Raw genomic sequence first — 63,990 nt, forward strand, 5'->3', positions numbered from 1 at the left:
TGCTTGGGATAAAGTAGGAAACAAACTTGTTTGATGATGTTCCAGCAAAGCATTTTTCATGGCTAAGTGGATTTCAAACTGTCCATGAAGTATCAAAGGAGTTCCAGACAATTACGATGGATGGTTAAGCTATTCAGATCAATTGGTTCATGCATGATGCAAGTTGGAGCGGTGGTGGAATTATAGTATCAAAGCATCTCATCTACTCCCATTTTCATTCTCTATGACTGATAATATCAACCACTACAATTACTGTTACAGATAAGACTTTCATAAGCTAACTCTGGATATCCTAGCCAAAAAAACAAAAAATCGTCCTTAGGGCAACGATTCGGAGCCAAGTCCCGACAAGACAACCACGGTCGATGTGTCTACCATGTCATAGAGGCATACTAAGTTTAATAGAAAAGTAACTATAGAAAGATCGTGATGACGAATATTGCTCAAGTTTTTTGTCACAACATAATAAATAAGGTAGCTCTTATGAATAAACTCAGAAAATAGACACTAAATTTCATAGCAAAGGGTGCATAACCAGGATTCATACAAAACCCTCACTTCGAAATTAAGACAGCATTTCCAAATGATGAATTTAAGCGCATCTGCTACAGATTTTCCTGTCTGGATATCCATTTTTTTTTATTTTGGGAATAGCAGATCGCTGTGGGCAAATCTTGTCAAACTTCTCAATTATAACAAGAATCTGAAATGAATATTCATAACTGGGTAAGGATGTGGGCAGATGCATGGATCATACAACCCAACGTGTCGAGAAACATCCAAAACAAATGGAATATTGAAATATAATTCTAAAGATTCGGAAAGTTAAGAAGACTTACCTCAGATAAAATCACTCTTCATCCATTAATCAACGAGATTTCAGTCAGATGGCATTTAACGGTATGCTACCAAATTTCCTACAGCACGTGCAGGATCAATAAATGAATAAACCGAACATGTTGTGATTACACTGTCAGTAATTCGATATCACAATGAATTAAACAAAAGCGTAAAAGTCGCATCATAAGAAAACTTGGACCAAAAGCGTCTTGATGATAAGAAAGAGGAAGATTTCTGTAAATTGTTCAAAGTAAATGACTATCATAAATATAATCTGTCCTTGTTTCAAATGCGTAAACGGAAAATGATGAAGTTGAAAAAAAAACATCCAACTTCGTACCGTAGTCCATAAGAACAATATATCACTCGAAACAACATTTATTGATGCATAAAAATAGAACACTGATGAGTGATGACGACACAAAATCATAAATACAAATTAGGATGATATAGAAGTTGGGGAAAAAAGATTCATACCTGAAAAATTTCGTGATATGTTCAAATTTCTAATCACCTCAAATGCAAGTCACTAAGAAAATCGGAGAGTCTGAAAACATCATAATTCATAAATAACACACAAATTACTATACAGAAAATGTATGAACAAAATTTGGTAAACATTATCGAAAAAATTAATGGACAAATGTGACCTAATATCTTTAACAATCACTGTATTCCCATCTTCATCCCCAAGATGACGAAGTACCACTTCCTCAATTGTACCATCTCGATATGCATGCTGTAAAAATGGAATCCATATGAAAAATCGCTAAACTTAGGGATTCAAAAAAGATTCGCATGCATATTGGAATGAAGCACTTAGTGGCAAAATAATTGTAGTAATAAATAAACATGGATCGGAAAAAGAATAGAGCTTTTAAGTTAACTGCCATCGTCATAAATGTAAATACGTGCGAACTAATATTTATTCTAGCACCAACAATTTAAATATTGACATGACAGCCCCAAATTTTAACTCACGGGCTATTGTGCGAAGGTGCAAACAAGGGTAGCTGATACTCATCAATAAACTAAACTTGTCAGCATTATTTCACTCTTAATTCCAATTATTATTAGTAATAAATGTGTGAAATATAAATTGCAACCAAGACGTAACTTACAAAGCCCCAACAAATCCTCAATCACATGTGAAGCCATAGCATAGCATATCATCAATAATTTGGTGCAAACATCACAACTAACTCCCACAATTAAATGTGAAATAAATGCAACTCAAGATTTGGAACTTAACAAATCCATAAATATATCCGAAGCAGAACAAAGCTAGTATGTAGCACTTTGATATCGTCAGAGAAATAATCCAGCATCAGGCCCCAATATCAGTACTTAATTTATTCTCAAGACACAAATTTATACTCATGAAATACTATGGTACACAGGTTTGCACTGCAAAATTCCAGGTTTACACTGCAAAATTCTGCTGAATATTAAGTACTGGATCACATTTTTCGCAACAAAATCGAATATAAAAGCTGAAGGAGCATTATTTTCATTAATAGTCACTCGCATCAATTATCCCGCAGGAAAGGTAACATCGCTGCCATCTCTGCCACTATATTGTTTAAAGCTTCGATAGTATCATTATCCAATTCCTCATTTTCTATTGGAATGTTGGGCCCGGAAAATTGCTCAAGTAAGCCATTCATAGCTAAGGTATCAGAGCTCAATGGAGCTTCATCTATGTCCCGAATTCTTGGTCTGTTTAAATAAGGTTCAAATGTAGCATCCCATAAAAATGAGCCAGGCTTGACAGTATGCTGGAACATAACAAACTGATGCGTCAATGGAATAATAAGCAACCAAGTTTACAATAAGAAAAGGAAAGTGCACTAAAGGAACATAACTTTTAAAACATTGATCAGATTCAAATTAGTAAAGTCTTTAATATAGACGAAGAGAAGATACAAAGAAATCTTTGTAGCAAAATAACATCAATATAAACTTGAAAGTCAGATATCTAGTCACGAATCGAGCACTTCAATTCTTGATATAGGAATCCAAAACCAAGCTTGCTGCCCAATCCTTGGAATAAATCATCACAATTATTAAGAAATTACTTGAAAAAATTCTGAAAACAATTGTAGTTCCTTAGAAATATATCATAAAGTAAAGCACAAAGAAAAATGGTTTAAAGTCTGGATTGTAAAAATCTAATCTCATCCTCTATTAAAGGCTGTTTGACAGCAAAATATGTCCAAAGTTCTACATCGCTTGTAAACGTCCCCCAAGAGCTTTCTCTTTTAAAAACTTCTTTCTCGACACCATTTTAACATTGTTCGTGCAGAAGACAATGTCTACAGTTCATTGTATCACTTGATTCCTCTAACTGACAATTCACAGACTGCACTTAAAAGCTTGAGAAAGGCCCAACAAAATTGGCCTTTTCATTTTATTTTTCCAACCCATTTCTGATGCCCCACAATAAAAACATATATCAATACCTCACTTTCAATCTTTTTCTCCAAAAAAAAATATTCTAACCAATTTCTACACATATCAACATAATATTTAATAACAATGAAACTTTTTATCACTTCTTAAGAAGCTACTGAGATTTCAATAACTTCAAAAAAATTTCTTCTCAGTTTTCCTAAATGAGAATCAAATCTGAATAACCAAATCCTCTCCAGATGACTCAGTCTCAAACCCAGGACAAAAAATCATGTAACATATTGCATTGAATGTTCGCTAACTCGCTTTGACAAGGAACATACTCAAATAAGGTGTAACTGAAATACGAGCATTGAGTAAACAAATGGCTTCAAAAGAATGATTTTGAATTTCACGGGACTTAAACTCAAAGGGCATCCATCATCCACCAAATTGAAGTTAGGTGTGTTAGAAACTATGATTCAATACTTTAGATTCTAAGAAAAGCATGTCATCATGCATCTGACATGAACTTTACAAACCAATAAATAATTATAACTAGCGCATCGACAGTCTGTTTTGTAATAATTTTATTTTTATTCAAATAAGGGTAATAACATAATTGTGAAAATCAATGAGAGGTCATACTGCAACTTGAAATATTAAAATGAAAACAAAAACAAACAAAAAAAACCAGACCAAGACACCAAATTTGTCTGATTATCAAGATTCTTAATAATAATCATAGACATAGATAATAATAAGGAAAAATATTTATTATTGTGCAATCAAATATTGGCATAAACTAAAGGTAAACCAACTGCATTAAAAGCATCCTTCCCATGGTACTTTTCTCAAACACAAAAAGGAAACACCAACCAGATCAGTTCCAAATGTTGACCTGCACTTATTAAGACAGCAAAATATTTTTCAGTCCTGAGGAAACTTAAGTAGCTGAAAACAAAGCCATATCCACAACAGCCAGTTGCATATCTCATAAAAAAAACCTTAGATTATAACAAATATGCCAGCTGTAAATGAGTTTCCTTCTTTATTTCCTGCCCAGGACCTGGAAAATGAACATTAGGAAGCTCCAATGAACAGTCGCAGCCTCAATTGGCTGCCTGTATATCTTCTTAAGCATATCATATATCACGACAAAAAAACCTAAATACCACCCTCTTAACAATTACATATTAAATCCTTAGAAAATCAATATATGCTATTTTCAAGCAATGGCCCATAAAAACTTTTAGGAAAGGAAAAACTAAAGGAAGTTGAAATAAGGTTCGGAGGATTTAGATTTACCATGGCAACCATTAATAAGCAGTGATCCAACAAGGACAATCAAATGGATTGGTCTAACATGTAGTTTTTTAAGGAGACCATACATACCTTGTAGAAGCAACTTGTCCCAAATGGGCAGGTTCCATTACCAAAGTCGAAATGCTTGCACTCAATGAACCTGGAAGATAAGTACTTGTTAATGAGAGAAGGAGAGGGATAAAGGAGAGAGATAGAAGGAAGTGAGGGGAGCTTTACTTGAGTTTTTTCTGGTAGCTATCGACAATCTCCAGCTTTTCCTCTTTTGAGGAATACCAAATGACACTAGGAATGACATAGTATGAAAGTTTTCGACATATAGGGCAAGTTCTTAGAGCAGCATTAACATCCAAACCAGATGCCGGAGAACTACCACGCCAATTCCTGATGCATGATATACAGAATGGATGATCACATTCTGATAATATTCCAAATTTTCTTTCTGCAGATATAGGCTTTGTGAGGACACGCTCAAGACACACACTGCACTCTATTTCTTGACTTTGCCTCAATGCTTCCAAGTGTTTTTGCATTTTCTCACATGTTTTCATATGTTCCTCGCTTTCTTGTGGCCTGTAAGGATGCAAGCACTGCTTCCCACAGGTAGGACATGGGTCACCATGCATGTGAGGACATTTATTCCCACGAGGACAAGCACCAGCAGCAGCAAACGAGCAGATTGATTGGTCAGCAGGATCAACGCTCTTTGGAGATCTAGCTTCTTGACCACTCTCTGGTAAATCTTGATGCCCCAATTTCCCCCCCCACGCTGGTCTAGGTGGAGGATGGAAAGATCCATTAGCAGCTGAATGTTCAGTAATTACAGCTGGGGAACCATAAGCGTCATATCCGGCAGTTCCGGAAGGCTGCACCATGGAGAAGGAAAGCTCTGCTGAAGTAGATGGAACTGAAGAATGTAACCTTGAAGGTTTGACATGTTCATATCTACATCTACTGCCATAAGCACACATTCCTTTCTGGTAGAAGGTACATATCTGGGACAACATAAAAAAAGTGGATAACACTATACCATAGACAATTACTTTTAATCCCCAGCAGGTTAACAGAAAGTTACATTATTCGGAGGCGCGTTCCAATCATGTGAAAACTCACAATGTTCCCCTTTAAAACATGCCCCATGAGCAAAGAATTTGCACTGAACCCTGAAAAAGTCAAAAGGAGAAAACATGTCAATTTATTCCGTTCACACCTGTCCATAAACCACTGATGTATTGTTTAACAGATTAAGGTGCTGTAAAACCGACAACCATGAGCATGTTGAGATAGGCATTAAAGACCAAGTCACACTAAGGTGTAAGGGTTCCCCAAATCCTAGGCCAAGTGAAAACACATGCATTATCTAGCCAAGACACACTTATGCGCATGCATTCATGTTTTCTTTGCAATAATTGTTGTGAGATGATAAACAAACAAAATAAATAATAAACTCCCCGAGAGTAAAACTAAACAAATATAATTTGTTGGGATGATATTTTACCAAATATTAAAGAATTTTTATGCACTAAACTTCAGTAAAAAAATTATAGAATTTTTTTTTGATACTGTAGACAATTAAATTTGTTGTCTATGAAATTATGGCAAATACAAAATAATATTAAATATCAAAAAAAAATTCTATTTATTGGGATATTAGATTCCTACAAAAAAATAAATAGTTAATTGATATTTTAATATATTTTGTGTGAGCAAATCAAGATTTTAAATCAAGATTGCAATCTTGTGCTAAAAAGAGAAGAAAATACTAACATTTTAGTATTAAAATCCAATCTTGCATAAGATGGAAAAGAATACTAATATTTTTAGTATTTGAAATCAAATACTATGGTTAATGGAAATAAATCATCAAATCAATCATGAGGGGCCAATCAAATCACGACACCTCATCAAATGAAAATGGAAAGAATGTGCATCCTTCGACTATAAATAGGGAGGCGGAGGGTGAAGAAAAAAAACACAGAAGGCAAAGAAGTAGAGAAGAATTCAAGGCATAAATCCTCTCAACTCAAGCTCTTCAAACTCAAGAAGATCAACGAAGTTCAAGGCGTGATTCAAGGCGTTCATCGTGTTCTTCCTCAAATTCATCCAAATTCAAAAGAATCTTGTTCTTCATCAAATCGAAGATAAACAAATTCAAAGCACGATTCACGGCGTTCATCACGTTCTTCTCAAATTTTGAAGGTTAATTCGATATCAAGGTTTTGACCCATTGAATTAACGTTATTGAAGAATCAAATCACCTTCTACAAAAATCAAATACTCAAGAAATTCAAATTCTACAAGAGATCGTCATTGAAGAGAATAATCAAGGGATCATTTAGAGATTGCATCCACAAAATTTTATTTAATTCGAATTGTATCGTTATTTCTTTTGCGATTTTGCGAAATAAAGAAACTTGAGTTACAAATTTCTGGCACGCCCAGTGGGACCTCTCTACCCTTCATCTCTTCTCTTCAACCAAAAAAGACAACATGTCGGTCGATGATAAAATCTCAAACACGAGTGTTTCTTATACAAAATCAGTAGGAAGCCTCGGAGTCGTCACACGGAGTATGTCCAAAAGGATGCAAGTATCATCTGGAGTAGCTCACTTCAATGAAACCACTCAAATGGATGAAGGTGAATATTCATCATCCATTCCTCGATCATCATCAAGCTACTTGTACACCTCAAATATGGCACCCGCAATGGTGACGAGCGCCACAACCTTGGAAGACCAAGTAGCGAATCTGACGAAAGCCATAGAAGGACTCGTCAGACATGTTCAAGAACAAGACTCTCAAATTACAAAATTGATGGACAAGATAGATAATGCCGACGCAAGCCACATGAAAGGAAAACATCATGAAACTAACGATGACATTGAATCGTCATCAGAAGAAAGAGAAAAGGTTCCATCAAATAAATTTCATGTCTCATCCGATGGAACAATCCCCATTGACCAGCTAAAAGAGTTCATTATGGGGACTATCAAGGACAAAATTGATGGATGCTCAAAGTCTTCTCTAGCTTATGCCAAGGCATATTCGCAAAGAATTGATAATCTAAGAATGCCGATGGGCTATCAACCTCCAAAATTTCAGCAATTTGACGGTAAAGGGAACCCGAAGCAACATGTAGCTCACTTTATTGAAACCTGTAATAACGCTGGCACGTATGGAGACCATCTGGTAAAGCAATTTGTTCGTTCACTAAAGGGAAACGCATTTGATTGGTACACTGACTTGGAGCCATACTCGATTGATAGTTGGAACCAATTAGAACAAGAATTTCTCAATCGTTTCTACAGCACCCGACGAGTGGTCAGTATGGTTGAGCTAACGAACTCACGACAATGGAAAGAAGAACCTGTCATTGACTATATCAATCGTTGGAGAAACTTGAGCCTTAACTGCAAAGACCGATTGTCTGAATCCTCTGCCATTGAAATGTGTATTCAAGGCATGCACTGGGGACTTCGATATATTCTTCAAGGAATCCAGCCAAAGACATTTGAAGAATTGGCTACAAGAGCCCATGATATGGAGCTAAGCATGGCTGCAAGTGGGACAGATGGGCCTCCGACTCAAGAACATCATAAAACTAAAGAAAAAGAACGTTCTAAGGAAGGAACCAAGTCTTTCGCTAGGACCCCGATCAAAGAATCTATGCCAATCAATGCAACCCCGGTCAAGGTAAAAGGAAGCACAAGTGACAAGAACAACCCAAAGAAAGAAACCTCGCAAGAAATTGAACGGAAAAGATTGACTTTAAAAGAAATGCAAGCAAAGCAATATCCTTTTCTTGATTCTGATGTTTCTGGAATATTCGATGATTTGGTTAAAGCAAACTTGATCGAGTTGCCAGAAATGAAGCGTCCTGAAGAAGCTGAGCGAGTGCATGACCCAAAATACTGCAAATACCACCGATTGATCGGACACCCTATTCATGATTGCTTTATATTCAAGGATAAAGTCATGCAGTTGGCTCGCCAGGGGAAAATAACACTTGAAGAAGATAATGCAACCGCGAATAGGGTCGAAGTCCAATGGAATGATGATGAAGTGCATAACCATGATGACGTGTCTTGCTACATGACAAATTTACAAGGAAGTTCCTTCGATGAAGTTTTTCAGTCTGAAACAGAAAAAGACTGTGTGACAACCTTGGCATTTACCGACGAAGATCTACCATTCGGTTCTGGATTTCACAATCGGCCACTATTCATCACAGGCTATAGTCGTGAGCAAAAGGTGAATAGAATATTGATTGATGGAGGGTGAGCAGTCAACATTATGCCCTTGCGCACAATGAAAGAATTGAACATTCCCATGGAGGAACTTGCAAACAGCCGTCTTATGATCCAAGGATTCAATCAAGGGGGGCAAAGGGCTCTTGGGGCTATAAGACTAGAATTAGTGATGGACAATATGACCTCAAGTGCATTATTTCATGTCATAGATGCCAAAACGTCTTACAACATGTTGCTTGGTAGACCATGGCTTCATGAAAATGGGGTTGTTCCATCTACATGGCATCAATGTTTTAAATACTCCCGAGACGGAGTGGTGAAGAAGGTTCTTGGAGATGAGAGACCATTTACTGAAGCTGAATCACATTTTGCTGATGCCAAATATTACTTTGAACATAAAAAGACAAGAATCGAAGAAGATGTACCAAATCAAGAACCCAAAAAGCAGGACGATGAAACCTCGGCGGTCCCTAAAGGCCATTCGAGAGGCGAGTTACCCCTCCAAAAGACGGATCCCTTAATACTCCCCCTTACAAAGCTTGACGGGTTCGTTCGCCCAACTCAAGGTATCAAAATAGAACATGGGGACTGTTCGGAACTACAAAGCGTTAAGGGTTTTGACCCAAAAGCTTACAAACTTCTCGTGAAGGCCGGCTATAATCCAAAGGAGAATCTTGCATTGGGTAAACTTCCCTCAGTAGTTTCTGACAAACAGGGGCATGGACTTACTACTACCCAGAAAATGCTGAAAGAAAATGGGTATCCCGTTCAAAAAAACCGAACAAGCCTTGGCTTCGTTTCACCAAGCCCTGTCCGCATCGCCATCAAAAGAGTCAGTATCAACTATACTGCCGAAGATGGATTCTCGTCAACGAACAGTGCCAGTTATGAAAAACAACGGGTGTCTGTCTTCGAGAGGCTAGGCCGATGTAAAAGGTGGAGCAACAAGCATAGAAAATTAAACACATCTAATCATTTGAAGGAAGACCCAGGAAGATTGCGGAGTCTGATTCCATCTCGTATGAAGCGACACACTACCTTGATCATATCATGCGGTAAAATTCTGAAAGCCAAAATAAAGACTGTGGTTTACACACGAGTCCAAGAAAACGAAGATGATATAGAGAGTGTAGCTTCATGTACTAAAGTGAATTGCCACATTCCCCATGACATCTTCCAAAAAATCGAAGTTCAACCATTCAAACACAACCTCAGAATAATGCCCGATATTTCACAAATCAACAATGTGGAAAATGTGATGAAGAAAGATGAGAACCTTATGAACATCGAGCAGTTATACGAAGACTTGGCGACAACATGCCACATTACCTCAAAGGAAGGAGAAGCTCTCGATGAGAAGAGACTTGAAGCGCAACAAAAACTTGAGTGTTATCAAGCCTGTCTCTCTCGGGCATTCAACAAGAAAGTACGATCACGCTCATTCCAAGTTGGTGATTTGGTGCTCGCAGTAAGAAGACCTATCATCATCACCCATCGAACCGGGAACAAATTCACATCTAAATGGGATGGCTCATATGTTGTCAAAGAAGTATATACCAATGGTGCATACAAACTAGTGGCTGAAGATGGTTTAAGAATCGGCCCCATAAACGGGAAATTCTTGAAACGTTACTATGCTTAAAAAAAAATATCAAAAAAAAAATCGAAAAAAAAATTCAAAAAAAAAATTCAAAAAAAAATTCAAAAAAAAAAAAGAAAATTCGAAAAAAAAAATTCGAAAAAAAAAACTCCTGGCCCGCATGAGTATAAACTGTGCACGGCACCTCCCAAAATAAATTATCAAAATTTTGAACTACGTTATGACTTGATCCCTCTGTTGGGTACGTAGGCAACTTAGATATTTTCTAAGTGCAGTCTCATTAATTTGTTGTTTTCTTTTCACATGCAATAAAAAATTTATTTAATATATTCATTGAAAAGTAAGCACGGTAAAAAAAAAAAATCGGCAACAAATAAATTTCTAAGTGTTTTAAGAATAATGTTCATCACATAAAGCAGCAAGGGAATAAAATATCATAATCAAATACTAAACAAAAAGGTTGAACTTCTTCAAATCTTCTTTGGCAGCTTCGAGACGGGTCTTCGACGCGTTCAGATTCTCAATAGCTTCGTCATCCAATGGGGAGATATCTCCAATCCCAATGATCTCTGCTTCAATCGTATGAACCTCTGCTTGAGCACCGGAAAACAATCGCTGTTGTCTCTTCAAGGAAGAAGATAAGAGTTTCTTTCGCTTCTTTTAAATCACCAAGTTCCTTAACAGTGCGCTCCAAATCCTCCTGAGTGGATTTGACTTGGCTTGCTTCTTTGATCTCTTTTGTCTTGGCTTTATCAAGACGATCTTTTGCTTCACTTAATTGTTGTGCAAGAGCCTCCTTAGCAGTCTCTTCGGAAGATCTCGTACAAGCTTCACCAAAAGCAGCAGCTTTGTCAAAAAGAGATCCCAACAACTCTTCCAAACCAGAAAAATCAAAACCGTTGAGGCTCTTCATTGTACCAAGCACCAAGAACACATCGTCTTTGAGAGAAGAAATGCAATCAACCGATGTGTTTGTTATCTTCTCACGAAGGTCCATCCACAATCTCTGAAGGAAGTCCTTTTGATGATCAAATAAAAATTTTCCTCCGTCGAACACAGCAAGTGCAACAGGTTTAGGAACGACGCTGGCCATTGTTGAAATAGAACTCTTCTTGGATATTGTGTCACCAGCTGAAAGGATTGCAAGTGATTTTTGACTATCTTGCGAACCTCGAATATCATCGTTCAACAATTTGTGCTCCAACTAAAAGAAAAATGCGGAGTTAGAAAATATTTTATGAAGATTATTATGCTAAAATAAGATAAGGAATGGATCACACCTCTCCCACAAAGCTTCCCGTGTGCTGCTCGTCCCTAGTTGCACAGTCGATATCAATGATTTTTTGATTTGAGGGGTCAGAGTCCTTTTTGGTTCTTTTCCAATGGCAATCTGCATTGCTACTCTCACTGTCTTCAAGATTCTTTCTCTTGTTAGATGTAGGAAGCTCAATGGCACGAACATTGTGTTCTTTAAGGAAAGTATTTGAGGGCATATGTAGAGGATCCTCCCCAAGAAAGTCATCTCCATTATCACACACTTTGCCTTCTTGCGAGTTTTCATATGAGACAGTGAGAGACATGATATTTTCTTCCAAGTAATTTCCATGGACTGCAGCCCACCATTTCTTGTACTCATCAGAGCAAAACTTCTTCGCATTTGGGGGTATAGAAGGAAAGCGCACCTTAGACATGGAGTTGGATAAAACACACAAACGCCAATAAAGAAGTCCATCCTCCAAAGAAGCTCTGCGAATATCTCGAGTAAGAACCCCGGGTATGGTTTGGTAGAATCCGAACTGACGACTGAAGCGGTGAGGACTATAAGGCTCAATGATAAAATGACCTCCTTGACGCAAAGACAGATAACTGGAACGGATGGCAATAAAATAATTCTGCTCGAATTCCTCCGCATTTCCATTATCGAGATACAAAAAGTCTTTGTTTCTAGTGATCATGGTGCATGTCCAAGAAACAAAATCTTCTTTGTGAATTTTCTTGCGAGCTTCACTCGGATCATAGTATTTTGCACCCCCTTCTCCGGAAAAGCTCGCCATTTTGGGGCTGCGCACTCCTTGCCAAACTTGAAAATGTGTCTTAAAGTAATGTGCAAGCCAGCCATAGATAAAGTGGACGGGAAAAGTCGAAGAAACCTGGGATGGATTTGAAGAACCAACAATTTTATTGAGACCTCTGTAGATGCTCGTCAATGTCGGAACAGCGAGGCCCACTTTACGACCATTGGCCATAATGTTTGCTATTTTGAAGGTACTCGGACGGATTGTGTTAGCATCATCAAAGGGAAGGATGAATGCACATAACCAACAAGATAAATATGCTGCCAAGTATGTCTCATCTATTGAGTTATCTTTGATACCAAGCTTCGAAAATATAGCCTTCTCTGCGATGGACCAGCTTTCATGCACATTGAGGTCACCAAGGGGGTTATGCGTAGACTTAGGGCGCACTGTCTTCTTATCTTTCCGTGGAGGTGGAGAATGATACCTTAAAGATTTTTTGAACCAAAATCTAACCCATTGGTCGATGGTCACATGGGGATGTGGTTCGCCTTTCGAACTCCCGCGAAGTAGGTGGTAAGCATGAAACAAGTAGTTGCAAGAACGAGGAAAAAATCTACTGCCCGCTTCATCAACACCGGTAAGCTCCTTGGCACTAGGAACAACTTCGTCATATAAATGCCCGGTGATAGGGAGACCCGATAAAGAATGTAAATCCCACAAAGATATAGAAAGCTCCCCAAGTGAAGTCAACAGGGTATTGTTTGCTGGACACCATGCCTCGCAAAACGCCTTCATGATATTTGTGTTTCGATCATACGTGAACAATGAAGCATACACTGGATCATATATTTGCGCCGCTCGAAGCTTGTGATCACACCGACTAAGAATGTCTTCGGTCCACTCCCAATAGCCTTTAATATAATGAAACTCGCCAGTGAATCGAAGTGTATCATCCCACGTCGCCTTGTCTTCAATGATCCGACGGCCCAATGACGATAAATGAATATGCTCTTTTGGTTGTTGATGGTGAGTTGCTCGTAAAATCCAAACTTTAGAAGTTTTGTTGAAGGGAGTCTCGATCGACCACTCATCGGTGTAAAATGGGTTTGTCAACCGGGGCCATGGCTTTGCATAACGACCAGCTACGGGTTCATCAATGGCCAAAATAGTGTCCTTTTCTTCGGATTGACTCTCGTCGTCAAGTATCACCAAGCTTTGAACGCCGGAAGAAGATGATATATCTTTGAAGAAGACCATTGTGCTGCAAGAAGAGCAAGCAATCAAAAAAAAAAAAAAATCAAATACTGACAAAGAAGTCTGTTCGGAACAAGAAACCAAGAAGAATGCTAATCCATGCAACGTATTTCTTACGGTATACAACGAATGTTTTCAAACAAAAAAATAAAAATCCGAGTAAAAAGTGGTTGTTAACTACACTCTTCATCAACTTTCAATGTGCTGAAACCGGAACTCAAGATTTGAGGTATGAAAGAAACAAGTGCCTGTACAGCAACTACCCGTCATTCATAAACGTGATTAAAGATTTCTCCTAGTTTTCCAAACCTTCTGGATACTTACGTGAATAAAGCTATTTTAATCAAGTTATGATTAAGGGTTGACGCAAGGCAATTTTTTTTGAGAAAAGATGACATGCAAGCAAACTTACGTGCCATTCAAAAAACAAAAGCATGTGGCAAAATACATGAGACCAAGTAAGCCTCCACCACCATGTGTACGTGTCAAGTATGTAATGTAAAATCAATTCACATCTTATTTAATATTTGAACACTGCACTTTGTTTAAAACCCATGGATTGCAAACTAGAGGCAATACCCATGCTACTCGTGAAAAGAAAAGAAACGGCAGTGGCAAGAAAAAAAATCGAAGGCACAAGTAATCGAAAAAAAAGTGAGAAAGTTTACGTACCTGTGCTTTGATCGAGAGAGGAAGATGCTATGTATTAGTGCATCTACCTTTTATATATAGTTGAAGATGGTGCATGCAAATAACAAAAAAAATTCTCATCTTTCGCTTGCTGGAGTAAGGAAAAAAATAAAATTCCCATCTTTCACTTGCTCGAGAAAGGAGGAAAGAAAATCTATGTGACAAGAAATTATGGAAAAGTTGCAAATTTGGAATAAGAATTTGCACACAAAAAAAGGGATGAGATTTATTTCCTAATATAGAAATAAAAAGGGAGAGGAAAAGAGCGGAAGTCAAAGAAAAAAAGGATGAAATTAAAAAGAAGACCGGAGAAATTAAAAAAAAAAAAAGGGGCGGATGGCAAAGAGAAATATGGAAATAAAGTCAAGCAAGAAAAAGTGGTTGGATTTATCTCAAAGGTCCAAATTTATGCCAAAAAAAAAAAAAATTCCAACTCCAACAAAGAAATTATCGTGACTTGTTCACTCAAAAAAAAAAATCAATTCGTGAATAAGTCCCGAAGGGGCAATTTGTAGACAATTAAATTTGTTGTCTATGAAATTATGGCAAATACAAAATAATATTAAATATCAAACAAAAATTCTATTTATTGGGATATTAGATTCCTACAAAAAAATAAATAGTTAATTGATATTTTAATATATTTTGTGTGAGCAAATCAAGATTTTAAATCAAGATTGCAATCTTGTGCTAAAAAGAGAAGAAAATACTAACATTTTAGTATTAAAATCCAATCTTGCATAAGATGGAAAAGAATACTAATATTTTTAGTATTTGAAATCAAATACTATGGTTAATGGAAATAAATCATCAAATCAATCATGAGGGGCCAATCAAATCACGACACCTCATCAAATGAAAATGGAAAGAATGTGCATCCTTCGACTATAAATAGGGAGGCGGAGGGTGAAGAAAAAAAACACAGAAGGCAAAGAAGTAGAGAAGAATTCAAGGCATAAATCCTCTCAACTCAAGCTCTTCAAACTCAAGAAGATCAACGAAGTTCAAGGCGTGATTCAAGGCGTTCATCGTGTTCTTCCTCAAATTCATCCAAATTCAAAAGAATCTTGTTCTTCATCAAATCGAAGATAAACAAATTCAAAGCACGATTCACGGCGTTCATCACGTTCTTCTCAAATTTTGAAGGTTAATTCGATATCAAGGTTTTGACCCATTGAATTAACGTTATTGAAGAATCAAATCACCTTCTACAAAAATCAAATACTCAAGAAATTCAAATTCTACAAGAGATCGTCATTGAAGAGAATAATCAAGGGATCATTTAGAGATTGCATCCACAAAATTTTATTTAATTCGAATTGTATCGTTATTTCTTTTGCGATTTTGCGAAATAAAGAAACTTGAGTTACAGATACAAAACATAATTTTATTATAATAAGAAGTTGGATTACAAAGGATAGTAGTCCTTAAACGAAATCACTAGAAGGGCATAATTTATCTAAATTAAAATTAGCAGCAAACAAACTTCCAATCCCTAAAAATTTTAGAATTCAATCTATAAGACAACTGAGTTGAGGTCTTCCAAAAGAATTATGCAACCATAATTTCATTTCTTGTTATGAGCAGCACGAGAGTATATAATATAAGTGATAAACAACCTATAGCCGAAATAATCTTGATTCAAAATCATGGTATTTTGAAACAAATGTATGAAACTTCAACTCTTCAGCAACAAAAATTTCAAACATGGGCCCCATCTCTTGAACACTTGAGTAGCGCTTGACTTAGAGCAGTTACAAAAATGGGTAATAATAAAATAATGAGAAAATTATTAAATATACGTTAGAGCAAGGTTGTAAATGGCGGGAGGCGGTGGCGGGGCGGTCGGTGACCGCCTACCGCCTCGGCCGCCTAGGCGGTGCCCAGGCGGTGCCTAGGCGGTTGAATTTTTTTAAATATTTTTTTATAGATAATCATATATAATTATACAATATAATCACAAATAGTCATCATTTTTCATGTAAGATGTGTAATTAAATAATTTTTAAGCACAAAAAAACTTCATACAAAGCAAATAAATATATACATGCAAACTAACAAAATAGTTAATAAAAATTCATCATCATATTAATGCTATTATACTAACAAAGTAATATTATTATTTTTATCAAAAAACTAAGTTTAAATTTCAAAGCTTCAATCTATTATCCATCAGTAGAACAAGTACTAGAGTAAACATGACTAATCTTCCAAATCATCTACATATGCACCCTCTACTACATCTACATATGCCATAACTAATCTTCCAAATCATCTACATATGCACCATCTACTATATCTACATATGCGGGCGGCGGGCGGCAGATAGTGTGTGGTTGCCTTAGTGGTTGAGACTTGAGAGTGAAACCAAAAGTTAAAAAAAAAAGTTGGGTGTGCTAGGGCCCGCCTGCTCGCCTTGGCCGCCTCGCCCGCCTTGACTGCCCGCCTTGGCCGCCTCGCCCGCCTGCTCGCCGCCTCGACCCGCCTCCCCAACGCCGTATAGCTTTGGCCGCCTAAAACATCCGCCTCAAGCATAGGCGGTGCGGTCGAGGGCCGCCTACCGCCTAGGCACCGCCTAGGCGGCCGCCTCGACCGCCATTTAGAACACTGCGTTAGAGAAGAAAAAAGACCATCCAAATACCACCTGTGAAAAATTAAAAGACAATTAACCAGCCAAGTCATGTAAGTAAAGAATGTTCTGATAAAACCAATTCTTGAACAGCATTTCACAATCCTCTCCCCTTCTGTGATGGGATAATAAATTTAAGCAGTTAATCACAGAAAGTCGACAACTCGTCCAATTGAAAACAAAAGCCCATAACTAATTATGCTTCAAATCTTTTTATACTGCCCCAACGTCTCTAATCTGACCCAACTCCATCCAAATGAGTTATAAAAAAGAACACGGATAGAGATTGTCAAAAATAAATTCCAACGCCAGAATCAAGGCAAGATAGATATCCCAAAACCACTGATTGGCACAAAATATAAGCTCGGATCGTATGCCTCAGGGAAAAAAACACAAATCAACTAATATTTCGGCACCGCATAAAAACTCACAACATAATTAGATGGTAAAATCGAATTGTTCCAAAATCATTTATCACCTTGACATGGCGTTGTATCAAATCCGCCCAAGTAAATTTGCTTCTGCCACTCAAGAAATGCAAAATTGGGGAGCGAATTTAGGGTAATTTGCAATTCGAGCTTCTGTCCACCAGTGTTATCTGATGATAACGCCAGAGAATTGCCACGGCTTCAATATATTATTATATTATAATAATCATATAAAAGAGTGGAAAAAACTTGTTAGATACAGTATTGTGATATTTTTAAAACGGATTTTTATTTGATTAATCCGTGAAAAAGTATTACTTTTTATACTAAAATTATGTTTGGTGTGTAGGATAGGATAACTAATTGGATTGATGACAAAACTTAAGGTAATGATATATAATGTATAGTGACGAAAAATGTTTTGTTTGGTAAGATTTTAATGATAATGATAAACTTTTTTTGTTGTTGTGATAAAAATATCCTAAATTAACATTGAAGATAATTTAGTATATAAAATGATATTTGTAGCAATATTTTAAAAATAATGTGGGTAAAATGATAATTTATGTTATATTTTAGGAATTGGATTCTCAATCCTCCCAAAACAATGGGATGTCCTTTCACTCAAATAAGTTTTTTTTTTATCATGAGCTTCATAATTAATTGGACCCATAAAAAATGAGACAAACATGGGTTTAACAATCTATCCTTTGCTTATCACTCATACCAAACATACCCTAAAAACATTATTTTTTATCGTGAATATATGTAGGGTTGACCTGTCTCATAATTAAGATCCATGAAATAGTGTCATATGAGACTCGTTCAAAAAGGTTTGGCCATGCAAGTGCAACGGCGCTTAATGGTATTTGGTGAGGTAATATTTTTTTGTTAAAAATTTTGTTTACTATGATTTTTTATAATAATAATATAATAGGAGTGATATCATATTTAAAAATATAAACCCTCAATAAACTTAAAGAAATATTTTTTTATTAAATGAAAATATAGTTTATTTGTAATTTTGGAAGGTACTTTTGTTATTTTGAAAATATATCACTACACCAAAATTAATTACTTTTGTTTCCTCAAACTCAATAATATAGTAAGTGTTGGGTATTTATAAGTTTTGTCGATAAATCATAAATCATAAAATATTTAAGTGTTAAAATTCAGCAAATAAGAAATTCAGCAAATTAATTTTAGAAGGCCCTTCACGTATATTTCAGAAGACATCTTCTATGTTTTTATGTGTCTATTGAATTCAGAGAAAGGAAGTCTTTATTGATAAATCTAAGACCTCCACGGAGTCGTAATATCGAGTGGTCTTTTACATGTTTCCTTAAATGGTGAAAACCAACAAACGACAAATCTGGTTATTAGAGAATGTCTTGAGAATAAAAACAAATATTATCATGGCTGTTTAATTTTAGTACTCCAAACATTTCTTACTCTATATTATTTAGAGTAAAAGACGAGTGACACATAATATAGAGTATTATTTCTGTTATAGCATCAGTACGACTGAGTTATAGCCTTGTCTAGGCGCCTCCTCTGTAGCCTGGATTGTTCCAGGCCTCACACGTGACGCTGAGTTACTCCTTTCTGTTCTTCAACGTCTCCCCTAGTGCATGGAACAATCTTTTGAGTTTTCATGCATCTATTTTTTTTTGTTTAATTTCTAGTCATTAAGTCTTAAACTTTTCAAAAATTTCTCACATGAATAAAATTAATGTATTAATACACGTGATGTCAAAAGACAAATACACGCTAAAAAATTATCGTATTACGATATGTGGTTTTTGGATTTAAACATTTCTTAGTCGAGTACTATCGGGTTTACTCGGCCATGAAGTGAACTTGATTTCTTGAAATTTTTGGTGATTTGTCTAAAACCAGACAACAATACTTATACGGTGAATTTCCTACCATTTCCATTTGTTTCTTTATCGATTGTGTCCGTTTTAGCTATGAATCACTTTTTGGATTCATAAGTTTTTTGTTGAGACAATCTGTCCTCACACTTACATAGATGGTCTATTTTTATGACTATCCTACCATACTCTCCATTTTACAAGCTAATGGACCATTAAATTTCCAATATTTAACTTCACTATATTGGTAGACAGCAACACTCATATTCCTAAGAATGACAAGAGAAAATTCCTGAGTATTAGCTCAAGTTTTTCATAATTTATTCGTTTCATTGAACCAATATATTTTCATAATTTATTCGTCTCATTGAACCAATATTATAATTTCCAATCAACGAGGTTGAGTTTCTATTATGAGAACTTTATTTTTAGGTTTTAAACTCATTTCTCTACACAAGTTGTACATTTGATCTCTCTGTTCAATATTTTCGTAAGCGGATCTGTTAAGTTATCATTTGATTTGAAATAATCGATAGATATAACACCATTTGCGATCAACTGTTGTATTGTATTGTGTCTTCAACTAATATGTCGAAATTTACCATTGTACATATTGTTTTGTGCCCTTCCAATTGTCGACTGTCTATTGCAATGTATCATTATTGTAGGCACTGGACTTGTTCAACAAAGAATATCCTCTAGAAAGTTTTGAAGTCATTCTGCAGCTTTATCTATTGCTAAAAATCAAATTTCTTTGTGGATCTAGCGATGCGGATTTGTTTTAATGGCCTCCAAGAGATTGCGCCACCACCAATGCTAAAAACATAACCACAAGTGGATTTGGAGTGTTCGGTGTTAGAAATCCAATTAACATCATTATATCATCCTAGCACCATATGATATTTTGTATAATGTAGTTCATACTCTAAGGTGTGCCTTAAATATCTAAGCACCCTTATCAAAACATTCAAATGAGCATCACTAGGATTGCTAGTGCACCGACTCAACTTATTCATCGTATAAGCTATGTCTGATCGAGTAAAATTAGTGATGTTTGTAAGGCTTCCAATAATTATGGAGTATTAAAGCAGGGATACTAGATATCCATGACTTTTTTTCCTGAATCGACGCTCATGTTGTTGGAACTTTTCAAATCCGCAATATTTATTTTGATGTTCACAAAACTTGTTTTTTCGTATTACTAATAATCTACCTTTGTGCAGAAGCTAGGATCAGTTACGAGATGTTTACATCTCAAACTGAAGAAACAACTGATCGCACAAACTAAATCAGTCTAACTGTTATGTCAATTGAGCAGTCCAGCTGATTGTCCAGTTGATAGGTGGTTCAGTAGGAGAACCTCAGAAGCCTGGCCAGCCGAAGGAGTGTTCAACTGATGAAGAGCCTAGCTGACCAGTTCAACTGAACGAGAGTAAAATCGGTTCAATTGACGAGTCAACTGATTTCACTAGCCCAACTGAAGATCAATTCAGCTGACTAGTTCGGAGCATCAGTCAGAATCTTCCAGTTGTTGATGAAGACAAACTCATTCAGTGGACTCTAGCTATACACAAAGGTACAAAGCAATTGTCCAGTCAAAGGACAATAATGAACGTTGCATCAGAGCATTAAAGACAAAACTCTCCAGAAGGACAGTCGAAAAGTTGACACAAAGCCCAAGAAACGAATTCAAGATGCAACGTATACAATAAATGAGTCTCATTGTACGATCAGTTTCGCGCTTATATAAAGAGGAGATAAGTGAAGTTGAAAAAGAGAGAGATGCCAACACAACCCTAGAAGAGAAAGGCACGCTAAATACTTATCAGCTTTCAAGAAGCAATCAGCCAAGAGGAAAACTTCAACGTGTTATCAACTTAGTTTAGAAGCTCATTTCCCTCCGTGTGTGAGAACTTCCTTGTTCAATTCTGACACACGTACTCTCTCACCACCACCAAAATACAAGCTTGCACAGACGTTAAACTCGTGTATGTAGTCTTTCACACATAGAAGTTAAAGAATTGTTGGCTGGAAGGTGTTGCCTTCAGTCTAGGCTAGGAGTTCAATTAGGCAGTATGTAAGTCCTAAGCTGAGTGGGTTTGTACAAGTAGTTGTATAAATCAAAGTCTTCTAGTGAATCCTACCCGAGGTGGTAGAAGGGGTGACGTAGAAGAAGTTGAAGTCTCCGAACATCCATAAACATATCTTGTGTATTTAACTGATGAATTGTTGTTTTCTAACTGTTTGGATCAACAAAAGTATCTGTCAGTTCAGTTGTCATCATAACTGATCTGATGAAAGCAAAAAACTAATCTATCCTTTTTCAGTTATTCAGTTTACATGTTAAATCGTTTTCAAATATAATAAGTTTCTTCACGAAGGTTTTCTTCGAGTATTTTTCGCTTGGTCTTAAAACCAAACTCGATTTAATTAATCAGCGTAAAAATTCTTAGAACATGAGCTATTGCAGCTCATTGTAGAATTTTTTGTTTGATGCATCCAAAAGATGCTCAGCAAACGATCCTTCACATGTCTATAGTCGTCTTTACAAGAGATGAGTAATAAGCATTAAACTTCCTCAAGACAATCTCAACATAGTGAGATTGGAATAAGAATGTTGATTCTGAAGTTCTAGAGATTTTAATATATAGTATAACATCAGCAATGTCCATATTTTTCATATCAGAATATTTTGTCCACATTTTTGTTGTTGTTTTGATTATGTCTTGATTATTCTTCAGTATAAGAATGTCATCTATATATAAACATATTATTACATGAGATTTTCTAGTATCTTTAATGTAAACACATTTGTCACACTCATTAATCTTAAAATCATTTGACAACATTACTTATGTCAAATTTCTCATTCTACTGTTTGGATACTTGTTTAAGTCAATAGAGAGATTTAACGATCCGACACATTTTTCCTTCTTGACCTCGTATAATGTAACCTTCGGGTTGTTCAATATATTTCTTCTTCAAGTTCATTATTTAATAATGCAGTTTTAACATCGATTTGGTGAATTTCAAGGTTATGCAAAACTGCAATTGCAATTAGTACCCGAAATTGAAGTTATTTTCAAAATTGGTAAATATGTATCAAAGAAATCAAGTCCTCTCTATAGCCTTTACCCACCAGTTTAGCCCTGTATTTTTCACCAGTTCTATCTAATTTGTATTTTTCTTTTAGGATCCGTTTGCACCCCAAAAAGTTTGGTATATTGTGGAAGATCAACTAGTTCCCAAGTATGGTTTTGCATAATATATTATATTTTTGTATTGATGGCTTCTTTCCAGTATCAGGACTCAAGTTCGAGCTCAAGTCAAAATATTCAAACATGTTTGTGAGATATTCGAAGATAAATGCCAGAAATAATATTTGTTTAATAGACAATCATTTTTAAACTAAAAATATTGAAATCAGAGAGCAAACAAATTATAAATTATCGAAAAATATAATATGAATTTAAATTCAACTCAATTTTTTTTAAAAAATATTCAAGTTTAATTCGAATTCGATATACACGACCACAAATCAAATATTTGACGAAAAAACAGTCTAGTGTGCATCCCTACATCCGAGAATGGAGTCGTAATTAAAATCTTGTGTTGCAGCTCTCTAACTGAAACCGAACCCTAAAAGCCCATCACTTCACCACTCAACAAGATGAGCGGGTATATGAGCCGATTGTTCCCAAGATCCAATTCCAGCTTCCTCTTGCGCAGCGGGAATGCGCTGCAGGCCAAAGTTGTGCGCTTGAGGGATGAAACCTACATCATCGATGCCGGGTTGGGCCCGCCAAGAATATGCACCGGCAACGAGCTGATCGGAGCTCCAAAATCCCCCGAGAAAACCAGTTTCTCGAACCGGGTCGGGTTTCTCAACCCGTCTTCCGGTAATTCCGAAGTGAAGATGCAGATGCTGGAGCGCTGCTTCATCGATTTAGTGACGGGAGATCCTCGGACGAAGGAGCGAGCCGCCGTCCGGTTCAGCGAGGCGATGGGGCAGGACGATTCCGTGGAGGGCGAGGAAAAGCTCCTCCTGCCGCGGAAGTTCCGGAAGTACAGAGCGTGGATGGAGATGAAGAAAATACATCAGAAAAATGGTCGGGTGAAAGGATTCGTGGCGGAGAAAGTGAAGGGAGGATATTCCGTGGGGATTGCGGGCTATCTCGCGTTTCTTCCTAATCGTCCTTATTTTGTTGGCCAGAACTCTGGTGATCGATACTACATTGAGAGCATCAACCCCAACAACATTGTGGTTGTCAGGGCTTGATGAGCTAGCCATTTTCATTGCAAATTGCCTCTTTTGTTTAAAGTTAGAATTACAACTGATCTCTATTTTTCTTGATCCTGGACTTTATTATAATGGCTAGATTATCTTCTTTTCTTGGCTGAACTGATTCTCTGTTTTCGGTTTTCTCGGATTTTTTATATTCCTTGTGATGAAATAAAAAGCTTTGATTGTTCTAAATGATGTTCCAATATGTTTTCAATGGCCTAACTCTTTCCCATTTACTGGTTGATCAGGCTTACCTCAACCGAGTACGCTGTGTTTCATGTTTGATTGCTTTGATTGATTCTAATCTAAGCATTTAATCCAAGTTCATTCTTGATTTTTTTTACATATTTCAAAAGCAGAAAAAGGTGTTTCATGATGCTGAGGTTAGCTGGTTCGTTTCTTACATACAGTGATCACCGTTGGACATTTGATGATGTGGTTTTTTTTTACTTTGAAGGAGCGATTTGGCCGAAAGAGTAGACTCTGGAGTTGGCTGAACTTTACCAAAAACTGAAATCTTGGACTTGCTTTAGAATGATATGTTTGTGTCATGTCATGTGATCTCCCATCTGGTGAAATATGGTCTTATAAAATCTGGTTTATGTTTAGGTGGGTTTTGATGAGACGAGCGGGCAGTTGCATTGATAAATATGGGTAAATTATCTCTCTTTTTTTCTTTCTTTCAAAACTAGAGCCTCTAATTGTTTGCAAAGACGGCCTATTCGTGCAAATCTCCCCTGTTCAATTTGTTCTTGTAAAAATAGATGTTCAAAAGATTTGGAGATCTTTCTTGAAAATTTAGTGGAGATTTGGCAATGAAAAGAAAGGGCTTCTTGTTCTTATGATAAGTTTGACAAAAGCCAAACAAAATCTGTCATATCTCAAGCGAATGGAGTGCTCATGTGCTATGACAGAAGATAGGATATGTTAGCGAATGAGGTATGTTCTTGAACAAATTTGGCTACTGAGTTAACTGAATGGAGAATTCATCCTTTCAACACATCTCATGCTTGTATATTTTTATAATTGTTTTGTTGCTTCGTCTTATTAATTTCTCTCCAAAGATTTAAAAGTTGATTAATTTGATTTCTAACTACATAACGCTCCATCATATATTTGAAAAACTGCAATGACCTCTATATAAAAGAAAGTTGTTTTTGTCATAGATGAAAAAAATATATATATAGATGGCAAATTTAAAGTTTATTTTTTTTACCCAAAAGAGTTAAAGTTCTGAAATTAAGTGGACGTCGGGTTCAGGTTTTCCGGGACGGGTAGCCATTTTTTGCTACCCTAACCTGACCCGAAATTGTCGTGTATCCAAAATTTTCTTCTTCTTTTTTTTTTTTTTTCCTTTTTCTAAAAGTTGAAAACATTTTCAATAAAAATGGCTGCACTCCCTTTTGAAATACAAAAATTTGGAGTAATATTTATCGATCTGTCTTTTTTATTTTCTTATGTTTTTGAGTAAATTTATTTAATTAGTAATTATAAAATTCAAAACCTAAAAATATATTCAATATACGTCGGGTATAATTTTATCGTCCGACACCAGCCCGTCCAATTTGGGTACAACCCGAACATTACATTTTAGGAAAAAATACCTAATCAAATACCCAATATTCGAACCCAAACGCCCACCCATATCTACATGTGCAAAAAATCTTTATAGCAATACAAAAAAAAAATTATTTATCATGATATTAAAATTATATCAAACATTCAACACTCTCAATTTATCTTTATATTATATGACAAAAATTTGTGTGAGACAGTCTTACGGGTCATATTTGTGAGACATATATCTTATTTGGGTCACTCATAAAAAAATATTACATTTTATGCTAAGGGTATGTTTGGTGTAGGTGATAAGTAAAGGATAGATTAATAAATCCATGTTTGTCTCATTTTTTATGGGTCCAACTAATCAAGAAATTCATGATAAAAAAACCTACTTGCTTGAAAAGATATCTCATTGTTTTGAAGGGATTGACAATCCAATTATATATCTTTACCTTGAGTTTTGACATCAATCCAATTAATTATCCTATCCTACACACCAAACATAGCCTAAGAGTATTATTTTTTATTGTGAGTATGGGTATAATTGACTCGTCTCACAGATTATGATCCGTGACACGGTCTCACATAAGACTCACTCTATTATATATCCCACCCTCATATGATATATCTCACACTTAGCAAGATGGCCAGACCCAATCTCCGCCCAATTGGAAGATCCGATTGCATGTTTATTGGAGTTAGAGAGAGAATTTTTTTCGTATCTTCAATCATGCTATTCACAAGTTCAGAATGCTAGAGATTGTCTCGTCTTTTAGGAATAAAAACCTCCTTTTTATCTCGGATCCTTCTTCTCCTCGTGAAATCCAATGGGATCGATAGAGATTATGTCATCATCCATAAGATCCCAAATACCGGGATAATCGAAAGTTCGATGACATTGACCCCACCTTAACTAACCTTAATTTTAGCAACGATAAATCATAATTTGCGTCAGAATTCAATACCCCACCGTAAAAAAAAACAAAACAAAACAAAAACAAAATGAAAACCGGTTTCATTCTTGGGAAAATTTATAAATAATTATTTCTACTATAGTTGAAATGACGGAAATATGCAAGATCTAGATGAAATAATAAGAAACAAAATCATCACAAATTCATGTGCATTAGGAGTTGGGCCAAGGGTTTGATAGATTCTAAATATTATCCCATCGACAATGGAAATGTGGAGTTTCATACAATAACAGCAATCATCATTGATCAAGTTTGAAGATATGACATCTATAAATTCAGGGCGAACTGCAGGTTACCCGCTTTTATATTAGTATGATGCTTCACGAATAAACTAAAGAAGATATTGTGCACAAAACTCAACAACAAATGAGGACGAACTGGTCATCAAATGTCGCGGTTAACCTGATAATATCATCTCCTAGGCGAACGACAAGGCATACCAGATTAACATTCATGGCAAGTAGCAGCGCCAAGTCAAGGACAGAAGGTTGACACATTCTGATCTTTCTGGTAGTTTGTAGCTAGAATGATCTTAAATATCCCTCTCCAAGCAACAGCACAAAAACATCTTTACCAAACTAAGATAAAGTGGTGCCTATCCGGGTTGCAATCCCAATCGTTTTGCATGATTGAATTCCCAATGTAGCACAACCTTGCATATTACAACACGCCATTCTACTGTGTAGTTGCATTGATCACCTTCAGCAACTAACTGAAAGAAAATTGTTTCCACTAGATAGAACTGCATCATTTCTGGAGAGAATTTGGTATCGTTTTATGAAACCAGCCTAGCCGAGGACTTATATTGATGTTTGTCTACTTATCCATCATGTTCTCACCAAGATTGCTTTCAAGTGCTCCTCCATTTATATCATTTTCTTGCATATCCACATCAGCTTCTATATTTAAATCGTTCTGTATTTGCTTATCCCCATCCTGTTTCAAATAAGTTTCTGGACTTGATACATCATTTGAGTTGCCATCAGGTAGAATATCCTTCTCAGCCCCATTTGCCAAACCATGAATATCTATATCCATTGACTGCATAGAAACTTCTGAATCCAGTAGGCCATTTTCTTCTTGCGCATTAATGCCCACAAAGTCTTGCTCTGGGGGGTTGGCAGGAAATTGATTTAACTGGTGACTCATTAATCGCTCCTGGTGAAATCAAATAAGGGATTAATCGAAGGGTCAAGAAGGAATTGATAAAAAAGTTAGAAATACACAGTTTTTTAAAAATTATTAATAAAGTTTCGAATGACTGCCGTGAGATTGTCGCAGCATGTCTCACAATATCGGGATGCAATGAGTTTGATTCCATACGTGTGCACAGAATACTCCATATAGCTCACATGTTACTGCCCACGAATGCTTTATGTCGGAGGTAACTAAAACAGTGGGCAATCGTAACCAGGGTATGTGCCAGGGTCGTAAAGTAAAGGTTAGAGATGTAAGAACTTGAGGGGAACATCCAGGTAAAAAAGGGGAAAAGAAAGCACATACAGATTGTAGTAGTTTTTAAAAGCACTAGAATATGAGATGATAATTTTTCATTCATTCATAAAAGAATTAAGATACAGACTTATCTATTTATATTGTAGGTTACAAGAGATAAAAAAAGAAAGAATAAAACTAATTAATCACATCCTAAAATATTGCAATTACTCTAACAATTAGCCTAAGATTTCTCTAGACCTAAACTATTGCAATTATTCTAGCCTAAGATTTCTCTAGACCTAAACTATTGCAATTATTCTAACAATTAGCCTAAGATTTCTCCAGACTGCGTCAACACTCCCCCTCAAGCTGGATGGTAAATGTTGTACATCCCAAGCTTGTCAATCAGTCTTTCGAACATAGGCTTGAACAAAGCCTTTGTTAAGATATCAGCAGTTTGTTGCGACGTAGGAATATAGGACACTTCAAGTATCCCCTTATCAATCTTCTCCTTTATGAAATGCCGATCAATTTCAACGTGTTTGGTACGATCATGGTGAACCGGGTTGTGAGTAATAGCTATGGCAGCTTTGTTGTCGCATAGGATAAGCATAGGGCTCTTTTTCTCTATTTTCAATTCTTCCAATAACAGTTTGATCCAAAGAGCTTCACAAATTCCAAGAGCCGCTGATCGAAGTTCTGCCTCCGCGCTACTTCGTGCAACAACTGATTGCTTTTTGCTGCGCCAAGTAACCAGATTTCCAAAGACAAAGGAGCAATAACCAGATGTGGAGCGTCGATCATTTGGGCATGCAGCCCAATCGGCATCAACAAAGACTTCAACACACCTCTTTTCTTGCTTTCTGAACATGAGACCACGGCCCGGAGTGCCCTTTAAGTACCGTAATATCCTGATTGCAGCATCAAGATGACATTGGTATGGTGAGTGCATAAATTGACTAATGCAACTCACAGGGAAGGAAATATCCGGCCGGGTGTGCGAGAGGTATATCAATCTGCCGACTAACCGTTGAAATCTCCCCCTGTCGACAGGTGTATCATCTGGTTTGGCCTCGAGTTTGATGTTCGGATCCATGGGGGTATCGGCTGGTCTACAACCCATCAATCCGGTATCATTGAGTAAGTTAATGACGTACTGTCGCTGTGAAACACAGATTCCAGCCTTGCTTCTAGCTACCTCCATTCCGAGAAAGTATCTCAAGTGACCGAGGTCTTTCATTTCAAAAGAAGTGGCCAATTTCTTCTTAATTCGCTCTATTTCAGCCACGTCATTCCCGGTGATTATAATATCATCAACATATACAATAAGAATAGCAATCTTATCCTTGACCCGATGATAGAACAATGTATGATCACAATGAGCTTGTTTGTACCCGAGAAGATGAACAGTGGTGGAGAATCTGTCGAACCAAGCTTTCGGAGACTGTTTCAAACCGTAGAGAGCTTTCTTTAGTCGGCAAACCTTGTCGTTACTTCCCTGATTGTGAAAACCGGGTGGTAGATCCATGTACACCTCCTCAACGAGATCGCCGTTGAGAAACGCGTTCTTGACATCGAGTTGGTGAAGTGGCCAATCCAAGTTTGCTGCGAGAGAAAGCAACACTCGGATAGTGTTGATTTTGGCTACTGGTGCAAATGTTTCTAGGTAGTCGATACCATAGGTCTGCGTGTATCCCTTAGCCACAAGTCGCGCTTTATATCTGTCAACGCTCCCATCACTATTGCACTTGATGGTGAACAGCCATCTACAACCAACCGGTTTCTTGCCATCGGGTTTCGGAACAATCTCCCATGTCCCATTTTTTTCAAGGGCTTTGATCTCGGCAAATACTGCTGTACGCCACTTGTCATCGTGAAGGGCGTCATCAATGGTCGAGGGAACGGTGGAATGTGACAGGTTAGTGACCAGGGCTTGTAGCGGCTGCGACAACTTAGAATACCCCAAAAAATGTGAAATAGGATGTTGAGTACATATCCGAGTACCTTTGCGGTGGGCGATCGGGATATCCAAATTTGCCAATTCGGTGGTATCCGGATCGGGCGTTGGGTTTGACGGGGGCGATGCAGAAGGTGCAGGCTCGATATTCCTGTGATTGCGTCTGCTGTAAGTTGCTGCAAAGCGGTCAGTGGTTCCACGAGGAGGATGAGTTGGTGTTACAGAAATTTCAGCGGGTGGACTTGAAGGTGGAATTGGATTTGGAGCAGGAATAGTAGACGGATTTTGTGGTATACTGGGTGAAGGCGGCGGATTTTCTGGAATTAAATGTGGCTCCAAGGTGGACGGACATCCCAAAAATAATTCTGGCTCTAAGGAAGAGGGAGATTCCTGATTTTGTGGGATTTGAGTGTTAAGTTGGGATGGAGGTGGGATTTGTGACTCTTGTATTGGATTCGGTTCCCATAAATATTCCCAAAAAAAATTTTTGGTACTAGGCAAGGAAGTAGGATCAGGAGCATAATTATGAGGGGAGATGAGAATTGGATTCAGAGTAGGGGGATAGAACGATTGCGATTCAAGAAATGTGACATCCCGTGAAATAAAATATTTTCTTTTGGATGGAGAATAACATCGATAACCCTTTTGTGTAGAAGAATAACCAACAAACATACATTTGTGGCTACGAGGATCCAACTTAGACCTAGAATTATCATGAATATGAACAAACGCCGAACATCCAAACGTACGTAGAGGAAGATCAGTGAATATTTTGGACTTTGGGAATGATTTTCTGAGGGTATTTAATGGTGTTTGGAATTTTAACACCCGAGACGGAAATCTGTTGATTAGGTAACATGCGGTTAAAATAGCATCCCCCCAATAGATTTTTGGAACATTGTTTGTGAAAAGAAGGGCGCGAGCAACCTCTAAAAGGTGTCGATTTTTCCTTTCGGAAACCCCATTTTGTTGAGGGGTATCAACACATGAACTGTGATGAATAATACCATGTTTTGAAGAAAATTCATTGAGTGATGAATTGAAATACTCGGTGCCATTGTCAGACCGAAGGATTTGTATTTTAGAGTTAAATTGAGTAAGGATCATATTGTAGAACTGTTCAAAAATTTTCAAAACTTCAGATTTGTTAGGAAGGAGAAAAATCCAACAGACACGAGAGTGATCATCAATAAATGTAATAAACCATTTTTTATTAGAAATTGAAGCGACTCGAGACGGACCCCACAAATCACTGTGTATGAGAGAGAATGGCCTAGATTCATGATAAAGATGAATGTGAAAAGGTATGCGAGTATGTTTAGCTATCTGACATACTTCGCATACAAACCTATCACAAGAGTGAAACAACGAAGGAAACAAATGTTTTAAATAAGAAAAACTTGGGTGACCAAGGCGTTGATGAAGTAACATTATTTGTTGGGGACGGGATTGATGTGTAGAATCATGGACCACTTGGCAGCACCGAAAAGTAGAATCAGCTCGTAGAAAGTGATATAAGCCCGACACCTCAGCAGCACGCCCAATCGTCTTCCCCGAGGCCCGATCCTGAAAAATACACAACTTAGGTGAAAAATTGGCAATACAATCGGAGTCAAGGGTGAGTTTGCTGATCGACAGCAAGTTGTAAGTCAATTGAGGGACAAACAAGACATTCTGTAATATCATACGGGGACTCAACGAAACAGTGCCAATACCAAGAACAGGAGAAATTGAACCATCTGCCAAAGTTACTGATCTAGATCTTTGGCATGGTTGATATGATGAAAAAAGGGTGCGAACTCCGGACATGTGTTCGGATGCACCTGAATCAATTATCCAACACTCACCAGAGTTACCAGGGTCGGTAACAGAGGAAGAAGTACCGTGCGCCATAAGTGAAGTCGAGGTGGAAAGGAACTGGCCAAGTTGATTGAGTTGTGCTTGAGAGAATGTTGCAGCGGATGATGGTGTGTTGTTGTCGACTTTCACCGGTACGGCTGGCTTGGTGGACTCGGCGTTACGCTGGCTGCGTGGCACCCAGTCAGCTGGCTTGCCGTGGAGCTTCCAACATGTTGCTTTAGTGTGATGAGGTCGGTTGCAATGTTCACACCACAGCTGCGGTTTGCGGGATCCTCGAGCGGCCATGGCAGAGGCATCATGATTGGTGGCAACAGGTATGGTAGCTTCACCGAGCATAATTCGTTTCCTCTGTTCTTCTCGACGGACTTCGGAGAAAATGGTATCAAGGCTCGGTAATGGCTTGATACTCAGAATCCGTCCACGAGCATCATCCAGGGATGGATGTAGGCCGGTGAGGAAGTCATAGGTTCTTTCTTTGGCGAGCAATTTTCGGTAGATCTCACGGTTGGCAGCATCGGTCCACTCAGGTTGAGTGAAGAGATCGAGTTCTTGCCACAGCTTTGTTAGCGAAACGAAGTACTGAGTTACAGTACCATCGTCTTGTCGCAGATTACGAGAGCGAGTCCGGAGGTCGAACATCTGATTCGAGTCTTCAAGATCTGAGTAGGCTAAGGCAACAGCGTCCCAAATAGCCTTTGCTGTTGGGTAATGGAGGTAGATCTCTGCAATGGAGTCGTCCATAGAGTGAAGAAGCCAGGCCATAACCATGGAATTCTGAATATCCCACGCTGCAAACGAAGGATCAGATTGGTTTGGTGTAGAAATGGAACCATCAAGGTATCCAAATCGTCCTTTCCCGCGGATAATGAGTTGGACGGAACGAGACCACTGTAAGTAGTTCCGGCCACTGAGTTTAAAGCTGGTAATTTGGAATGGAAGGGAGTTATCAGAGGCATTGAGAACATGTTGCATCTCTGATTTTTCCATAGATGAAAAAATATTCAAAAAAGGCTTTTATTGCTCTGATACCATAAAAGCACTAGAATATGAGATGATAATTTTTCATTCATTCATAAAAGAATTAAGATACAGACTTATCTATTTATATTGTAGGTTACAAGAGATAAAAAAGGAAAGAATAAAACTAATTAATCACATCCTAAAATATTGCAATTACTCTAACAATTAGCCTAAGATTTCTCTAGACCTAAACTATTGCAATTATTCTAGCCTAAGATTTCTCTAGACCTAAACTATTGCAATTATTCTAACAATTAGCCTAAGATTTCTCTAGACTTGCGTCAACAGTTTTGTTTCTTGGACTCCCTACTGTAAGTTGTACGGTTAAACATAGGATAAAAGTGGCTATCACACTTCAAAGTTTCAATCAATAGTAAAGAATAAATGATATATATGCTATGAGGAAAAAGGCACCAAACAATGTAAAATCTAGAACTGAGGTAAAGAGGACAGTACCTGATAGACATGATGTATCTTGTAATTTACAATGTTGGCCATCTCTTCAATTCCACTAACAAGCTGGGCTGGACCTGTTTCTTCAACATGACGATCAGTGACTGCATCGACCTCGCTTAGGTTCAATGCAAGAAGATCAGGCCTCTGAAGAAGAAGCTGAAATGTAGGCTGCAATTCATAACATTGTTCAAACAGCGAACGTCGGCAGAAAACATAAAGCCCCAATCGAGCGCGTGACATTGCGACAACCAATCTTCTCACATCACGAAGATGGCCCACAAAGCGAGTACGAACAAGAGATAACAAGATAAAATCATTTTGCTGTCCTTGAAATTTGTCGACGGTGGTTACCTAGAGTATAAAATATGATCATAAGCGATAATTAACAAAAATTACAACCAAGAGCAGATTGCAAGAGAATGCAGAGTGACAAGGACCCCGATCATCCATCAGTTTGAATGCTAATATAGCTAAATCTCCCAGATTCCGCATTGTTTAAATTTAGCATCAGCTTGCTGCTTAAAGACAATCCACATCCCATATCAAGTTCAAGCAAGTTGTTGAGAACTAGCATATATTCACAATACGAGTCGACTGATAACATTTTGCATCGAAAAGGAGAATGCTTCTAACTGCAGATATATTCTAAACAGACACAACAATACCAAGAAATTATCCAACATTCTGCAGATACATTAAACAGCATGGTGCCCATCTACACTCTGGACATTTCAGCAATTGCAAGTCTAATGCACAAGAGGATATATAACTTACCTTGTGAGGTGGTCCAATGAAATCAAATGGGACACATCTTCTGTTGATAACATCACGAATTAAAAGTTTCTGACCATTGTATGTAGTCAATATGGATATTTTGTTGGCTGGATACCCAAGTAATCGCATGTAGATATACACGCTTACAATATATTCAGCCTCTCCTTCATTTTGATAGAACCAGGGTGATGGAGCAGTCTCGCCCCTCCCACGGTAATCAGGAACGTCTACCAACTGATAGTCATAACAGAATCCAGCATTTGCTCTATGGAATATAGCGTTCTCTCTCACAAACTGAAGATCACCAAGATCTTTATATCTCCAATTGTAAAGTCTTGCTAAACTTGGCCTAGCTCTGCCCTGTGCATTGAGCTCAATATATGGAATTCCAAGCCGCACAAATCTTGTGAATAGGCTCTGATCCATATGGCTGTACTTCTGGAAAGCCATATTTTTCACAACAGGAGGCAATTGGTGATGGTCACCTATCAATATGCAACGTTTAAGCCTAGCATAGCCATCTTCCTGCCTTTGGAGCAACATTGGAATAAAAGTTTCAATCTCCAAGATTTGAGCACTTTCTTCCATCAACAAGTTATCATATTTAAATCCCAGGTGCAGAAAATCTTTTCTTTTTAGAGCCGCATGGGTGCAAGTCATTGCCACTATTTTCGCCTGCTTGGTCATCAGGTAGTTAGATCTATCAACTGTTGACTTGAGCAACTCAAATGCTCTACACTCTTCAAGCTCTTGAAACATAGTTTGCAGGTGCCGGAAGCAACCTTTAGCTGCATGCATGTCTTTTTCATAGGACTGACCCGTGAAAATTGGCCTAGGAGTATCGTTGAAGAACTCCTTAAAAGGAAATCGGTCCTGAACAAATGATGGCTTGTCTTGATTCTCAACACAAGCAGCTAAAAAAAGTTCCCAGCGAGAGTACACATGAAGCAACCAGAAGTATCCAGCAGTTTCACATGTATATGCCACATCCTCAGGCAGCTGTAGAGATCTTGCAAGGCGCTCCACTTCACTAAGCAGTTCTAATCGCCGAACTAGCATTGCATTCACACGGCCTTGGCGACTGAAGTCAAGATCAGTTGCCAATTCTTGCTCACCTTGACCAAGTCGAAGTAGATATCGAGCAGGTACATCCCTCTAAAACCATGAGCACAATGTGAACAGGATCTCAAAAATGAAATAAAAATATCATCTAAAATGATTTTAAAAATGAATTTGAGCAATTAAAGTTTATCATTGCAGAGGGGATCCTCTCAATGGCTTTGTTACCTCCATTATCTTTTCGAAAAGATCATTCAAAGCCTGATTTGAGTGGGTAATTATCAATGTTCTCTGAGAAGGGCAATTATGATAAAGCACGTTCAAGACTTGCACAGCTGTATCCGTCTTTCCCGTACCCGGTGGACCAACCACCATGCTTAATCCAGGCTGAATTCCTGATATGATTGCCTCAATCTGCAGAATAACCCATCAAAGAAACAATGAAGTTTTAATTGAAGTTTGAAGTGTCAATTCCAGCCATGAACGCAATATTTTTGCACAAAAACACGAGATTTTTACATGAGAAATATAAGCAGTAAGCAAATGTCTCAACATGCTGAATGATTCAGCACAAACCTAAGCCATTGATATGTCTAAATCCTATCGAATTTTAGGGATTTCATTTTCGTGTTTACCTTGAATTTTCGTTCCTTATTTTGTGCTTATTTAATTTAGTTTTATCTTATTTGTAGATTTGAACGAAGATGAAAAAAGTCTAATTTTGGAGATAAGGTGATTGTATAAGACTTCAAAGACAACAAAATAACAAAAGAAACGAAATAAAATATTATTATTTTTATTAAAGTAAGAATCTTGGAGTTTTGGAAAAAAAACTGGGCAAATTTTGATAGAAATGAAGTCTCGTATTTTAAAAATAAAATATCTACAATCTTATCACAAACTTGAACTTGACATGGGTTTCAAAAATTCGGAGGATTAGGCCTATTAAGTTGAGATAAAAGACTGCGTTCAGCAGGTGAACATACATGAACAGAGAGAGAAGAGGAAGAAGACTTTACGCAGAGAGACAGCAACAGAGAGGAAGAAGAATCCTAAAAAAGATAGAAGCAGAAGACAGGAGTTGGAGGAAGACCTCAACACGCCAAAACCATCGAGAATTCCTCTTATTCTTTCTTGATTATGTTTTCATACACGAGTTTTCACTTTTGTTTTGAATTTATGGAGTAGACTTTTATGGACTAAGGTCAGGATAGGACCAAGACAAGTTATTTTGATGTTTTGAATTTGATTCGATTTTATTATTTATTTTGATTCATTGCTTGATGTTGTTTATCATGTGTTCTATTAATCTGGCCAATTAAATTGCATATTTGTTGGTAAATTTAAAACAGGAAGGCTATATATCAATATTTGCTTCATTACATCAATCAACACATGGTTAGACTAACTAGAAATAGTATTTGCCTATTTGATTTAATGTGAGACTTTAGGTTGAAAAATTGAAATTTTATGGAATCTAATTAAATTCAGTTAAGAAAAATTGGTCAGTTGGATTCAATTAGGTTTATTAATTCGAGAAATAGTTTAATAAATAATTTTCAGAATTTCGTCGTGAATTAAATAATTAATTTATTGAAAATTGAATTTGAATTTTACACATGGTTTATAAACTTGACTTGCTACCGTTGCACCTCTTAGTAGTAGTTTTTAAGAATTTGAATTTTCGTCTAAATTAATCTTCTCTCGTCTCTAGTTTCGTTTTTTTTTTCTTTAGTTAATTTATTTTAATTGTTTAATTTAGTTTTAATTAAATTATCAAATCTTACTTGAATTATATTTACCTAAATCAGAAAAAATAATTCATATTCTAGTATTTAATCGTTGATCTCCGTTGGATACGATACTTGAACGCATCATATTAATTGTCCTAGTTCGTCTGCTTCGATCACCCATCAAAAGATAAGGTCAATTATGTGAATTACACCAATTAATAAACAGTATCAATAAGCAATTTTTAGCACAATATCATCAAACCACGAACTTCTATGAAATCCAAGAAAAACAACCCACAGCTCCTGCTAACCTTACAGAAGCTTAGGATGCTAAAATTATAATTTTTTTAAAACAGTGTTCCCAAATCATGCCATATTTAAGTAGAAAATATTGGTGACCAACGCTGTTGTAGGTCTTAACTCTAGATTTCCATGTGGGTACAAGTCAAACAATATGCTAGACAAACAAATTAATGTTTAACATGAAAAAACGAATAAAAATCTCAGACATACATCTAAAAGTTTATACAGATGAGCACGTGTATATAGACATACAAGCCCAAAAATCAAATTATCACTAGATGTGAAGTTCAAGCAAACCCAGCATCAAAGGACAATACCATTCGCATTGGGTAAGAACACTGAGGAAGGCACTCTTTCAAAAGTTTCAACATAACTTGATCAAAACTAGGTCAACATATCTCAAGTAAAATAAAATTTCAGAAGGAAATTGATTTACTTTCACTGATCCACTTCATTCGTTAATATTTTCCTCCTCTTTTTTTGTGTGGAAAGGACGAGAAGGCAGGAGACGATCAGCACGAGCACGTAACATGGTTTACTTGCCTTATTTACAAATAACCAAAAGCCCTTAAAAGATTTCTAAATTACAAGGCAAACATCATAAGCAAAAAAAAGAGAAGGAAAAGTAAATGATGGACGATGACTGAATCCATATTGCATGAATAATGAGATGCATGCATGGTAACAGTAAACTTCAAAGTAGCATGGAGATTTCTCCAAAGCTGTCCATCTTTATCAAAGAACGACGACAACACAACTTAATAATTTCAAAATTCCATAAATAAACAAGAGTTTCAGAAACCACCAAAATAAAAGGAAAAAACCTCAAAATAGAGGTTACGTCATGTGGAAGAACAAGAGTAGGAAAAAGGCAAAAGGGAAGATCAATAACTAACAGAATAAACCATAACAACGAAAGTATCCAAGCACCTGTGTGGGAGTAAACCGCACATAATTCTGCTTCGGTTGATCTTGGGGATACGGACCTGGATCGGGAGGAATGTAAGCCTCAACTAGAAGCTTCTCTTTATCAGAATCAGAGGCTGCCGAAGCAGCAGAATCCGTTGAAGATACTTTAGCAATCTCGTTGCCAGAAAGAGAATGGAGATTGCCGTTAAAATTTTTTGGAAACTTGATACGGAAGGGCGGACAAGGTTGCATGCTCATACTACCATCTGAATTTGTAAAGCAAACCTGAACACAATTACCAAGAAGAAGTGAAAAAGATACGATTAGCATTCTAGTTCATTGAATATTACTACTATAATGGACAACAGCGCTTCATATCATGGGAGTATACAAGACAAAAACCTGATAGTTCGGAAAACTGTCTTTGACATGAACAGCATCAAGGAAGGTGTCTTTAAAATCTACAACTTCCAGGAGGTCTGGCATATTAGTCCATTTCGCTGCTGAAGGATTTCCGTAACCCAAAAATATGTCATGCAACCAATCAGGAACAATACATGATTCATTCATTAGATCCCTTATGGATTCCAAAATTGCTTTGAAATTGTTCTCTTTTGGTTTCCGCCTCATCAATATGTTGAAAGTGCCATACACATCTTCAATACCCTTTTCTGCCATATCAGAAACATCCATATGATATTGTGCTGTATCCAGTGCGATAGTCACAGTTCTTAGTTCTCCTTTAGGAGGCTTCCACTCATCGCGTTTGATCCTCCCTGTAAAATCATTCATGAGAGTTCCCTCTTCATCACGTATTTCAACAATTTCACATCCACGCACATACTGAAGACCAAGCCTCTGCAAAACAGATGCATTGGCCGCTTCCTCAGCACTTAGAGGTTCAAATGAAGGGCGAATGGACAGCAAAAATAGAACATCATGCTCCTTAAGCGCATTCCATTCTGATCTTATCTGTGCTTTATAGCTGGAAATGCTGAAAGTAACTTCAGCCGTAACCGCCGATGGCTTAACTTCCCCAATGTTTGGTTGTTTAACCTCAGTTATCTTAAATTCTTTAATAGGTACGGCCATTCTTGACCAACCACGAAAAGCAGTCTCTCCTTCATTATTAATGCAAGCAAGAAGGTGTGGGACAGCCTCTTGAACATCCTCACGGATTTCATAAGTTGATTCAAGGCGAAAGAGGTTGAAATTTCTAAGAAGGTAATCATGAAGAGTTAAAAACTGCAAATTCAGCTTTGGAAGTGCCAAACAGCCTTCCCCAGAGTAGTTGATGCTTGGCACAAGACTTTCATCCCACATTATTTGTTCATTCGGATATAGTGGAAGAGCATTTATTGCCTCTCGCTGAGACTGATGTTTCTCAAAGAACGAAACCATGACTTCTATCAGGAAGTCAACTCTTTCTGACCATGGATCATCCTTAGATATCAACTTGAGCTGCAGTTTCAGAAACAAAAAAGAAAAGAAAAATCAGAAAGCAACCACTTAAAATGAATGTAATAGCATGAAAAATAACACACGTACTGAAAAATGAGCTTTTTCAATTTTATAAAAATAAAGAGAAGAAAAATCCCTGAAGCCGCTTTTGTCGTGTAAGTGCTTTTTGAAGCATCTTTTTCATTCAAACACCACTTGGGTGCAACAGTTTCTATATTAAAATGCATAAACACTAGCATCTGTTTTATGATAGCTTACCGATGATTGTACAAAATAAGACGTGATAATCTTGCACTTGGTGGTATGTGACATGAGAAATGATTGGCAACCATACTAACCTTACCACAGACTAAATCTCTTAGCTCTTCAGGAGAAAGTACTGAGAGCTTTTTTGCCAGGTTCGCACGCCTATCAATAGCACCGATGTTGGCCAATGCAAGTTCTCGCAACTACAAAAAGAAAATGAAATATTTAAGAGTATATATCTTCCCCAAAATAAAAAAAAGAAGTTATTTGTTTTTTTTCTACGAGCATCCATGTTCAAATCAGGATTGACAATATTAAGATGTTTTTAACTTGTTTTGAGGACTTGTTGACCAAAAGATACAACACACATGAATTGAGGTTTTAAATTTATAATTCAATATATCATCAAAACACACATAAAGATATGAAATTTAAGCACAAAAAGAACTTCAACATAATATGTTGTATACTGTATTTCACATCTTCGTGATGTGAAGAAAGGCTTCACTGGATAATGGAATTTCTCTTATAAGCTGTAAAGGCGTTGCTTATCAGCATGATAATGCTATTTATATGGAACAAGACAAAACAGGTCAATTTCTCATAGTTCACAATTCACGAAGATTTTTTGAAGAAGTTTTCAGGTCCAATTTTCAGGAACCCGGACTCAATTCAACACACAATTACTCAATCAGTTAATATAGATCAATCATTGTGAAGATGTAATTAAATGGATGTTCCTCAACTTTTGGAACATTGCATCAACTATAAGCTTAGCTGAAATTAAAAGATTGTCACTTTCTAGAACAATCTAAAAAACATGAAGATGCTGACTTCAATAATGTAACAACGGTTCAGGAAAATGCATCTTTCAAGCCATGTACAAGTGATAAAACACCAAAAAGTTATCTTCCCTTTCAAAACACCCGGGAAGGAAAAAAGAAAAAAAATCTACACAGTAGCAACACACTAAGGGAAACAAAGAAAGAACACAACATTGATGCTGCTGCTGCTTTTGATTCAATGTTGGGATTGGGATTTGGTGATTGGAAATAGAGTCTCATGGCAAGTTTTATACTTTCAATTTTATTGTATTCGTAATCTTATTATACACAACAAACTTTGAAAAAACGAGGTTCACTAGGATGGATTGTGCAATCACAATCCTACTAAACCCAAGGAACTCAGTATAATCTCAATGATGTGCAGTGTGAAGTGTGAACAGGTCAGTTTTGAAATTAGATATCATGTGATCTCCACAATTACAATATTCACCAGCACGATTTGTGTTATAGCTAATGGTAAAAGTCTGTCAAATATTTTAAACTTCAAAATAATCCAAACTCTAATTTCTGATAGCTCTTTCTATAGGAGCAATTATTGCTCCCCAACGATCCTTTCTCAATAAGTGTACATGCCTATAACTTGTGGATATTGAACATCTGACAATTTCTATTACTAATTGTATGATCGAGTAATTGCTAAGTACAAAAATTTATAACTGATGACAGTACAACAACTCAATTTTTTTAAAACGTTTCAACCACTTTTCCTAAAATGACAATTCCTTTCAAACAATTTGTATGTGCGACCTTTCTCTTATTCTTGGCTCATTGGGGGCAGAAAAAATAACAACAATTCCTTCCATTCACACAGTATGCATGCATACCTTTGGAATCTTTTTAAATGCAAAAAGTTGGAAAGCCTGAAGGCGCTTATAATGAGCTTGAAGGACTTCATCGTCAGTCATTTGTCTACCTTTTGATCATCAATCTCAAAACCTTCATAGTACTGTAGTAAGTCAACCAACTGCGCAAAGAGCTTCCCTTGTTCATGTTTATACAAAGTACTTAAATGGCATTTGGAGACAACAGCAACGTCAGCAACAAGTGGCCTGACTAATCTGAGCATAAAAAAGATATAAATAAAACAGGATAATGGAATTGCTAAGTAAATAGACACACATCACCAGTGTTCTAAATGGCGGTCGAGGCGGCCGCCTAGGCGGTGCCTAGGCGGTAGGCGGTCCTCGACCGCACCGCCTATGCATGAGGCGGTTGTTTGAGGCGGTTTAAGCGGTACGGCAGTGGGTAGGCGGGTCGAGGTGGGTCGAGGCGGCGAGCAGGCGGGGCGAGGCGGGCGAGGCGGCGGCGAGGCGGGCGAGGCGGCGGCGAGGCATTCAGTCAAAATTTTAAGTTGTAGTCAACAAGACTGGTCAACAATTTTAAAATTTTGGTCAACAATTTTAAAAATTAGTCAAAGTCAACAATTTTAAATTTTAAAACCCTAACCCACCTAACTTCTTTATTTTATTTTTAGTTTTCACTTTTCCCTCCCAACTCTCTCCCAACTCCCTCCCCACTCTCAACCACTACACAGCAGCCGCCGCCGCCCGCCGCCCGCCCGCCGCCACCACCCGCCGCCGCCCGCAGTCTGAATATTAAGGTTAGGTCTTGCATGTTTATCATTTTTCATACTTTTTTTTAAGATTTCAGATTTTTTGATTCCAAAAATCAATTTTTTTCCTATTATTAATTTATTATTTTATTATTGCTTTATTGTTGAAGATTAATGGCGGAAAAAGAAAAACAACCGGAGTTAGAATTTAAGCCAAAGTCTAATGATATTGTTTGGGAATATGGAGTGTTGTGTAATAAAGAGAAAAGGGATTGGATCACATGCAAGTTGTGTAAGAGGCTTATTAAAGGAGGAGTTTATAGGATGAAGCATCATATTGCGGGTATTGTAGGACAAGTTGAAGCATGTCCTAAAGCATCCGATTAGGACAAAAAAAGAGTGAGAGACTATCTTGAAAATAGCAAGAATAAAAAGCGTCAAAGGGTGGAAGAATTAATAGAAGAAAGGGCGGAGGTAAACATATGTGTTGATGAAGAGGATGGTGATTGTCAAGTGATGGGAGATAATTCTAAAAAAAAAGCCAAAGAATCTCGGGCCTATTGATAAGTGGACATCCGCAATCGATCCAACGAAGGCAAGACAACAAAACATAAATGATGCCTTGAAGTTAAAGTTTACAAATGATGTGCATGAGTATGTTGCTAGATGGATATACGAAACGGGGATTCTTTTTCATTCAATTGACAATCAAAGTTTTAGACAACTTGTAGAAGCGATTGGCCAATTCGGTCCGGGCTACAAACCTCCAAGTCAATATCTTTTGAGAGAGCCACTTTTGAAGCAAGAAGATGAGGTCGAGCCGGGTTCAGCCGGGTTCAGGACTTACTTGGAGAATGGTAGCGGAGGCCTCGGGAGCGGATGAAGTGCTACATCCAAGGAGGAGTGCAAGGAACATCCCCATTAGAGAACTTGACGAAGATTTACATACATCGGAGGAGGAGAATGAAGAAAATGTTGATTTTGAGTCCGATGATGAGAGGATCATGGATGTAGTAGATGGTGCATATGTAGATGATTTGGAAGATTAGTTATATTTAGTCTACTATTTGTTCTAATGATGGATAATTGATTGAAACTTAGTTTTTTGGTAAATGATCTTTATTAATTAATATGATGATTGAAACTTAGTTTTTTGGATAATTAATATGATTTATTAATTGCACATTATCTAAATGATATTATATTTTGTGTTTAAACATTATTTAGTTGCACATTTACATGTAAATGATTATATTGCATGATTACCTATAAAAAAAACACTTAAAAAAATTCAACCGCCTAGGCACCGCCTGGGCACCGCCTAGGCGGCCGAGGCGGTAGGCGGTCACCGACCGCCCCGCCGCCGCCTCCCGCCATTTACAACCTTGCACATCACTATGAAAATCATGTGATGTTGAAAAAGTATTCGACAGAAACAATGCAGTAAAAAGTAAATTCAGCCATTTAAGGCCCAAAATGCCACTTACATAGTAACACCATGTTGAAAATGGAGTGTAATAGAGTAAAGAGCAATATATAGCTAATGTCAGGAGTCCCAAAATTGCAAGATATCATGTAGTACAGGAAATTTCAATAGAACAGGGTAAATATTACAAAATGGTATCAAAACAGTGTTGCAACATTTACATTCTCACAAACAAAAGCTAAACATATTGTCGTAAGTTTGTCATTGAGATGATTTGTGGATGGAATAAGATATTAATGTACAAAATTATTATCATTATGAAAAACTGCCACAAAAATTTACATGCTTCTCATAAAACTGCCACAAATTCGGTATAAAATATTGAAGAGCATTCATGACATCGAGGCAAGTCAGCAAATTAATACATCCAACAATTTATCATGGGCTAGCCATTGATCTAGTCAACAGAAAATCAATTTCAAGGAAGCACAAAATGATGGGTATCTATTAGTCTTTAAGTTCCAGACTATCCAAGCTCAATGTATGACCACAATGGAATATTATGTGCCAAGCTTGACTATAGACAACAAAAAATCATTTGATAAAAGCCAAGTTCCCGCCATTTAACCCTCAAGAAAGCATCATTTAGATGGTTGAAAAGAAACCGTTTGCCTGAGACTGCTAATTAATTAACAAAGAGTGTTTATTTTCACACTTTTAATGTGTACCCCGCACATAAAACAAATGAAAATAACACATCTGATATCATTTGCTGATCATATCCCACACTGACCTACAAGAGCCATAAGGAGAACTCAGACCAGATATCACCTACTTTTAAGATATTAAACATCATTCCCCAATATATAAACATAACAACACAGTAGAATGGTTAAATTAACCTGTGACACGTCAATACAGTCCTGTGAATAGTAATGAAGCTAACTCATCAGAGTAAATTAACATAGGAAGGACATTCAATATCCAATGCAACATATCTCATAAATAATTAAGAGTATAGTAATTGTTCTTCTATTTCCATGCAACTAAAGGATTTTATATCAAAACAACTGGGAATCGAATAAATAATACATAAACCAGCACTCCAGGCATCATTTTCAAACCCGTCATAATTAATTTTTTTTCCAACCATTAAATGAGGCATCAAAATGGAATCGACAAGTTTTTGGAGATGTGGGTATTAGGTTGAGCGAGTTGACTTCAAGGATAAAGCAGATGGATGAGTTAGAGTCCGAGGGAGAGTGGTCGGCGGTCTTGCACGAGGAAAGGAAAATATTGAGATGTCAACTACAGATGGTATCCCTTATGAAATTTCGCATGGATCGACAGAAATCGAAAATTAAATGGTTGAAGGAAGGGGATCAAAATTCGAAATTTTTCCACTCCCTTTTGACTAATAGAAGGAACAGGACCACGATAGAAAAATTAATGCTGGAGGATGGAACTATGATCACTGGGGAGAGACAGATTGAGGAACATATACTTGGCTTTTATAAGAATCTTTACAGAAGATCGGAGGGGATGGGGTAGGGGAGATCGAAGGAGTGGAATGGTGTCCCATAGAGACAATGGAGGCCGAGGAGTTGGAAGCTGTTTTTACGGAGGAAGAGATTAGGAGAGCGGTGTTTGACTGTGACGGTGAGAAAGCGCCGGGCCCCGATGGGTTCACATTAGCTTTCTTCCAACATAATTGGGAAACAGTTAAGGCAGACTTGATAAGAGTGTTTGAGGAATTTCATGAAGGAGGGGTGGTGAATGGGATCACAAACGAAATTCCTAAGAAACAGGACTCCATAAGGGTAAAGGATTACAGGCCAATTAGTCTAACCACTAGCTTGTACAAGATTGTGTCGAAAGTGTTGACTAACAGATTGAAGAAAGTCTTGGAAAAAACCGTCAAGGACACACAGTGTGCGTTTATCAAGGGGAGGCAGATTCTGGATTGTTGTATAATTGCAAACGAGGTGGTGGAGGACTATCGTAGGAAGCATAAGAAAGGATGGATTCTCAAAGTTGACTTGGAAAAAGCGTATGACAATGTGGATTGGAGATTTCTGGAATATGTTTTGAACAGGAAAGGGTTTGGGGAAAAATGGAGGAGATGGATTATGGGATGTATTTCGAGTGTGTCTTTCTCGGTGTTTATTAATGGAAGGCCAAGGGGAAAATTCAAGGGAGAGCGAGGGCTTCGTCAGGGGGATCCACTATCCCCCTTCTTGTTTAATTTAGTGGTCGACGTCTTGGGAAGAATGGTTGACAAGGCCAAGGGCTTGAACGAGGTAAAAGGACTAGAAGTTGGGAGAAGGAAAGTGGAGATTTCACATATTCAATTTGCGGATGACACATTATTTATGGTCCAGTCGAAGATGCATGTACTCGCATTAGTGGATATACTAAATCAATTCGGCCTTCATTCAGGGTTGAAAATTAATTTGGAAAAAAGCACGGTTATGGGAATTAACTATCCGGATGATGAGGTTGTTGCCTTGGCACATGAGATTGGATGTAATAGAGACACTTTGCCGATAAGGTACCTAGGGGTTCCATTGGGTGGTGATCCTTCGAAGATGGAATTTTGGGAACCGGTATTGTCGAAAATGGCAAGGAAGTTGGCTTCATGGAAAAAAGCCTTCCTTTCGAGAGGTGGAAGATTGGTTTTGATACAGTCAGTGTTGAGTGCGTTGCCTTCATATTACATGTCCTTATTTAAAGTCCCAAGAAGGGTCGAAAAGGTGATGGAAAAGTTGATGAGGGATTTTTTGTGGGATGGTGCAGATGGGGATCAGCATTGCCATATTGTCGGCTGGAAACAGGTTACTATGCCTAAGGACAGGGGTGGATTGGGTGTGGGAAATATAGGGTTAAGAAATCGAGCTTTGTTGGGGAAATGGTGGTGGCGAGGATCGGTGGAAGGGGATGCATTATGGAAGAAAGTGATTACAAGCATCTATGGTACTCAAGAGAATGGGTGGGATGTGGGGTTGGCAAGAAACACAACTTTCAGAAGCCCGTGGAAATTTATCTCTCGATCTTACCCGACTTTTCTTCCTTTGGTAGGGGGGGTTTTAAGAGAAGGTAATATCGTTCGATTCTGGGAAGATGTTTGGGAGGGGGGAGAGTCATTTTCAGAGAGTTTTCCTTCACTGTATAGGATTTGCACTAGTCAAAATAAACCTGTTAACACCTTTTTTGTGTCGCATTCGGAGGGACCAAATCAGAGCTTTCATTGGGACATTCGGTTTAGGAGAGAGTTGAATGAGGTCGAAGTGGGTGAGTACACTAACCTTTTAGGGGTTCTAGATTCGGTTAGACTCGAGAGGGGTGTGGGGGATTTTAGAGTTTGGGTGGGTGATCACACGGGCGTGTTCTCAGTTCGCTCTTTTTACAACTCTTTCTTTCCTATTTCTTCATTTCCTTACTTTCAATACTTTTCAAGAATCTGGAAAGTACCGATCCCTCATAAAGTCCGGGTTTTCGCGTGGATTGTTGCTTTGGGGAGACTCCCCACATGTGATTCCATTCAGAGAAGGTGGCCCCTATGTACGTTGTGCCCTCAGTGGTGTGCCTTATGTCAAAGACAAGAAGAAGATCAAGATCACTTGCTCGTGCATTGTTCTTTTGCTAGAGATATTTGGACAAAAGTCTTGATAGAGCTGGGATTTCAGTGGGTGGCTCCAAGGAAAGCGCAGAAATAATCAGCATGGAGCTGGGAAATAATTCAAACAGAAGATTGGCGAGATTCCTACCATTGGTCATACACTGCACGCTATGGTCCATTTGGTTGGAGAGAAACAAAAGAATTTTTCAAGACAGCACCGATGACACAGAGGCAGTCTGGGAAAAGATTAGATTCAGAGTCGCCGGCTGGACAGTAGCTCTTAAAGAATTTCAGCATTTATCTATTTCTGATTTAATTAGGGATTGGAAGTATGTATGGGCATGATCGTACTGGATTAGTGTCTATTATGTAGTGTTCTTAATCGTATTGCGGACTACTCATCCGCATTAATTGTAAAACTTCTCTTATTAATAATATTTAGTTTCTCATCAAAAAAAAAAAAAAAAAAAAAATTATGAATTTCACTAATGATTCTTTCTCAGTTCAATGTGCATTAATGAAGAATCATCATCAATCAAATCTCAAAAAGTGAATTGGAACCATCTTGCCCAAGATTTAATGAACTACCACCACCACCTCCAAAAGATTCAACAGTCAGAGAGGTGAGAAATTCAACATTTATGGTTTCTAACATGCCTGCGACATGCACGGGACCATATTTTAAAAACTGAGTAGGTTAGACTCATTTTTATCAATGGCTGGATGTGAGACTCAAATTTAGGACTTTCACTGATGATTGGGTTTAATATTTTTTTTTTTGATAAGAAACATTTATTATTAGATAATTTTTTATTACAAAAAAAGCGGATGAGAAATCCGCGAGAATAAAAACTTCCGAACACTAAAGAAATTCACTTCATTACAAAATTCCAATCCCTAACGACGTCTGAAATCGCTAAATGTTGAAAATCATTAATCCTTGTGATTGTAGTCGCCACTTTGAATTTGATACTCTCCCAAACGGCACTGACGTCTTCCTTCGTGTCGTTAAAGATCCTTTTGTTCCTCTCTAGCCAAATGCTCCAGAATAAGAAATGAATCATGACCAACCATAAAATTCTAGCCCTGCGACCCTTAGAGAAACCTGGATCGCTAATGAATAAATCTGCCGCCCTCTGTGGATGCACCCATTGAAAACTCATTTCTTGCATAACCAACGACCATAATTTCCTTGAGTACTGACAATGTAGTAATATATGATCCTGGGTTTCTTCGTCGCATTGGCATAAGGTGCACCAGTTAGGACTCAAGGCACATGTCTTCCATCTTCTTTGCAACAAATCCGCCGAAGGTAATTTACCCAACACCACTAACCACGAGAACATTTGCACCTTTTGTGGGACAGGAACCTTCCAAATACGATCGTAACAAGGAAAAATAGGAAATGCTTGAATAGGAAAGAAAGACTCATAAAAGGATTTGACAGTAAACAAACCCGAGGATTCCCCCAACCAAACCCTGTAATCCTCCACATCTAACCTAACCATAACCGTATCTAACACACCCGCAAGAATTACAAACTCCTCCAACTCTGCGTCATTTAAATTCCTCCTAAACCGCACATCCCACCTATAATCACGACCACCCTGATGAGTGGTGATCTCTAAGAAATTCTTAATAGGTTTGTTTGAGACAGAACAAATTCTATACAAAGAGGGGAAACGAACTTTGAAAGGACCACCCGCACCCCCCCACTCGTCCTCCCAAAATCGAATGTAATTACCCCCCCTCAAAACCGTGCCCCACATTAGCTGAATTGCCGGGAAAGTACGAGAAATGAATTTCCATGGGCTTCTAAAAGTACCACTTTTGGCCAATCCCAAATCCCACCCATTATCTTGGTGACCGTAAATGCTTGTTATTACTTTGATCCACAAATTGCCCTTCTCCTTTGAACTTCTCCACCACCACTTACCAAGCAATGCTCTATTCCTCAAAACGATACTTCCCAATCCCAATCCTCCTCTTTCCTTGGGTTTGCAAATCTTCTCCCAACTCACAAGATGACAATGTTTATCCCCGTCCAAACCGTCCCAAAGGAAGTCACGCATTATTTTTTCCAGAATTACAGTAACCTTTTTTGGAACCCTAAACAAGGACATGTAATAGGAAGGCATTGCACAAAGAACCGATTTTATGAGAGTAAGACGGCCTCCTTTTGACAAAAACGATTTCTTCCAATTCGACAATTTTTTGGACATCTTGGATATAACGGGTTCCCAAAACTCAAATGATGAAGGCTTACCTCCCAGAGGTAATCCTAGATACAAGATCGGCCAAACATCCGGTTTGCATCCAATAAGTTGCGCCATATCGCCTATTTCCTCTTTTGAGCAATTAATCCCCAAGATAACACTTTTTTGAAAATTTATCTTGAGTCCAGAATTTTTCCCAAATGATTTGATCAATTCCACTAGTGCTATCACTTGCGTCCTTGTTTGAACCATGAAAAGCGTATCATCCGCGAATTGAATATGTGATATCTCAATTTTACCTTTACCCACCACTAGACCTCTCACCTCATTCAAATTCTTAGCATGATCAACCATCCTCCCCAAGACATCCACAACCAAGTTAAACAGAAATGGTGACAATGGATCTCCCTGACGGATTCCTCTTTCCCCTTTTATCTTCCCCCTCGGTCTCCCATTAATAAAGATCGAGAAAGAGACATTGGACACACACCCACGAATCCACTTCCTCCATCTTTCTCCGAAACCCTTCTTTTGTAGCACAAAGTCTAAGAATTGCCAATCGACGTTATCATACGCTTTTTCCAAATCTACCTTTAAAACCCATCCTTTCTGCTTTCTTTTTCGGCATTCCTCCACCACCTCGTTGGCTACAAGGCAACAATCCAAAATCTGTCTCCCTTTTAAAAATGCGCATTGGTTCTCGGCGATCGTACTCGTCATGACTTTCTTTAATCTGTTTGTTAAAACTTTTGCCAAAATCTTATACAAACTGGTTATCAGGCTAATTGGGCGAAAGTCTTTCACCCTAAACGATTCATGCTTCTTCGGTATTAAACAAATATATGTTTCATTTGTAACACCATTTACCACACCTCCCTCAAAGAACTCTGCAAAAAATCTCAACAGATCCCCCTTGATCAATTCCCAATTGTTTTGAAAGAAGGCTAAGGTGAAACCGTCCGGACCCGGGGATTTAATCCCGTCACATTCGAACACTGCTGTTTTTATTTCAGTTTCCGAGAAAGAGTCCTCCAGTCTACGTGATTGGTTGTTATCCAAAGGGCTCCATTCCAATCCTTCCAAACCTCCCTCGAACCCCTCTGATCGTCTATAAAGATGTTTAAAGTAATTGACAATATGCTCCTCAATCTTTTTTTCATCCACGATCACAGACCCATCATCCAATTCCAACCTATCTATTACGGATTTATTTCTTCTGTTAGTAAGCATTGAGTGGAAAAATTTTGAATTTTGGTCTCCATCCTTCAACCATCTTAGCTTTGCTTTTTGGCTCTCCATCTGATATTTTTTAAAAGTCATTTTTTCAAGCTCACAACGAAGATTTCTTCTCTGTATCCTAAGATCTTCAGACCATCTCCCATTTCCTTCTAGCTCATCCAAAGACTTAATCCTAGCAGTCAACTCTCCCAAACTGAAATCCAAGTTACCGAAGACTTCTCTATTCCATAATCTGAAATCACCTTTCAACTTTTTCAGCTTAGTCATGAATTTGTATCCTTCCCACCCTTGGTAAACACCCTCGTTCCACCAAACCTGCACTAGGTTTTTGATATTGGGGTGTGCCAGCCAGACGTTTTCAAATCTGAAAGGAATTGGCCCCCATTTCGATTTAGTAGTATCAAGTTTCAACGGGAAGTGATCCGAAGTGATTCTTGGGAGCACGGATTGTCTGAAATTAGGAAATAGATCTCTCCACCCACTGCTGAACAAAAATCTGTCCAAGCGGCAGCATATCGGTGTGGCTCTGAAATTGGACCATGTATATTTTGCATTGAGAAGGCGCGGTTCATGCAAACCCAGTTCCCCAATCAGTTTGTCAAAGCAACGCATACTCGTATTTGAGGAGCTGTTCATTTTCTCTCCCGTATTCCTCACCACATTGAAATCTCCCCCCAAACATCAGTTGTCCTCACAAATAATACTCAATCCAGCCAACTCATCCCAAAATCTCTCCCTCTCTTGGTTTCACTGGACCATAGATCGCCGAGAACCAACAGCTGGTTGTCTCATTAACCAATATCCGAATAGTAACGGAGAAATCCCCTATCAAATTTTCATCGACCTCGACGACCCTCGGATCCCACATCACTAAAATACCCCCCGAACGGCCTTCCGAAGGTAGAAAGACCCAATCAACAAATCTAAACTTCCACAAACTAGCCACAAAACGCCTATCAATTTTTTCTTTCTTTGTTTCTTGAATCACCACGATGTCAGGCCTTTCTTTCTGTATTATCCTGCGCACCATTTCCTTTTTTTTCGAGTCCCCTCCTCCCCTAATATTCCAAGTGAGTATCTTCATAAAATAACCTCCTTACCCCTTGATGAATAACCTGAACCGAGGGTACTTCCACAATTCAATTTATTCTGTTTTCTTCTCATCAGCCCGGCATTTGGTTGTCCCTTATCATCAAACTTTCCTTCCTCCAAAACAAACCGCACGTCCTTATTAGCACTCCCATCACTTTCCAAATCACGCCCACTGTTCACTTCTGGATCCTGACCCGGCAATTCAACTAATTCCTTCCCCTCACCTCCTAAATGGCCACTAGACAATCCCAATACCAAAGACGCAGAAAGAAGAGAATGGATTTTGGCAGAGTGATTAAAAAAAGAAGAAGTTAAATTGGTTAGTACCTGTCCCACATCAGAATTGCGTTTGTCAGGTGGCTTAGGCGCAGCGCAATCCTCCTTTTTCTCTGGTGTTAAGAACAAATCCTTGATTGAAGCTTCTTTATCTTTGCATGCCGTGGAATCATCTGACAGCATCATTCCTTCAGTGGCATCAACTTCTGAGTCTACTTCATTATCCAGCAAATCATCTGAAGAGTCAATAATCTTCATTGCTGCTCCATCATCAGAATCGTACAGCCCCTCATACTCACTCTCGACACCTAATCCATAAGCTGAGTTGTCGATCCTCTCATCTTCGTGGCCCAATTCCCGCTCATGATTCCTTTTGAAGTTTTTCCTGTAATACACTTTCCCAAACGGAGAAAATAAAGTGTTGATGTTACCCTTGCTTTCCCCATTATGATCATCCGCAATGCTATCAATCGTCATCGACTGGATCGGTGATTTTCTGAATTCTTCAGTAGCCTTAGGAATAATGTTTGTCAATATTTTAATCGCTTTGCTCGCCTTACTTGCTGCTACTTTATCATTGAAGACCCCTTTGAAGCTGTTGTTATCCTTCAGGCCGGTAGATCGATTTGTCTCCAGACTATCCTGCACCAATACCTCATGATGATGCTGATTCATGTTTGTACCAGAGTTGGTTGAGTGATTTCCTAAATCCGCCGGCTGTTTGCTGTCTTTTGGAGAAGATCTCATAGGTCCCTTGCCTCTTGCATTCCACTGCAGGATGTTGTTATTCCCCCATCCCGCCAAAGTCCTCTTACCATTTACCACAACCTGTGCATAAGTTTGTCTTTGGTAACGCTCATAAGCCCCCGGATCGTAAGTTTCCACTTGAATTTGGATCTCTCTATCCTTCCCTTCCAACCGGATGCTCAATCTATCCCTAATGAACCCTCCCTCTTTTCCTTTAACCTTAATCTTTGCAGCTCCCAGATTACGGAAAAGTCTTGTATCTTCGTTGATATCCAGCAGTCCCCCGCAGGCTTCCCCTATTATTTTGAAGTTTTCCGGAGTCCAGCAGTTCCAAGGCAACCCGTGAATTAGAATCCAGCTATCACAGCAACTGAAGATCCTTTCTTCTGTATTTATTTCCGGTCTCCATGCGTCAAAATCCAAACCGATCCCATGTTCAAAAAAACCCCTTCTCAATTTGGTGAAGTAATCAAAGTCTTCCGAATTTGAGGGCCACCACACTGCCTTATTAGCTTGGAATGGGAAAACCTTGACTTGCTTGTTGATTGATTTCTGAATGACATTCTGAATGTTGTCCCAAGAGATATTCACCTTGTTTTTTGTGATGACAATTGCTTCTAACCAATTTAGCGCCGGTACTTTCGATTCTGGCAGCTTGTGGACGTTACTGACCTTTGTACTTTGTGTATCGTCTTGAGGAAAGTCCCTGACTCTCATTGGCTTTGAAACGAATTGTACCTTTGGTTCAGTTCTCTGTAAACTTCCTGCCACTAGTTTACCCAATGTCATAGCTATCTTCTGCCATCCCCTTGAATCATATCCGCTAGGCACAATTGTATTCTGCTTCCTACCGTGTGATGTGAATTTGGAGACCTCGATGAAACTTCCCCGTCTGTTAACAAATTTTTGCAACGTGAGAAATGCATTACCTCCCCTGTACCGGAGAAAAACCGATGCTGGTGACTGAGATTTGCCCAAATCGTGAAATCTTTGGCTTAGCCATCGCGCCTCGTTGCGGTCGAAATCCACCATATAGCTTTTCTTCCTGGTTCGTTCTTCCCACCAAATGGAGTTACCCCGAAAGCCCAGACGCATCTTGAATATTTTGTGTTCGATAAACACACTTTCGTCACTTACCTTTCTTCCGTGCAAGCTCTCAAACGGTCGAAACATGATGATACGCGACAGGAAATAAAAAGGTGAGAGTCTAAGGCGGAGAGGGTTTAGGATGATGTAAGAGTGGAAGGAAGGAGGCTAGGGGCTAAACTGAAGTGCGAAAGTATTAAGCTAGAGAGACCAGAAACAAAAACAGAGGAAGACGGGAATGAAGAGGAAGGGAAAAAACGATAACTCTTAAAAAGAGAGAAAAGGCAGGCGCCGCCGGCCGATGGACGACGCCGGAACACTAGAAAGAAAACAAACGATGATGGTCAAAGATTAAGGAGGTCGGTGGATGAAAGGTACCACAGACTGTATAGTTGATTTTGTGAATAAGCTCTTTGGCCAAAAGATTGTTGTCAGAGATTAATCTCCATCAACAAAGCCACTTTGGGTTGGAGAAATGAATTTTGGGTTTAATATTGTGTCAACAATCGCCTCATGTGATGCGTAAGCTGTTGAAGAGGTGATTTATAAAAAAATATATCCAGGGGAAGGGAAGTGTAACTCGAACATTAGATAAAACCCAAGAAAACTTACCCCTTCATCACCATAAAAATTAGTTGTACACAAGGTGCTGATATTTAATAGTTTTAGTCTCTAACAGTAGTCATATCTTGGCTAGTATAGGATTCAAACGAAACATAGTTGGGATGAGAAGCAAAGAATATCCATACACCATTTTTCACTTCACATGACCCGAACTAGCAAATTGAATGTATTCTGAAATTGACCGATGAGTGTACCAAGGTTTTTATTCATTATCTTACATTCTCTTTTCCAAATGATATGGAGTTTTCAAAACAATTATTTGATTTAGTCCACTCATCCAATCCAACTGGAGAAAATACAGGTGGCTATTAAATTAAGATCAGCACAATCATTTCTATCAAGCTTGATGAAGGGGGAAACTTATATGATAGAAACATTCCGCTGTGAAACAGTACCTCCTAGTTGGTAGTTGGCTCAACAGATCAATAAGGAACTCCATAAACCTCTCACAATATAAAATACTGGCGCCATCCCCTTCATTCATCCCAGTTATATCAACCAGCTCGTTATCCTTGTCATTTCGCTGTTTAGTAGGAAAAACCTCAGAATCAAGTACCTGACAATCAAGTTGACAGAAGAGACAATTGCATTACTTGTATGTTGAATATTCAATCAAAGATCACAAAAGATACAGAGCAAGGCATACTTCTAGAAACTCCTCAATGAGGTTACGCAAGAATCTTGCTTCTACCATTGTTGTGGGATCAAAAGGTTCCCCTCGTTTAGCTGCATCCTTTGTCCGCTTTGCAATTCTTCTCCATTTCTTGATTAAAGATTCATTAAGACAAAGTTCCATCTATTGCCCATTGAAACACAGACAAGCAGAACACATGATAAAATTATAAAATATCATTGAATTTATTAAATAAGTTGGAAATCTTATGTGACTCATTTTCCCAAGTCAGTCAAAACAATATAACAGAGCATACCTGAAAACGGCCATATGAAAGGCTATGCCAGCACTCAAGACTCGCTAATCTCATAATCTTTTCACTAACAATTTCATCTTCAAGACTCTATCAACGTTATGCAACAGAAAATGGCAAGCATTAGAATTATTTTCATTTTACAAGAAATATAATCTCAATGTTTGATCTTGTTTTAGGAGTTTGGGATAAGACTTTCGGAAGATATTTTGGGAGAATGTTCTGGGAAAATATAATGTATATTGGTTTCATTTTGGGAAATTATATTTTTACTGTGGATGCCAAATCATGTCTGAAATAGTTAGACAAAATCATTTTAAAATTCAATCATTGTATATTTTAGAGTGTATAAGTGTATAATATAATTATAATAATAGCATGTTTCTCTGAAATAATGAAAAATTTAGTTCCAAGTAATATTGTGGTCAAAGATAAATGTTAAATACTACACACATCCCTTGAGGTTAACATAAGAGACAGCAATATGAGATTTGTTTAGACGCTCAAAATATGTTTATAGTCAAGATGGTGAACAGGTAGTTTAAAGCATAGTAAGGTATAAAACAGCAATATAACAAAAGAAAAAAATAAAAGGCAGCCCCTTTTAAAGTGAGTAAATAAACGATTCATGATGCTCAGCCGCAAATTCAATTAAAAAACACCATAAATTTCGACTCAGAATATTTACTAAAACATCCAAAATTCAAGAATCAAACAAAAATTAATTGTGAGAAACAATTAGAAAAGAAGTCATTTCAAACAGGACTTCACTTATTAGCACGAAATCAAGTTCAGAAAATAACAGGAAGTGAATTGCAACGCAGATTTTGGAAGGAAAGAAAATATCAAAGAACACAATACCTGAAAGGCATTTATCATAAAAAGTAGATAATTTGTCTTCTCTGCAACAGTTAGGACTCTTCCCTGCAAGCATACATCAGCATATTAACTATTTTTCTACCTGATCAGGAAGCAAAACACTGCAGGTTTCAGATTTATATTAAGAAATGCATTTACAATGACTGCCTCTTTGTTCACATACCAAATTTAGGGAATTAAGGCGAACACAGCTACAGTATGATGGCCGCAAAGACTCATGACCACAAAAGTAAAAGAAAAGGAAGCAGATACCAGAGTTGGCAACTAAAAAACATGAAAAAGAGTCGGTTAAGAAAAAGCTGGTAGTTCCAATGGCAAACTACGTTTTCAGAAGAAAAGATACCAACAGAGGGTAAGGAAAGCTTATAAAAGATGCAGCTTCAATAACGCAATTACTTTTAAGGTGATGCAAGAGTTGAGATTCTTTTGGATTTTTCCGAGGAGGGCCAAAGATATGTTTATCATAGATCCGGGATTTCGAAAGGGGGCTATCGTGAATAACTTCTGGTATACGGTCGTTCATTTCACATTCTGGACATTATGGCTCGAGAGAAACAACAGAATTTTCAATGACTAGTCTAGCTCGGACAAAGTTTGGGAACTACTGAAATTCAGGGTGGCGCAGTCAACAAGGAATATCAAAGAACTAGGTCATCTAGCTATTTCAGATGTGGTTAGGGAATGAAAGTTTGTATCGTTTTAATTTGATTGTTGTACTATCTTTTATTTTGCGGAAAGCTCGTCCGCTTCCTTTGTAATGGACTCTTATAATTAAATAAATATATGTTTCCTATCCAAAAAAGAAATTAACGCAAATACCAAGTTATCATGTCTAACAATGCAGATTCAATAACGCAAATACCAAGTTATTCTATCTAACAATGCAGCTTCAACAATCAACACCACCGGTAAAGGCATCTTTATACCTCAAGATAAGTAACTTTTATGATGAAGGTGCAATTACAGGAATTTCTCCATAATGCAGCAGATTTTGGAAGTCATGCACTCAAAACTACTGGTCCAATAGTACAACAGATAAAAAGTAACAAAAAAACATGCGCATTTTGACCACACGTAGGCTCATTCATAAACTATTTAAGCAAAATGTGATATTTCGATGATGTTTTGCAACTAATACTGTTAGTTGGTTTGAGGATGAATTGAAGATCCATGTTCAGATGCCTTGTAGTGTGGTAGTTAAAACAGAAATTTTTACGGAAAATATTCTTTGGAGAAGCTAAGATGAGTCAAAATCCAGTAATATGGTTAATGGGAGAGAAGTTTGCAAAGCAAAAAAAAACAAGGAGAATTAAGATTTGGCTATCACGAATTTCCATGCTTGCACTAAAGCGCTGCTTTGTTTATGGCTGTAGAGTTTACCCTCAGACGAGAACTCGTTTGGGCATTGGATTATAGCCATGAAAATATAGGTGAATTTGGCAGGATTGAAGGCCGGGGATGCCCAAAAAATGTCTTTTACGTGTTCATGAAAAGCAATTAGAGTTTTACACAACAAATTCAATAATGTCTTTTACATGTTCATGGAAAGCGCTACTTTGCGAATGGCTGTAGAGTTTATCCTCACACGAGGACTCGTTTGACATAGGATTACAGCCATCAAAATATATGGTGACTTTTGCGGAATTGAAGGCTGGGGATTTCCAAAGAATGTCTTTTACATGTTCACGGAAAGCAATTAGAGTTTTACACAACATATTCAAAAATCATGTTAATTGGACAGTGGGTGACGGTTTTGGGAGGATGATTAGAAGGGGTGGGTTTTTCTCTAATAGGTCTTCTGATTATCATCCTTACATCATAGCCCCTATTGCTGAAGAGGAGAAAAAGTGTCATTGTTACTTACTTAGAAAAGGCTAGACTAGTATCTGGAGAGAGGTTTTAGGTGTTGGACAGAAAAAGTGTGCCTTTCTCTGCAAATCCATGTCTTTCTCAGACCAATTGTTCAACCTACTCATTGTATATACTCCTGCCTCTCATTTCAAAAACCACTATTCCAATTTCCAACTTGTTTTGTAGGATTTTATTGGCTAATAGACTGAATAAACATATATTCTAAAGCAGATAAAACCTTCTCCAACGTTTTCTCCTAGTCGGTGCATCATACGCAAAAATCACAAAGAATCTATAGATTATAACTATCATGTAGATTCACAGCACTTACATGGTATAAGATATTGACGGAACTAGATTTTCATTGGATGTAGACGAAAAAAGTAAAAAAATACAAAATTAAAAGATCAACCAACATACTATCACTCTGAAAATAATGGTATAATGAATGAAAAATCAGGAAAAGAAAACATTTTTATTTTAAGTTATAAGTGCAGCATACCTCTTTCAACCGAAGTACCCTCTCAATGAATGCTTTAAACATTTCCTTGCTATTATAGAAGCATATCCAAGCAGCCATATTTTCTCGAAACTGCAAGTTTAAAGTGTAAAATGTTCAAGTCCTTCCTAACCAAGGATCATGGACAAGGCATGTTTTCCTTCTTACAAGTTGCAAGCATAAGAATCTCATCTTGGCCTAATGCAGGTCAGAGTTAAAAGGCGTATGCCAGAAATGAAATTATAATCCCGCAGCCAAATAGAACCTTATTCGAGAGTCGAGACTCATTCCCCGCTCCAGAAAAAAAGTAAGGGAAAAAAATTATCTGGACAAGTGAATACATTATACCCAATACTTGCAGTTCAACCAAAACACCGCCTAGTGCTTCTGCCGGAGATGCCACGTTCTTCCAAATTAACTCCTGTATTCCCGTTATCAAAGTAAATGTCCATCTCACTATGGACATTAATAAAGTTCACCTATGTACTGCTAGCAAAAATAATATTTAACAACTATTTCTTAAAATGGAATCGTGTAAACACAACTCGTTGTGAAAATTGTTTTACATCCAGGACGTGTCTGCAAAAAATGTTCAGTGATTGTACAAATGGTTGACCAAGAAGATGTATCAACAGAGAAATCCCTATATATGTACCTTCTCATTGACCATAAGTATCATTGACATCACATGCTCAAAAGAAGCAGTCTCAGGATCAAAGTTTGGCCACAGATAATTCTCCAAGTATTGACTCACTTCTAATATCATAACTCTCTGCAGTGGTACTGGAATTCTACCGCCTAAGTTCAAAAAATAATTAATGTTATAATCATTATATAACAACACAATAACTATGGCTAGTCAATGCACAGGCATGAGTATCGGATTACAGGAAAATTGATAATTTATATTTAAAAGTTAAAACATCCATAAAAATGGCACAACACTACGGCACTACCCCAGGGTACAGTGAAATATGTTAGAAGTTCAACATATTTCAATTGTACAGTTTCAGCAGAGGAGGCCTAGATTTTGGGCTCTGGAAATGAGAAATGTGTCAACAAATTATTGAACGACATTTCTTTTAAAAGGCCACAAAATATGTTTGAAAACGCAAACGAAAGAAGAAGAAATCAAACGTTTAAAGAAAATGTATTTTATGGAACACTGGTAATTGCAAATTCTCATCCAATACTTTACAAGTTGGGATCACACTCAACACTTCCTTTTATCCATTTAAAATTGCAAAACAACCAAAAGAAGTAGAAACCACATTCTACGGTTCTTCTCAGTAGTATTTGCTCTAAGAATTTCCGTGTCTCGCAATTAGTTTTTGCTTCACCTAATCTATTTCCTCAAAAAAAAGCACACATGGTGCTTTATAATATATAAGAAAACAAAAAGAGAGTAAACTAAATAGTCATTTAACAAAGTAGAGTATTTGAAGCAGTGACAGAAACACATGAAACAAAACATATCATATTTCAGCAGCTATCTCATATCAAACTGCATCCAAATGAAAACGTTACAGCCATCCGTGGCTAAAATGATCATAATAATATACTAGTCTAGCACCCTTTTACAAACGGTAAATTTTGTTATCCCAAAAAGTAATCTTCATCGTGATAATGCACGTCACTTTTTTATGCTGCGACGTAATTTGTCACAAAAGGCAGAATAAATGCCAAATTCACATTCCAAAAACACGAAGCCACCAAAAAAAAATAACCAACAACACTCGGGGTATTAACGCCTCTGCATGAGAAACAGCCAGCAATAAACCGCACATGAACTGTACCGAGTCAAATTACCTTTGACTTTTAACTCGGAATAGTAAATTTCTTTGACAAGCTCTTCGCTGAAGGGCTTCTTCAGGCCTGAGTCCGCGTTTACCGCCCAATTGGCAGCCGCTATTTTGGTTAAACGGTCCCTTTGAATCTCACTGAAAGTAATGGAACCAGACAAGTTGGATCCCTTGTTGGACTCGTGCGGCTGCGAGGCGTCCACAGACTCCGGGTACTCCGCCACCCGGTGGCGCCGGAAATCGTACACCCCCGTACCGTAAATCTTCGTCATATTCCAAGGAATTAGCAGATTTTAGGACTTTGCATCTAGATGCATCGAGTGGGGCTAGGGTTTCTAGGATAAACCCTGTGGGGGAAGAAGAGAAAACAAGTTTAATCGGGACACTTGGCTGTTATATGTATTGTAATGTAATAAAAAATAATAGAAATTAATAAAAATATAGAAATTTAATTTAAAGTTTATGACTTTTATTATTATTATATTATTAAGAATCTTGTATGAATCGAATTTAATTTAAATTGTATTTTAATCAGTTTTTTATTAGCTATTTCTAACCAACTTATATTTAAACTTTTTTTTATTTATCGAATTCATCATTTAATTCATGTTGACAAAACAAATATTATAGGAACTTATTTCTTTTCAGTTTATAACTAATTTGTTCATAGAATCTTAAACAAATTACAAAAAAATATTGATAGAAATTTTTTTCAGATTAGTTCTTCAAAAGAAGAAGTTAAACTTCTAATTATAGATGATAAATTACAAAATCTTAAATTACAAGAAAATATTAATTTTATTTATAATAAATTTTCATTAGAAATATTTAATGATCTTCCAGATGCCTTTTGGAATCGTAAGAAACATATTATTGCTCTTCTATATGAAGAGAATTTTGAGGAAAAAATATTTCTATCAAAGCTCGTCTTTGTCAAATTAATTATGAATATTTAGAATTATTTAAAATAAAATACATTCTTTATTAGAAAAAGGTTTAATAAAACCTTCTCAATCTCCTTGATCATGTATTGCTTTCTATGTTAATAAACATTCTGAACAGAAAAGAGGAGTTCCTCGTTTAGTTATAAATTATAAACATCTTAATAAGTTTTTAAAATGGATTAGACATCATATTCTTGATAAAAAAAAAAAGATTTATTAGATAGACTTGTCAATATTATTATATTTTCAAAATGCGATTTAAAATCAAGATTTTGGCATATTCAAATAAAAATATATAATAGATATAAAAGTGTTTTCAAGGTTCCAATAGGACATTATGAATGGATAGTAATGTTATTTGGCTTAAAAAATGCCCCCTCGGAATTTCAACAAATTATTAATGAAATTTTTTTATTCTTATAGCAATTTATAATTGTCTATATTGATGATATTTTAGTATTTTCAAATGATATTGAAACACAATTTAAGCATCTAGATATGTTTAAAAATATTATTATTAAAAAATGACATTATTATATGAAAATTTAAAATGATTTTGTTTCAAAATAATATTAGATTTCTAGGTCATATGATTGAAAAAAGAAAGATAATTCATATTCAAAGTATGGAATTTGGTTCAAAAGTATGGGACACCCCTTCGGCACCCATTCATTAGTTCACTTCCTTGTTCGCAGGTTACATTTGAAGTCATATCCCTTGCTCATTTTCCTTAAACACAACTCTTATCAGATCCGGTGGATTGTCCCGACCCTACTCACCCAATTCACCCAAATCGCATCATTGGCGCCGTCTATGGGAAATCAAGTGGGAGAAGTCCGGGGAGATTAGCCTTTTTCCCAGAAGTGTTATGTGGAAGTGGTTCGGGTGGATCAGAAGAAGGTGATAAGGGAGGAGAAGAGAGTAAGTAGGGGTGAGGAGGTGGAGAGAGTAGTAGAGAAGGGAGAGGTTCACTTTATAGCGGAGGAAGAGCAGGAAGTGGTGGAGATTGGGTCAGGCAAGGAGATCCGGGTGGTTTGAGATCTTGACTTACCCACCCGAGTCAGTTTACTAAATTGTTTAAAAGCTAATGTTAATGTTTTTGCCTGGTCTCACCAGGAATTGATCGGAATCTCACCCCTGATAGTTGAGCATCATCTGAACATCCTCCAGGGATATCAACCTAGTAAGCAGAAGAAGAGACACTTTGGTTTTGAAAAAGACAAAATAATTGATGTACAGGTTCGAGATTTGTTGCAAGACGACCACATTCAGGAAATCCAATTTCCTACCTAGCTCTCTAATGTGGTGTAGGTTCCAAATGCTGACTAGAAATGAATGATATATGTGGATTTTAGAGATCTCAACAAGACTACCCCAAAGATAATTATCCTTTGCCTCATATTCATCAGTTGGTGGATTCCTCATCTGGATATGAATTACTCAGTTTCATGGATGCTTACCAGGGGTACCATCAAATTTCACTGACCAAGAATGATCAAGACAAAGCTAGCTTCATTACCTCATGAGGCACATTTGTTTTGTGATCATGCCTTTCGGGTTAAAAAATGTCGGGACTACATATCAGCGTTTGATGAACAGAGTATTTGAGAAGCAATTGAGGAGGAATGTGGAGGTGTATGTTGATGATATCTGGGGCAAGTCTCGAGAGTTTTCTTGCTTTATTTCTGATTTGGAGGAGACTTTTGCCACTCGCATGCATTATGGGATCAAGCTCAATCCAGCTAAGTGCGCGTGAAGAATGGTAAACTTTTGGGTTTTGTGGTTACCGACCGGGGGATCGAGGTGAATCCTGAGAAAGTTAAGTCAGTGCTAGACACGTCATTCCCTTGATCTGTCCGAGAAGTACAAAAACTAACTGGGAGAATTGCTTCACTTTCTCGGTTCATATTCCGATATGCACATCAGAGTTATCCATTATTCCAGGTCCTTTGGAAGGCACAACAATTTGGGTGGGATGAGAATTGCGAGCAGGCCTTCAAAGATCTTAAGAGTCACTTGGCAGAGCTTCCTGTCTTAGTGAAGCCAGAGCCCTGTTTGTATATTTGGTAAGGACATAAAGATGTTCATTCATGCAGATGATTGACAATTTGATGATGCAATGTACAACCTTCTATTTGACTGTCCAAGTGGTTATCACTTATCAAGTGAATAGTTTGCATTTATGGTTGTACATCGTTAGTCATTTGACCTGGGACAATTTAGAGACTCTATATATAACATTCACTTTGATCCGTTTACTTACTCCATTGAAGGTCATCAGGTCACGAGGTTGGGTGTAGTTTCGAAATACTTAATCAAAAATGCATTGTAGTTGGAGATCATCACCATTTGTCTACGAGTGAAGAGATCTTATGTGATCAGATCATTTAATAGTGCAAGGAATCTCTTACCAGAGTAAGACATGTGCATTTTGGAAAGGTGTTGAGTACCTCATTAATGTTCTGTAGTTCGTGGCTTTGATACTCAACTTGAAACATCTGCTAATCGTTTTGCTTAAAAAGTACTAGAAATTTTTTTAATTTTTTTTTAAAAACACTTCCATTATTCATCCGGAACACTCAAAAAAAAATATAAAATATTTTTGCATCATTTTAAAATAACAACCAACTAGTTATTTGGAATGTCAAAGGAAATCGTCAAAACATGAAATCGTTAAACGTTTATCAAACCTAAAAATAATCTTTTCAAATATTGCTAAGAGTATCATCCTCTAAAAAACCACTCAAAAAAGAATAAACAAATAGTCTTAAAAATCTTTAACGTCAATCATAAACTTAAATCATAAGTACGGAAAAATAAAAGCGCTGGTCCTCGGGTTATGTGCACCTTCAGTCTAGTCAGGTCAACCATCAAGACCTTCATCAAACTCACATGCATCCATCACACCTAGTGAGTCTAAAGACTCAATACACCATAATCTTTATAACAAATATTACGTATAAAACCACAAGCAGCACTGAAAATACATTTACGTAAAAATATCATTTTCAATGACATGCAAACATAAACCTC

General features: G+C 37.4%; 3 protein-coding genes and 1 pseudogene across 12 annotated transcripts in view; 1 reads left to right on the plus strand and 3 right to left on the minus strand.

Moving 5' to 3' along the window:
• Positions 1-17,636, minus strand: part of LOC140841416 (putative RING-type E3 ubiquitin transferase C3H69) — an 18,135-nt gene extending 499 nt beyond the window's left edge. Inside the window, exons 1-8 of one of the 10 annotated variants that reach the window (XR_012120173.1) lie at positions 17,474-17,635; positions 5,630-5,717; positions 4,774-5,549; positions 4,627-4,696; positions 1,491-1,579; positions 1,318-1,387; positions 840-917; positions 1-703 (exon numbers count right to left, since the gene is read on the minus strand). The exon at positions 1-703 is cut by the window's left edge and continues 499 nt beyond it. Coding sequence is in view for 5 of the 10 variants with exons in the window: in XM_073208812.1 (XP_073064913.1) it covers positions 1,351-1,387; positions 1,491-1,579; positions 4,627-4,696; positions 4,774-5,549; positions 5,630-5,717; positions 17,474-17,481 (1,068 nt within the window). In the remaining 5 variants the exon portion in view is untranslated. Of the gene's footprint in view, positions 918-1,317; positions 1,388-1,490; positions 2,619-4,099; positions 4,133-4,626; positions 4,697-4,773; positions 5,550-5,629; positions 5,718-17,473 lie in introns of those variants that run through there. The other 9 variants (XR_012120174.1, XM_073208814.1, XM_073208812.1 and 6 more) reach the window with 9 other exon arrangements.
• Positions 10,606-13,679, minus strand: LOC140842081 (uncharacterized). Its single transcript, XM_073209900.1, has 2 exons — positions 11,685-13,679; positions 10,606-11,608 (listed from the first exon to the last, which is right to left on the minus strand). Exons 1-2 carry the CDS (start codon positions 13,677-13,679, stop codon positions 10,979-10,981), a joined length of 2,625 nt encoding a protein of 874 aa, XP_073066001.1. The 3' UTR covers positions 10,606-10,978.
• Positions 17,637-22,843: 5,207 nt separating the features above from the next.
• On the plus strand, positions 22,844-23,774 carry LOC140841418 (small ribosomal subunit protein bS1m-like). The gene has a single exon (XM_073208818.1). The coding sequence runs from the start codon at positions 22,968-22,970 to the stop codon at positions 23,574-23,576; it is 609 nt and encodes a 202-aa protein (XP_073064919.1). The 5' UTR covers positions 22,844-22,967; the 3' UTR covers positions 23,577-23,774.
• Positions 23,775-26,278: 2,504 nt separating this feature from the next.
• On the minus strand, positions 26,279-60,395 carry LOC140841419 (uncharacterized; annotated as a pseudogene).
• Positions 60,396-63,990: the final 3,595 nt, after the last annotated feature.

This window comes from Primulina eburnea, chromosome 9 (genome assembly GCF_022965805.1).
Source record: "Primulina eburnea isolate SZY01 chromosome 9, ASM2296580v1, whole genome shotgun sequence".
Classification (NCBI taxonomy): domain Eukaryota; kingdom Viridiplantae; phylum Streptophyta; class Magnoliopsida; order Lamiales; family Gesneriaceae; genus Primulina; species Primulina eburnea.

Bases quoted from the DNA above. Each gene is read 5' to 3' on its own strand.
- LOC140842081 (XM_073209900.1), bottom strand. From the start codon at position 13,679: ATGGTCTTCTTCAAAGATATATCATCTTCTTCCGGCGTTCAAAGCTTG. The intron at 11,609-11,684 runs GTGTGATCCATT...TTTTTCTTTTAG, and splicing joins CGGGAAGCTTTGTGGGAGAG to TTGGAGCACAAATTGTTGAA.
- LOC140841418 (XM_073208818.1), top strand. From the start codon at position 22,968: ATGAGCGGGTATATGAGCCGATTGTTCCCAAGATCCAATTCCAGCTTC.